General features: G+C 35.9%; 1 protein-coding gene across 1 annotated transcript; it reads right to left on the minus strand.

The window, feature by feature from the left end:
- Positions 1-1594: 1594 nt before the first annotated feature.
- On the minus strand, positions 1595-40322 carry LOC753440 (protein O-mannosyl-transferase TMTC2). The gene is made up of 10 exons (XM_030987996.1): positions 39670-40322; positions 11369-12401; positions 9674-9788; positions 8929-9014; positions 8302-8486; positions 7535-7613; positions 6582-6703; positions 6038-6119; positions 5097-5275; positions 1595-4205 (listed from the first exon to the last, which is right to left on the minus strand). Exons 1-10 carry the CDS (start codon positions 39790-39792, stop codon positions 4017-4019), a joined length of 2193 nt encoding a protein of 730 aa, XP_030843856.1. The 5' UTR covers positions 39793-40322; the 3' UTR covers positions 1595-4016.
- Positions 40323-72089: the final 31767 nt, after the last annotated feature.

Below are 72089 nucleotides of genomic sequence, written 5' to 3' on the forward strand. Positions count from 1 at the left end.
ATTATCATTATTAATATAATACACATGGAAAGAGATGTATGACAAAGTTGCAGAGGTGGGATTGAAATATTAAACACTCTTTCCAGTTTCCAACATCAACATTTTTTTTTAAATTCATTTGTAAAGTTCATCACCAATACCATATTCTAACCCAGGTCTGGGGAAGCAACTTGGAGAAAAATGTCTCCCTGAAAAAAATGTATGAATAAACATATAACGGTGGGTACAGGTGGGTGCTTCGGCAATGCTGAAAGGATATGGAAGGAAATTTTGTTTCAGAAAAAAATAGTAAAATAGCCCAAAAAGGATATATTCAATTGAGAATGGCAATAACTTGGTTATTTGATACAGGGTATAAACACCCTTTTGGTTGATCATGTTAGCAGATATTTAACTTTTAAACATGGATCATTCCCCAATAATTCTACCATTATAAAATACAATGATAGAAATACACTTTTCATTCATATATTACCACTTTCTATGTAAAAAGATGCATATAAATAGAAATACTACACTACAGACAATATATAATTAAACAACATATGATTTCAGAATCATTTTTTGAGGCAAACTCAAATGCATTTTGGTATTTTCAAATCAAATTTGATAAAAATTACATATACTTTTAAAATTTCACAAGTATAATCTCTATACGATACCAGTACAAATTATCAAATTTCTTTTTTTTTTATCAACTTAAAAGATCATTGATTTAGTGGACATATATAGGGTCAAGAGACAAAGTTTAAAGGTAAACTTAAGGATGAAAGTATAATTGTGTCTTCATTACTAAAGAAAGTGTGATTTCTTATCAAATAGAAAACCAAAAGACGCAACTTTGTGGAAAATATACTGGTAGTTTGTTTATGAAGAATCTAAAGTTTCCAAATCAAATTTCTATATAACTTAAAGGACAAGTCCACTCGAAAAATAAGTTACTTTCAATAAAAGCAGAAAAATCAGACAAACCAATCAAAAAAAGTTTGAGCAAAATCGGTTAGCTAATAAGAAAGTAATGGATTTTTGAAACAGTATGTAAAACTATGGAACAGTGAGAATCACAACACAAATTGCCAAGATGGTTATCAGTTTGTGACGTCATGTCCTCACTACTTATCAATTGCTCTATATGGTTTAATCCCATTAAATTCCCTTTTTATTCCCCAAAACTTGATTTCCCCATGCTTTTGCCCAGGTAATATGATTTGTATTTTATTGCGTGCATGACATTTCACAAAATCTTTTATGAACTTTGAAGAATTTATACTATTTTCTGAATATTGTATATTCATAATTATTGATTTTTATATAAATAGTTTATCAAAATTCACATTTTTCATGATTTAACTGAAAAACAAAACTTTATATTAGTGCATCCACACAAAAAAATATTACTATTAATCTAACTTGGATGCTGGTGTGAAGAAATAAGATTCTTAAGGAGAAAATAGGAAATTTATATCATCAATATAATGAAAATAATTAATGGATAGTGAGGACATGACGTCACAGACTCAGGAGTGAGTTGCCAATTTGTCTAGTGATTTTCAAAGTTTTTAATGTCATTAAAAATTCATAATTTTCTATACATTGAATGTTTGAAAATTTGTAGAAATTGTGTCTTCATGGAAAATGAAGTTGTTACATCTGGTTCATTCCATATTATACATGCCACATTCTTGTTTGGGGAGTTCTTACAATGAATAATGCATAATGTGGAGTTTAACAAATTTAAAATCCGTCAGAATTTGACATTCATTGATCATTCATTGATCATTCATTAATCATTCTTTGACAAAGTATGTACATAGTTTGTGATAGGTGGATAGATATAATGTTAAATATTGCACTTTGTTCTGTCAAACTTATAGAAAACAAGAAATGTTTTAAGCTGTTATGCATAAGTTACTATGCATACAAAATATTAAAAAATATACTGAAGATTACAATACGATGTTGGATTCAAGAACACATGGGCTATCTCTAGAAATTCAAGTCGTTCTTTTTAAACAATCTTTGATCTTCTCTGGAAAGAAAATCCATATAAAATATTGATGACAATAAATTGAGTATAGAAGACAGAGATGACAAAAGGTAGATGTCAAATATGGAAGATTTGGTCAAACTGTTACCTGAACAGAGATATCATATATCACTTGCATGGCCTCTTGGCACACACAAGATCTACACGAACTTAGAAAGTCAATCATAAGTTATTCATTGTAGTAGTTCTAGGACCTGTTTCACAAAGCCTTTTTCAATGACAAATGACAAATATCAGTGACAAAAATGTACATTTGTATTTTAGTTTTGTATATGTTTATATCTCTCTATATTTTTAACTTGTTTGTAAATTGAACATTGTCAGCCTGTGAGCTGCTTGTTTGAAGTGATTTCTCAATAAACCAAACCAATTCAATTCAATTCAAATCTGCTGATAACCAATCAGAAGCAATGATTTCAGTAACTTATAACAACAACTGTCATTTATCACTGATGACAAGTTTTGTGAAACACACCCCTGTTCTGCAGTTCTGCTGTCAGGAGTAGTAGCCTGAGTTTACGAGGAGTACCTAGAGGTAGCTCAAAGAGTATTCTTGATCGGTGGTTTGAGATTTCAAGGCATTAGATTGATAAGTTTCTTAAAGATGTTTGGAAAGTACAAAAACTAGAGGCAACTCCAAGAGTATTCTTGATCGGTGGTTTGAGATTTCTATGCCTTGAGATTCATTATTTTCTTAATGGTGTTTGGAAAACTCAAGATTCTTGCTGCTTGTTGGCCTGTGCTGGTTCTTGAGGTTCTGGAGACTTGTTGGGTCTTGACAGATTTCAAAGACAGTGTCTTCCAGAAGCAGATCAGGACTTCCTCAAGACTCTCATTGCTGCTTGTTGGCCTGTGCTGGTTCTTGAGGTTCTGGAGACTTGTTGGGTCTTGACAGATTTCAAAGACAGTGTCTTCCAGAAGCAGATCAGGACTTCCTCAAGACTCTCATTGCTGCTTGTTGGCCTGTGCTGGTTCTTGAGGTTCTGGAGACTTGTTGGGTCTTGACAGATTTCAAAGACAGTGTCTTCCAGAAGCAGATCAGGACTTCCTCAAGACTCTCATTGCTGCTTCTCACCTCTTAAGTGAAGTACTTTCAGGCAACTCAAGATTCTTGCTGCTTGTTGGCCTGTGCTGGTTCTTGAGGTTCTGGAGAATCGTTGGGTCTTGAAAGGTCTCAAGGGCAGTGTCTTCCAGGTCTGGACTTCCTCAAGACTTTCAATGCTGCCTGTCACCTTTCAAGCGGAGTACTTAAAGGTTACTCAAGATTCTTGTTGTTGCTTGTCGGCTTGTGATTTTCTTGGTCATGAGGTTGCGTAAATGCTTGAGGTTCTTGAGTCTGGTTTGGTCATCAGGTATGGAGGGGAATGCTTCAAGTAGGTTGTTTATGCTTCCTCAAGACTCTTATTGCTTGTTCTTTGTGATTTCCTAGCCATAGTGTCTCACACTTCCCAGAAGTTTTGGAGACTTTGTTGACTTCAGGGAACTTTCCTGGGCTAGTTCAACTTGTTGTTGCTTGGTGGCTTGTGCTTTCTTGGCCATCAGCTTCCTCAAGATTTTTATCGATTTTCCCTTGTTTGCTACAGTTGTAGAAACTTGTCGCTTTCCAGTAGCTTTTATAGTCTTCCTACAGACTGTTATTGCTTTTACCTAGTTTGCTGAAGTTCTGGAGACCTCTTGCATTCATGTAACTTTTCTGTCCTTGTTCAAGACTCTTCTTGTTGTTTGTTGGCTTGTGATTTCTTGGCCATGAGGTTGCGTAGTTTCTTGAGGTTCTGGAGACTCGTTGGGTCATCGGGCTTCAAGGACAGTGCCTTCAAGTAGCTAGCCTGAGCTTGCTCAAGACTCTTCTTGTTGTTTGTTGGCTTGTGATTTCTTGGCCATAAGGTTGCGTAGCTTCTTGAGGTTCTGGAGACTGGTTGGGTCATCAGGTCTCAAGGACAGTGCCTTCAGGTAGCTTGCCTGGGCTTGCTCAAGACTCTTCTTGTTGTTTGTTGGCTTGTGATTTCTTGGCCATAAGGTTGCGTAGCTTCTTGAGGTTCTGGAGACTGGTTGGGTCATCAGGTTTCAAGGACAGTGCCTTCAGGTAGCTTGCCTGAGCTTGCTCAAGCTTTCCATTTAGGTGAAGCATGGCACCAAGGTTGACATGGCCATTAGCAACCTGGATGCAAGAAGAAAAGTGAATATATAGCTCTTTCAATGACACAAACCAAAATCTTTTGTGCCACGTTGCTAGCTAAAAATCATTGATACAGCAAACTGTTTTGTAAGACACTTAAAGGAAACCAAAACCTTCATACTAAGTTACTTTTATTGTAAAGTTTAAAAGATTTGAATAAAATCAGTGAAAATTTGAACAAAATCGGGCAAGGAATAAGAAAGTTAGGTGTGTGTGTGTGTGTGTGTATTGGGTTTTTACAGACGTGTATCAATCAGATATGATTATTTACGTCTGGGACCGACCTTTAAACGTCACCATCCGAAAGACGTGACTCAGTTTCGAACCTGCGTCCTCGGCTGAATCAGTTTGTAACTTCCACTTTTTAGCTGGATTACAGGCGCACGCCACAACGCCTAGTAGTTAGGGCTTTTTGAAATGACTAGTCACTAGAGGGCGGTATTCAATTTGATGACATCATCTGTGAACAACTCTCCATGCCTTTTGTACATAAAATTTCACGATTTTTTTGTTTTCTTCGTATTTATTTGTGTTCTTGATCCGACTTCATAACATGTGAAGTAGAATATCATTTTGCATTCTATATCTTGATTTCAGGGGAGTACATTATCTCAATCACAAGAAAGAAGGAAAAACATGAAATTTGATGTACAAAAGGCATCCTTAAATGATATTTTTTTCCTTCAATAATGAATTATCAAAAAAAATAGTCCCTTGAGAAACCAATGCCAGTAAACGATGACAGCAAACAGTGGCATGAATGGCCTGCCATAGTTAAGACTAACTTAAAGTCAATCTTAGTCTTTGTAAAACACAGTACTTACCCCCAGATCATACGACAAAATAATAAGCGAATCGGTATGAATGACTTACATCAGGCTTCAAGTCGACTGCCACCCTGTAATACACCTCAGCCTCCTCATTATCCTTGGCTTGTCGGAGCGAGTTGGCAAGGTTAAAGGTTATCTCAAAGTCGTTTGGTTGCAGGTTGAGGGCGGTGTGGTAGAACTTGGAGGCTTTCTTGTAATCTCCTTGGTCATGCCAAAATTGTCCTGAGATTTAAAAAGATGAAAAGGTTATAGATCTATTTACCTACTATTTATCCCTTCACTTTTCAATTTCATAATGTAATAGAAAATGATCTATCACATATTTTGATATATTAAATCAATCATTCCTCTATTTGATACCAGGTAGTAGTAGTAGTAGTAGTAATCATCGCTATTACTTTACAACATTTGATTAATCATTATTCTTTTTGGGAGGAGGGGTAAATCCAAATACTTTTGAATCAAGGAGCAAATTTGGCCTACCAAAAACCTTCAAGGATCTAGTCTGGGCTTGATAGCTAGATCCAGAATAGGAGTAAAAAGATAATTAGGGTTGGCCTGATGAACCCCTATTTTTTATTTTCAAATGTGCTGGTGGCAGTCAAGTGGGGGAGGGTCACTGACGCAGAATTAGAAATCATATTATCTTCCCAAGCACTGACTGCAGACTCACATACCTGCCAACATTTGGAAATAAGAATTAGGAAGTTTTAGCACGTTATGCCTTCAAAAATAAGAAATCGCACTTGCAGCGGCAGCGTAACTGGCAATATGCGGTAAATCTGTACCAAAAAGCAAATACAAACTCGCTGCTCTATCATGCAGCCATTAAACGCACGTAATACAAGAACTTTAAAATCGCGGCACATCAACATTTTGAAAAATCAGAATATTCCAGATTTTCAGGTCCTAAAAATAAAGAAAAACAGAATATTCTGTATTATCTGTAAGGGTTGGCAGGTATGGACTTGTGAAGGTTCTTACCGTAGTGACGAAAAACGTTTGCATTTTCTGGCTCCAGTGAGACTGCTCGCTCAAGAAGCCGTTCAGCTTCAGTAGCTCGATTCTAAAATAAAAAAAGATATTTATATAGATGATTATTGAAAATAACTGTCAAACTTTTATACAGAGTTTAAAAAAAATCTTACTTCAGGTGAGCCTAATATACCAGAAAACTGTAAACCAGAAACTTTGCAACATGAATTTTTTACGACGGCCATTTTCATGGAATTTTGCAATACTGTAATCTAATATTGTCAGCAAATATGGATTACTTGCAAAATTTATGGAAATTTCTTGGATGCAAACGTTTTTTACTTTACAGGAGTACTGAAGACAACTTCAAGATATATTTTGTTACTAGTACCATGACATATAGACTATTAAATTCCCCATAAATCTGAATAATATACTCTGTACTATTTATGTATTGTGACTCAAGTATTTATTTATATGTAGATTTTCAAAGCAGAGAAGATCCCAAAAGGAGATTAGTCACTTCCTACGTTTATTACTCTCTCATACTTACCGTTTTTCCAAGAAGATTTGCATAGGTCAGATGAGCAGGTACATGGTCTGCTTTGCTTCGTAGTGATTCCTTGAACCAGCTTTCTGCCTCCGGAAGGTTACCAAGCTTGTACTGTGTCTCACCTGCAGAGAGAGAGGAAAAGAGAGAGAGAGAGAGAGATGGAGAGAGGAGAGAGAGAGAGAGAAAGAGAGAGGGGAGAGAGAGAGAGAGAGAGAGAGAGAGAGAGAGAGTGTGTGTGAGAGAGAGACAGACAGACAGAGAGAATGAAAGAGAGAGTAAACAAAACAAAGATAAATGTATTGTAAATTGATTGTCGGTAAGAATATACGTGCAAATACTATCAAAATTGCCCATTGTTAAAATTAGTGAGTTTGATCATGTTTAATCTTAGACATATTTTTTCTTATAAGAGAAGCAGCAGTCAAATAAAGTTGTTATGTATTCCTTTTAGAAAATTCCTTTCTTCCCCTTTGAGCTGAAAGAGAGATGATATACCATATTTGAAATATTTTCATACATTATTCCCAGATAAAAACAGGAAACAGACAATTTCAAGAATTGGGAATATAACAAACCAAATACAAATGAAAGTGAAACGAAGATATCATAAAGGCGACAGAGAAAGAAAACAAATACTATTGACTTTGTATCCATTGTGATAGATGTTCAGACCATGATTTGCTAAATATTTGAACAGATCTCTTTTTTTTAAAGCCCATCTGCACTAGTTTGGTCAGGAGGGTTGAGACCTTCCTGCAAGGTCACTGACAGGGGGTTATCTCATCAAATCAGCTCTCAATTAACATAATAAAAAGGGGATCATGGGGAACCAACGGTCACCGCTTAGGCATTGTTTGCTATATAGAGGGAGCAAGTAGCTGTAAGTAGTGCAGTGGGGCTTTATAAAGAGAGAAACTCAATCATAATAAATACAAGAATCAAGATGTCCTTACCAAGCATGTTGTACAGGCTCTGGGTAGGGTAGTATTCTGGTTTCCTCTTCAATGCATCCTCCAACACAACCAAGGCATCCTGGAATAGTAAACAAAAAATAAAATAATATGTCGTGTGGAACTGGAAGTAAATGCCAAGATACATCAAAAGCTTGATTGTTGATGTAAAATAAACCTCATGTTTGTCAAAATCATAATAATCATCACCTCATCTTCATGATTACCACCATCATCATCAGGACCATGACCATGGCCAACACCACCACCACCATCATCATCATCATCATCATCATCATCATCATCATCATCATCACCACCATCTTCACCACCTACCCCTCTCACACCACCACCACCATCATCACCATCCTCCTCCTTCCCCTGATACCAACAACATCTTTCCCTTCTCCATCTACATTGTACCACATACATCTGTGAATCTTAAATGCACACCCCCACTTTCTATTTCTTCTTCTCTCTCTCTCTCTCTCTCTCTCTCCTTTTTTACCAATATTTTTTCCTCCATATTCGTATTATTATGTATCCATTGAGGGTAGTCATGCTATCAAGCTTTGCTTATTTTGTCAACCCTCCTGTTTGATTTTTTTCTCAATTAGTTACAGCCAGCCTTACTTTATTCGACATTATAAACTTTTGAAATGTGTAAAATTTGCAATGGTTTGTTTGTTATATATTTGTAAAAATGCAAAAGAAAAAGAAAAAAAAAATCGAACAGAAATAAATCAAATCAAATCAAATCAAATCCATACCTCATGTCTGTTTGCCTCCTGGAGTAGTCTTCCAAGGTTGAAGAGGGAAGAGACGACCCCGTGCATCTGCCCCCTAGGGTCCTTCAGTCCTGCATCATCTAGGGTAGCGGCCTGTCTGTACACCGCCTCCGCTTCAACGTTTCGCCCTACCGTCGTCAAGGCAATCCCCAGATTGAGATGGGCCACTGGGTTGATAATAAGGAATTACAAAGCAAAGTTTGGAATAAGTCAATGAACCTGAAAAGTACTTGGAACGCATTCACCTCGAGTCTCAGCATGACTGAATGCACTTCAAGTAAAGATCTTTGTGGTATACACTTGATTCTTCAAAATTGTGTAGTAGGCATACACAAATCTGATTATTTGTTTGTATTTATCAAATCAATACAAACGCAATAAGAATGCCTCTAGCAATTACAGTGAAACCTGTCTAAAAAGGCCACTCAAGGGAAACACACAAAATTGGCAACTGTAGACAGGTTACATTTCTAGACAAGGTCCACAACCCATGTTTCTTTCTAAAGGTTGACATATAGACAGATCTGTGTGCCACCCTCTAGAAAGACACATGGGTAAGACAGGTTTGCGTGTAAAATAAAAGCGAGAATACTTCTGAACTGAACTTACTTGACATGCGTGGACGGCATTTAATAGCAAGTTGGTAGCAGTCGATAGCCTCTTCAAATCTGCCAACTTCTTGTCGTAGCACACCTCTGTGTAGGATGAAGAAAAAAAAAGATTGAAGCAAGAGATGAGAGACTGATTTTACAAGTTTTAAAACAATTAACCCTTCAAGTGCTATCTGCATCTCTCTGCATGGTCAGTCCTTTGTCACACATGCAATTTGGCACAAAAAAGGCACTAATTGATGGAAGGATTGCTTTGTGCAACACACCCTAGGTGTATTACATGGATATCAGGGACCTGTCTTACAAAGAGTTGCGATTGATCCAAATCAATCGTAAGTCCTCTAATCATTCGCAAGTTTGCAGTCTCCTATCTCTTATACACATAGTTGGGATTGATATCAACTCTGTATGGGGCCCTGGTTTTGCTGGGGTAAGCAGGGCCCTATGGTAAAGCAGTATGAAGTGGTAAACATGGGTAATTGTTCAAAGATCAATTTTTTCTTTATAAGTTGTTTATTCCATATAAAGCGCTAAGAATTTATACCTCACGTTTTTATGTTTATTAAGTTTTTCTTTATAGTTATATATTTAATGTAAAGCGCTTTGAAACGATAAGTATGATCAGCGCTATACAAATGTTAGCTATTATTGTTTTTATAAAATAAACCAAATTATTTTATCATGACCCAATACATGTTCTGTAAATGTACATCCCCTCTGCTATCGACCATAATTGGACTTACAGGTTATAGTGCACATCCGCCATGTTCCGGCGATATGTCAGGGCCCTCCGGTAAGCATCTTCAGCCTCTTGTATCCTACCTGCAGTCTTATAGATATTGGCCAAGTTCCCTAGAGCTGGAAAAATGAAGAATAATAGGGAAAATAAATAAAGGAATACACATGAAGATAGCTTGAACTGGAATAGATCAAAGTTGCAATAGCGCCATCTAGTGTTCAGTTATGGTACAATGTGGCAGAACTTGGAAGACAGCACTGCTGAAAAACCAATACAGGGGCTTTCACTACCCCATTCCCATCCTGTATTTAATTCTTTGTATGCAGATCTGCGAGTAATTATCAGTTAATAATTGACATATATACCCTAACAGTAAATTATAAAATGAAATTAATGACATGAAGTATTTATTGTCCATTCAAAATTTTGTGTTTTGTTTTAGTGAAATAAAACCAAAAAAATACATTATCTTTAAAATTAAAAGGGATAGTTTTGGAGGATGTTCACAAACAAATCAATATTCATGAACATCCCCCCAAAATATTACACCTTTTTGGGTAAAATTTCTTATTAACATTTGTATGCCATGTCAGTAGGAACTACCATCACTGGCTGGTAGTAATAATCAATGATGATGATGATGATGATGATGATGATGATGATGATGATGGTATAATCACACAACATGAGGATAAGCAATTCAAAGTTCATTCTCTAAACAACTTGTAAGAAATACTTTGAAAAACATATGGAACACTCTACCTCAAGTCATACGCTTATATAAAAACAGTTCAATGTTTAAAAAATAAATGAAACTGACCTTGTATTCAGAGTACCACTGAATTTACCTTACCAATTTTACATTACTTCACACATGTTTTTGTAATTGTTTGTCTTTATATTGTGTTTATCGCTGACTCTTGTGATATCTTTAAAGGGAAAGTCCACCCCAAAATAAGTTTGTTTCGATAGAGGCAGAATAATAAGAAAATCAGGTGAGTGAAAGTTTGAGCAAATTCTGAATGAAAATAAGAAAGTTATGAATTATTGAAGTTGTGATCAATCAAATACAAATTGGCAACTCTGTGACTTATCATACGAGCTCTCCTTCATTTGCTTTGTGCATAATATTCCATAAAATCATGTTTTCTTCGTTATTGATGACGGAATATATATTTGTTCCTTGCAGGGGGAGTATAGAAACATATTTGCAATTATTATATTTAGGGTGCATGTATGGTTGAAATTTTTCTTGAGGGAAAATGAAAATTTTAGATTTTTTTAGTACTGAGCAAATGGAAGTTGAGCTCGCATGATACGTCATAGAGTTGCCAATTTGTGTTTGATTGATCACAACTTCAAAAATCCTAACTTCCTTATTTTTAATCGGAATTTGCTCAAACTTTCACTGACTTGTTTCTCTCATTTTTCTACTCCTATTAAAACTAACTTAATTTCAGGGTGGACTTTCCCTTTAACTAATAGATACTCAGTAATATAAATTATAATATTCAGGGGAACCTTTTTAAACAAGGCCATCATGGGCTTTTCCTTTGTTCTCCTATTTCAGTTGAAGTTATCGTATAAACTGAACATTCTCTGCCTTTGTATGGATATATACTTGTATGTTTATTTGCTTTTGCTGTGTTTTTTATGAAAATGAAATGAATCAACAAACGAACGAACAATGTTGATTTACCTTTTGGTGGGTTGACTTGGATGCCTGCTCTGTAGAGGGTCTCTTCTGTCTGCCATTCCTGGTTCCTGAGAACAGTTTTAAAGCTAAAAAGACACAACTGAACGATGACCAACGCAACAAGGAGCTTACGTCCCAAGTCAGAAGACCTCTGCCAGATCTGACTAGCGCCCTCTGCCAACAGCAGGCAGAAGCCGACACTTGGGATGTAGAGGATTCGTTCCGCAATGACGAAGCCGACGTAGCAGAGAGCGTTGGTCGCGGGGAGGAAAGGAAAGATAAGAAAAGAGGTAGCGACGATGATGACATTGAGTAGGCGTGTCCTCTCGACGACGTCTTCGTCGCTGAAACTCATCGACCCGCTGCTACTGGTGCTACTGCTTCTTGAGAAGCGACGCCCGCATCGCTCGGGACTACACGAGCAATACCGTGAGTGCCGCTTCCGGATTATGTCACAACCGTTGCTGCGTTGGTACGAGTTATTGTTTTCTCTTTTCGGGGGTATGAAGCTCTTCTTCGCATGCCCATTGCGTAAAGATTTAATCTCTTTCCCATTGCTCTTTTGCGTAACGCCGTTGCACGATGGCGCTGGGTTTTGCTCAAGATATCTGTAGCTGGCGCATCCAGCTGTGTCATTCCTACAAGGCACATTCTTTAATCTCCCAGTACTTTGTGTATTTAATTCATGGAGATTATCAAGTTCTTTAAACGAGAGATATCCAAGCACTGCCAATGTCGCGTAAAGCCCAATACTCCATAAATTCCGCAAATCTATTATTGTTTGAATGAGCGGTATAGATTCCATCGACCAATCAAAGCTCAGTAACGTTGGGCACAACAGCATCCACGCATTGTATGCTGGGAGGTACAAAAAGGTCAGAGTTCGTGTCTGAAGACTCGGCGAAACAGATGCTGGGTTGTCGGCGGGGGCGAAAATGGGTGGCTGGAGGCCGGTTGCGTAGAAGCGTATGCTGAGAAGAACGCCCCCTAGAGTTGCTTGAAGCAGCAGTGAGTGACGTATATGACAAAAGTCAGCCTGAGTTAAAAGATTAAAAAAAGAAGAAACAAACAGGATTATTAGACAAATTTGCACAAAAAGTATAATGCCATATACTAAGATAAATATATAAATATGGGCCATTCCCATTTTTGGGTCTTGATTAGCTCTGTGAAAACCCTTTTAACACCAGGGGGGTGTTTCATAAACCTGTTCGTAAAGTTGCGCATGACTTTACGACATGTATTTCTTAAATTTGTTTTAAATGCTTATAATTGATTTGTAATGTTTTGTTGGAAACATGAATAAATTTGAAATTTGAAATTTGAAATTGTATATGAAAATCCAAATGGGATGCTCAATATTTATTTACTGCATCAACTAAAGTTGAACTGTGCAGATGTAGATTAACATTCTTATTATAACATTTTTAATGCAAAGTTTATTTTTGCCAAAATTGAATTGAGGTTATTGGAAATATCAGAAAAAACTTTGGGCATCCTATCTGGCACTTCATGTACAAGTCGTTTGTAAAGTCATGCGTAACTTTACGAACAGCTTTATGAAACACCCCCAGTACAGATAAATATCACATTGGATAGGCCTACAGTTAAATAATCTTGAAGTGTTTGGTTTATCTTTTACATGATATATAATAGGTGGCTTAGGGAGATTATTTGTGAGAAGTAAAAGAGTTAAGAAGAGGGTGAAAAGTTAGGGAAAGATAAAACCTAAAATAATTATGTTACCAACTGGGGCCCCCGTTGCATAAAAACTTGGATTGTACTTTTGCCATATTGGTAACTTCCATGGAAACTTTGATTTGAATGGTTGTTGAGTAATGTTGCCATGGTAGTTGATATGGCAAATTTACCATCAGTGATAAGTTTTATGCAATGGGGCCCTAGTATGTGCATTTAATCAACAACAACAACAACAAAGAAAGTGAGAAAATTGTCTCCCTTGCCATGAAGTCTGAAGCTCGGTTGCAATTTTGGCAATGAAAACATTTTCATTTTGTTGAATAGGATGTTACAAATTGTATTAGATTTGTCTGGCAGAACAACCATGTTGACAGATAAGGAGTCCAGAAAATAAAACTCTTGAAAATTGAATAAATGCAGCTGACATAATTCAATATATGATACTCCACAATGAGTTTGCCAATTTGGCAAGTTTTGTGTATTTTGTGGCAACATTACATTTCAAAATATTGTAGTATTGGATGATATAAGCTGGTGGTTCTAAGACATACGTATATGCGTTTTTGTCAGAACTTGATTTGAAATGGTGTTATTATATAGAATTGTCATAACATAAAAAACTGCTCTTCATTGTTTTAATTTATTCCTGATAAATAGCCCATCATTTTGTCAATAAATAGATGTAGTTGTTGTAGTTCTTCCTCTATGTTCTGTCTCTTCTCCCCCCCCCCTTCTAACTTTTGGTAAGAACCTCCCATTGGCATACATTACTTGGATATGGAAATACCTGTATATGTATTTCTTTCTGTATTGTATAAACCTTTCTTTGTTACTGGTGATAGTCTATGACAAATCACTTTTTATAATTCTGACTACCCATTCCAAATTTGCTTTTGTTCTATAAATATGTTTACAAGAACTTATTATTATCATTCCAATTACTTTAGGCATTGTGTTTATTATAACTTTAAATATTTGATATATGGCGATTTGAATTATTGGAATAAAAGTTGAAATTGAAATAGATATTGAATTATAATATATTAAAAATACCATTGTAAGTTATTGAGGAATACAACCCCATACATTAAGAACAAATCCCATTTTGGTGATTGATGCACTTTAATGTGTCCTTTCAGTTTCATGCAATCTTCATGTTTGTTATTACTCGATCCTCAACATCATCACCATGGCAACACATACCAACAAGCCCTCTACCATGGTCTCCATGCTATATTCTTGAGATTAACCAACGATGCAGATTTTGTTTGGCAGCCGTTCCCTAAAGTTTGCTCCCCAAAGTTTGCATGCCTGTTAGTAATTTGCCAAACCAGATTTTCATCTTTGACAAGATCATCCAGACCTATTTCTGCTGACAACCGAACAGATGTAGTCCAGGTGCAGGAGATATGCCAAATGAATACATAAATGGACTTTGAATCCCACCTGCAACCATAACCTTAATCCTATACAATGTGCTTTTGACAATTAATAAAGTCTTTAGCAGTCTGTATCTATGTTAACATTGCCTGTAACGTAAATGGAATACAAGTTTCTGTATACCTGGTAGCTATATGCGCAATAAAACTTTTATCATGAATCTTCAAAAATGTTGGATCGCCACAAATGTTATAACGATATGAACGACTGATGAAACGTTAACTGATGGATCTGAAATTCTGAACACATCAAATTTACACATCTTATATCAGTACGAATGACTGATGAAACATTAACCGATGGATCTGAACACATCAAATATTTGGCAGCAGCTGCTTAAATCCAATAGTTGAGGAAATGGACTGAAGATTGTGTCACTTGGCTTGACCACAAGTAAGATGACTGATTATAAAAATGGCTTCATCAATGACACGCAAAATTCAAAAATCAAACGCTCTCAAAAGAAAAGTTTGAGAATTGCTAAGCCAAATATAACCTACAGGTGTTCAACCAAGGTGTTGCAATTGCCACTTGCTCAAATTTTTTTTTTGAGGCCACCAACCTAGTCAAGCTTCGCTTATAATTGCAGTCTCCTGCAGTTTTTCAACTGATAGTTTGAATAATACTTTAAATTTATTTATAATAATATGGTATAGATATATTCATTTTCGTTATTATATGTACATATGTAAAAAAACAAAAAAACATGAAGTTATCATTGTTTGTACATTTTGTATTATACCTTACGTTTATATGTTCTTTGTTATTGAAAAATGCAGAAATGAAATAAAATAAAACAAAATTGCTCATGTCCCTTGTCCACCTGTGGGTAAGTAAATGTATGCCCAGGGGTTCGGCTGGAGAAAGGTATCCTGTATAACATCCCCCCCCCAATAAAATTGTGTATCTGTAATTCTTTAATATTGTCAATAGTTGTCATTCTTTCACAAACTGACCCCAGAGTATGAAGGATCCTACAAAAAAATGAGTGCAATAAAACATCGATATGAAATAATACACATGTCATTATTATTTCTCTTTTTACTTATTTGAAGGAAGTGAATTTACACGTACCGTAGGCCTACTGCAATTCAGGGCTGTACAATAGAGAGTGCAAGGGACACATGGATGCCCCAAATTGTCTAGACCCTCCCCCCCCCCCCAATTTAAACATTTAAATGCATAATAGTTAGCTGCAACAGAAGGCTCCAACAGGGAAATAGTGTTTAATGTTTTAATCATGGATTCCAATGTAAAATCTAATTTGAATCTGCTATATACTTTCATTTTCAAGCATCCAAGAGACTGCTTTCTACAAACATTACAACCACCCGATTTTCAAAGTTTTTTGTTTCTTTCTTGGGAGCTTAAATTTGAGACGCATGGAAGTGTTCACTGCTGTATCCATGACCCAGCATTGACATCCATTATGCCTTGTAAAAAGTGGGTGGCAAATTATTTATGTCAAACTGGTTCTCGTGTTGATTCAGGAATCTAATCCATAACCTTTCTAGACTGCAGGGTTCGGGAGTTGGTGGGGAGTGAGGAAGAAAGAGATGGTGGGATTATTTTAGCCCATAAATTTTCACTTTTTTTCTGCAGACAATGTATTCAGGTGAGGCATATAGAGGCCAAATATACTGATCTACTGTACGGAAATATTCCAGTGTCAAGTTGAGTCTCCTGATTTATCTCCTAGAAGTTTGTTTTCATTATCAGATAAGTTAAGAATATAATCATCATTACGGTCATCACTGTAATTCAGCATCAGCATCATCATTCATGATTACCATTACTATCATCATCATCATCACTATCATCTTCATCATCATCGTCGTCGTCGCTGTCGTCGTCGCCGCCGTCATCATCATCATCATCTTCATCATCATCATCATTGTCCCATTAAACTGTTATAATTTTTCAAGATTATAGGCCTACATTACAATAAAAATCTTGACATGAAAAGAAATCAGCCTCTGAATAACTTTTTGTTGTTCTAAATTACAAATACTCCTTCGACAACAATATTGCGATGCCTAAACCAATTCATGTAGGATCAGACCCACATCAAACATGGTATCTGTAAACATCCAATGCATTTCTACAGGAGCTAGGGGTCATGGGTCATGTGTCAAAGGTCAAATCAGCTCTTGACCTCTGCACCTAGAATGTAACCCAGCAGCTTGAGTGGATTATTGACAGTGTGTGCAAATATTCAAAGCAGTTCTGAAAAAAGTTATGTTTATGATATGGATTGTGTATGGATATGGATATTTGTGTTTACGTTTTAAGGGTAAAGACCAGTTATGGTCATGCGATTGCATTGTGAAAGAAACGTTGTGGAATCGATCAGAAAAGGTTGATCATCTAGCATCTAGCATCTACAAGGTTCTGGAATCATCAAAATGATAAGAAATGTGGCCCATTCTTCGTAAAGTTACAAGCACTATACACAGAAAGATGTATATGGGACTACCCTATATCTCTCACAGACCATGAGAGAAACAAATTTACCAAATATATGAATTAGTAGGCGGTTTCCCGGCAAATTTGTTATCATCATGTATTATTCAAAACATATTCTTTCACATGATTGGTAATGAGAGCTTCCATTTCATTTTTTGAAACTGGGACGTTTCCAATACTGGTCTTTACCTTTAAGGAGACTCTAACTAACATTCAGTTTGAAATATTGTACAGATTATTTTTGCCCTCTCATTTATTTATTGCTTTGCAGTGAATTAGTGGTAAGATGAGGTCCCATTGTGAAAAATATTTTGGGAGCTTTTTTCTCAACATTTTAAGGTATTTCCTATATAACTAGACTATTTTACTCGTATTTTCTAATTGTAAATTATGGAAAATAGACAAAAATTATATTTTTTTTGCTGAGGATTGATTTGGAACAATATTGGAAAAATATATTCAGAGTAGAATATAGTAAAAACATATTTCCTGTGCTATTTTTCACCATTAAAAATAACCAGTTTCATATCATTTCATTTTGACTAGGAATGTTTTTAAACGAGGATTGTTGTTTTGGGCTTACATTTCATTATTTAGTTCTACATGTGAATCTCAAAATTTGATGACTAGCGGAGTAGCTGGCAACACTGCCTAGGTGTCTAAATTATTGATAGATTCAATGTTTTCAAGACCTTCTGGTGATTGTTTTTTGGTGTCTTCCTCCAGGAAGCCAGAAATAACTTACTCCTCCCCTTTTTAAGGTCATCGTTCTTATCGCAAACAGAGCGTGCAAGTCCCATTCACATCAGAAAAAAGTGTGATTTTAATTCAGTGGTTCTCCCAGAGTTTTACATTGTATACAATATTAAGAGCTAATATAGCAACATAATCAATATATCCCATTTAGATAATATACTGCAGCTACACATACTGTAAGATGTGATAAAATATCAGAATATTGCTAACAATATCATCAGTGTAAACGTATTTCATCAAAGCTATGTTCCAACTTTACCTTAAAGCCTGTGTACACTAGTTTGGCCAGGGGGATGTGACCTCCCTTCAAGGTCACTGACAGGTGGTTATCTCATCAAATCAGCTCTCAATTGACATAAGAAAAAGGGGATCATAGGGGACCAACAGTCACTGATTGGGCATTGTTTGCTATAAGTAGTGCAGTGGGGCTTTAAAACAAGTTTTTTCCAGGAAGAGTCGGGTCCAAGTTTCAGTGTGAACATGGATCATGTTGAAGTGATCAGCTATCATTGCCAAAGGTTAAAGGATGTGGATGGCGCCTGTGCTGGTGTGGAATTATAAACATAGCGGCTCTGTTTTTGTGTCTAGAGTTTTAAATAGTCCTTGTCAACTGATGACCTGGAAATCCTGGAATATACTTTGAAGAATGTAGATTCATGACAGCCAACAAAAATATTGAATGTATCACCTGATTTTATTTTCATAGCAAAATGAGGGGGGGGGGGGCGTACTTGCTACGATGGCCCTGCACCTGGGCTTGTTATATTATATTGTGCCTTCTCTTGCTTATTTCATTTCTAATGCGCATTTCTCTTTCCTTATCTTCTTCTCAACCCCTAATGCAACTCATCATTTTGTACTTTTTTCTGTACCCCCGATCTCTCACTTCTTTTTGTTTTTGTCTACTCTTTGTATTATGACCGTGTTTCTTCTATCTTTGTTTTAAATGCTTATAATTGATTTGTAATGTTTTGTTGGAAACATGAATAAATTGAAATTGAATTAAAATAGTTATATAGAATGTGAGTACTGAACTGATGATTGGCTAGCTATCATGTCAACAGAACTCTTAAAAACTAGTTTCTTTATAAATAAAACGTTTCTTTATATGATACCTTTTTGGATGCTCTTGTCCCATTCACAGAAAAGATTATTTATACAACATTTCATAGTAAAAAGGTTCATATAAGTTTTCCCTAGTCTGAATAGGCTTCCAAAGATTTTTTTTTTTAGAAAGACATTTTGTGAGACCTCCATGGTAAGACCCCCTCCTAGAATAGTGCAAAGTGATCACCTGACCTCATTTGAGTGATCACATGACCATAGTTTGTTGTAGCACCTGTTCCACTAAGTGGGCTAAGGATTTTTCAAATCTGTTTGAACTTGACAGAGAAAGAAGATTTGAGACAGGAATGCATAGCGACTGCCCAGTGAAAATGGGTCATCCTGAAAGTATTTCAACTAACATCCAGTAATAGAATAATTTTCTGAGTTTATGTAGCGCTTGTTACATCAATGATGTCTCTCAGCTCTTAATGGATAAATTGGATATATTATTAATCCTGTCATTGGATACAGTCATGCCCGTCCACAATGTATGCACATTCTCCACTCCCTGGAGAGCATTCCAGCCAGGCGCCAAGTTTACAGATGCTCACAATGATGAGCAAACTTCAATGACTTTCTCATCCTGCCAGGTACCCATTTAACACCTGGGTGGAGGGTGGCAAAAGTGGTTTGAGGTGTTGCCAAAGGACATTAGTGCCAGCCTGGGATTTGAACCTTCATCCTTTAGGTTAAGAGTCACATGAAAGCACCACTATACCAAGACACCTCCCAATTTTCCTGGCATAACAAGTTTATGTGAGGCAATGAAGTTCTTTAACTTGTAGCACAGAGGGTCCATGTTTACAGAAAGTACATTTCCTGGAGACTGAAATCTGAGGAAACGGGCCTTGTTTTTTGTTTTAACATCTGTTTAACAAGGTGCGCTAAGGATATTTGGAATCCATTTAAAGGAGGAGAGGAAAAGGTGTGGCAGGAAATGTAAAGCTTATTTTAAGCAACATTCAGATACAACATAGGCTTGCTGAATCCCATACTCTTCTAGTCAGTTCCTCTTTTCTCGTACTTTTTCTATTATATTTGTCGTTTCATTGCATATTTTTGTAATATAACTATTCATTGTATTATGTTTTGCACGAGAAATAAAATCATTTGAATCATACTTTTCAGGATTATGTGAAACTCCACTGCAACTCAAAATGTTAAACTGTATCTAAGATAAATTTCTTGAAAATATGATATGACGATAAGGATACTATCTTTCTTTTTTCACATCTGCCAGACTATAATTTGGGCTAATGATTAGTTTCATCTATCTGAAGGAAATAGAAATCATGAAATGGGACACGACACATTCACAATTTTTTTTTAAAATCAACTCAAAGCGTTTTCAAAGGCCTTATCCATCACCTAACGTATCGCGGAATCTAAACATGATTCTATGGGATATTCAATAGATCAGTACTGAAATAGGCCATTTTTGTAATTGCATACATTAGTTGTTACTAGGTAGGACAAACCTGGCTAGCCATAACCTAACAACATGTAATACATGTAATTTACTTTCTATTTAAATACTACTAATAGTAACAGATCAACGAAATAATTTATATTGAGGCACTATAAATTTGGTTACATTATCCTATTGCCCTTGAGTTGAATATCTTTGAAAGCGTTTGTGAATATGTTCCACGCAGAGAGAACATTTAATATTTTTCACTGACTTTGCATCATTTCATTTCAGACAGAGTCATGGTTTTATTGGTTAACTGAATGTTGAATAAAGTTATTATCATTTGGGTCCCTATAGCCCCTGAGAGCCCATACCACCCTAATTGGTTAATGAAATTAAAGTCCCTGTAGACTTCAATACAGATCAGCAGTGACAACATTTCCAGCTTTGCACGCAATCAATTTATCATAAGCCTTAATTGGAGATAGTCACTGGCAGGTTTCCCAGATGTGCACGATGATGGGTTAAAGTTGAGATTATAAAAAAAAACATATAAAGAAAACTGTAATGAAATTTGGGGGTACCTCAGAGAGAGAGAGAGAGAGAGAGAGAGAGAGAGAGAGGGGGAGAGAGAGAGGGGGGTTGGGGTTGGGGGATCAGATTATTTTCTAGATGGCAGTTGCCCAGGAGATGCTAGTCCTACAATGAAAACAAATATCATTCACAAATTATCCCAACTTGAAAATGTTAGTGAAAACATTGCGTGTACTTGTAATATTTCAGAAAGAAGCTGCATACTTGTAAAAGCTTTAAATTTTTGTTTGAATATCTTGATATATTAGTATTAAATGTGTAGATCAGAGTCAAATCACAAATGGGTACCTGGCAGGAATTAATTCCTTGAAATGCTTTAAGCGCAGTATATGGCAGCCATGTTTAAGCCGGAGTAATAACTGACAGACATGAGCGCTATACAAGAACCCACTATTATCATATGATGTAAAAGTGTAACTCTGATTGACATTTGGGCACTTCCATATCGTATGATACTTTAAGACACACCTGGGAAGTGTATCATACATGTAAATTGATTAATTAAGTTACAGCTTGTATACAGTATTCCTGAAAAGGACATAAAACTCTTCCAGATATGCGATCAATTAATCATGGCCTTTAATAGGAGACACTCATAAACAAGTTTTCAAGAGGAGTCTGATGAATTCATCAGTTGAGTAATTAATATGATGATGATTTGAGACATAATCTCTGGCTTAATTAGGATTGGGAAGAAGGCACGGAATAGAAACCAGATGGTAACATGATGTTCCTGAATATGCCTGGTTGTATTTATCAAGAGGCTGGGATGAGAGTAGAAGGATGAGGAGAAGTGAAGAAGCAGAACGGAGCTAAAAGTGAGATGAGTTTTGGAGAGAAAGAAGAGAGAAAGAAGGAGAAGAAGGAGAAGAAGAAGAGGAAAAAAGACAAGGAGGAAGAAAAAAGAGACAACAAAGAAAGAAGGGGGTTGATGGAAAAGGGAAGAGATGATAGAAAAATATGAGAATGAGAAACGAAAAGAAAGAGAGACATGAAGGCAGGAAAGACAAGGAATATATTAAAAAGGGAATATATTAAAAAGGGAATATATTAAAAAGGGAATATATTAAAAAGGGAATATATTAAAAAGGGAATATAATAAAAAGGGAATATATTAAAAAGGGAATATATTAAAAAGGGAATATATTAAAAAGGGAATATATTAAAAAGGGAATATATTAAAAAGGGAATATATTAAAAAGGGAATATATTAAAAAGGGAAAAGGAGATAGAGAAGAATAGTGGGAGAGGAAAATCGGGAGAGAACAAAAAAGGAAAGGAAATAGGGTGTTAAATAGCCCTGAGAGTAATTGCTGGACTATCAAATATGGAAGTTTCTGATTGAAGATAATTGAAACTGTCAATAAGAATTATCTTGCAACTTTCATATGGATAATTTTAGATTAAAAACAATTTTTTGACAGATTTATGAAAACAATTATTCAGTATGCTGAAGTTAATTTGCATTATTTTGGCAGTACTAGTAATGTATAAGTACCTTGTGTTTGCTCGCATTCTGCAATGAAATGTTTATGAATACATAAGTGTTTTTTTCTTCCAGTTTTTGTTATCTATAACTCGGCCCGAAAACGTTAAATATAACCTTTAATGGCTCTTTGGGACACCTGCAAGAACGCGAGGATCAGTCACGGGTGGGATGTTGACTTCCGTTAATAACTTCCGACTGCCAAATTTAATCCCCAATCCAGAAGGAAATAAGATGATTGTCATCTACCAAGCTTCTATGCTATAAGGAAAGTGTGCTGAAAACTGAGCAGGTATGCAGGTTTCATAAGGGGAAGCACCAGAGTTTTTCATTCTTAATTTAATGTCAAATTTCAAATAAAGAATGCACTTCTCTTTCTCTCTCACTTATATTTGGATGTGAATATCTGCTTTTCTCTAAACTTAAAAGGGAATAGAGTACATGGTTGTGCACAAATTGTTTGATACATGTAGTTTATGTGTATCTATGGCAAGGAAATAATTGAGCCTTTGTAGGCTCTTATTGATAAGTCTAAATTACCTTTCTTTGATTTCACATTTTGGTCAATATCAAAAGAAAGAATAAACTTTTGTTAAAACCAAAAATGCAGCTCTTATTCCACTTTACTCAAGTAGAGTTATACAGAAAAAGAAAAGATGAACAAGAATGAGTATATTCTTAAATATAACAAATTCATGTTTCATACATTAGATTTTATTTCTCTTAAATTTTGTCTTTGGGATTCAAGTGAATTGCTAATTTTCCAGGTTGAAAACAAAACTGTATTTCTTATTTTTGGGGTGAAACTAGCAATACTCTACACTATCTCTTATAATGTTGTAGACTATTCGCACCAATAGCAATTCAATATTTTATCAATCACCCAGCACATTCAACTACCTGTCATGATCAATTACATTGTATCTCTCTATGACACATCACTGAATTAGGTTAATGTGTAGTCGATAGCTCCAATGTTCATCGTAAACAACGTTGCATCTTTCTGCACGAGCAAAATGGGAAATCAAGATTTATCTACAAAAAATGAAAGAAATTCAAAAACGAAATGGACTTACCGGTACACCACAAATTTATACTGCATAAATGCATGCAGAAAATGATTCATTTGAAAGTGAATTAAGAGCAAGCTAAATTCCTGTGAAATGATTCTTAACCATTCAGTATTGCTACATGGCAGTTCACCAACTCACAAAAATGAAATTTCTTAAAATAATAGCTAGACAGTTATCATATAAAATGTAAGTTGTTTTTTTTTTACCTCAGAATGTACATGGGGGTGGTCAGGGAAGACTCTCATTGTAAAATTGAGATTAACTTATAGAGATTTTGTATCACTTATTGTTTGTTTGTTTTGGAGATGGAAGAAAAACTGGATCACAGGACATATCTTGGAAGGTCTCAGACTTGATAGGTGACAGATTATATGATACAACAATAAAGAAAAAGAAGAAGAAGAAGAAGAAGGCTAAAGACTAGGGGTGGAGAAAGAACTAAAGGAGACTGGCTCTGGTGTGTGGAACTGCCCTGGGCAGAACAAATGAGAGAGATGTCTGTTAAAGACCATTAACTCAGTGCAAATGTACATATAGGAGTTCATGCCGTTGTAGCTCCAAACAGACAATATATATTTTCTACCACAGCTCTTTTTCAGTTCATATCTCCCGGGGCCTGTCTCATGAATAGTTGAGATTGATCCAAATCAATCGCAAGTCCTCTAATAAATCACAAGTTTGCAGTCTCCTATCTCTTTAATGTACAAAGTTGCAATCAATATCAATCGCAACTGTTTATAAGACCCTATTCTACCAGAGCTCTTTGGCCGTTTAGAGCTGTATCATTCTCCGCTCCTGGAGTTGATATTATTTCTTGGTGAGCCCACCTCCTCCCAACTAGCATGGTCCATTACATATTAATTGGTGCGTCCCATTATCACAGTATCAGCTGTCAATCATGAAGTGGGCTCGGTCACCCTCTCGACACCCACATGTCAAATCAAATCAAGCAACGATACTTGATACAAGAAACAAACCACTTTTACAGGCACAGACCGATTGCTCTGGACCATTAGAGGGCAAAGAAACTCCTTCAGAAGTATTGATTTTGTAAGATGCTTTTCCTGTATTGTCAATACCCGGTACTTGTAACCCACCCCATTTCATATAAATTCATCGATAGGTTAAAAAAAAGCAAATCGATTAATGAAACTTGATAAAAGAAAACGAGCCAGTTATACCGACCGATCCTTCTAGACCATTAGAGGGCAACAAAACTCCTCCAGAAGCACTGATTTTGTGAGATGCTTTTCCTGTATTTTATCAATACTTGTAACTCATCACCTATAACATTCCACATAAAATCACTGATAGTTTTTTTTGTACAGCCACCAGACCCTAGATATTTGATACTGACAAAACAAGTTTACAGACACAAATAAATGTGCATTTGAACCTCTTCGAGAATGATTGTCTTTAGCTTTTGGGAGATGATTTTCAAGTAGTTTGTTGAGTTACATTTACTCGTTTTATTTAACAAAATGTTACCTCCTGCTCCCAGAAAAAGAAGAAAAAAAATCAATCAACCTTAGATATTTGATATCGAGGAAACAAGACAGTTTACAGATACAAACTCTCCTTCTCGATCCATTAGAGGGCAAATGAAACCCTTCTGAATTATTGATCTGGGAGATAACTCTCTTGTTCTATTTAACATAAATACATTTAAATTGCCAATGTATCTTGGTCTTGGCAAAATAGTCCTCACAGAAAATGGACAGCAAAATGAGGTAAAAAATAAACCTCATCAGAATTGATTAACATGCTAGGTTCATATGAGTGTCAATAAACATTGATTTTAAGGCCAAGGATATCCTGTAGTTAAGGACTGCGCAGATGCACAAATGATCTTATGGTTATCACAAAATTTACAAGCAATTGGGGCGGGGGGTGTTGTGGGGCAGGGGGTGTTGTGGTCCTCAAAGTTATGTGCCATGCCGGCCGAGCTCAACTTTAAGGTTTTACCAGCCCGTAGTTAGCACGACTGCTTCCAAGACTTGTGGTTTAAAACTTTTAAGCAGTTACTGTCTTGCTTACTTGTGGAGTCTTAAGAACCTACCGGTATGTTGCTAAAAGTATTACCGGTAGTGGGTTTTTGTTTAAACATTTGAGGTTCCTCTTAAACTGTGACGGTGTCGTGCGAACACAGCTAATGCGAATTTAAAATAAAACTTAATTAGGATCAAGTTACAGAGGCCCATGTAAACATAGCCTGAGGCTTGTTTCCCCTGAAGGGGAGGGCTCTGTCTATCAGCGCCAGGATAAAATTTAGGCTGAAAAGACTTCACCCTCAGCGGCAGTGACAATAGGCCTGTCTTCACTATCTCAAGATTGCCAAATAGCCCGCTATTTCTGATTTGGGAAATAATCCCGAAGTTACAAATCGCGTCTTCATCAGCTCAAGATTCGACCTCGAAACTTGAAACTTGACCTTGAGAAATTAGCTCGAGATATTTTGCTCAGCGTTGGCGCATAGTGCGAGTCTTCGGTCTGGTGAATACGCACCGAACAAATGGCTGGATATTTTGCCAAATAGTGGGATATTTTGCAAACTATCCCAAGATATCTTGGGATGACAATCCCGACCAAATATCCCGCTAATTGCTACTTCGGTCTGATGAAGACGCAAATTAGCTGGATAATTTGTGATCGGGATAGTTCAAATAGCTGGATATTTGGCAATCTCGAGATGATGAAGACAGGCCTAATGGGGTTATGTCAGGCTGTAATCCCCTTATTCTTTCTGGCGGTATAGTGATTCTGGTGTTGGTACTTCTGCACGTACGCCAGCTACAGTACTGAAAGAGCCAATTATGGGCTGTCTCATTCTCACACGCTTGGTATTGATCAGAAGAGAATTCAGCGATTATTCTCGAGATTTGAATCTTGCCGTATCTCTAAAGGTTCTCAAGATTATGTATTATTTGCTGAGAGACGGAAGGGAGTTGACTCCATGAGAAAATGAACTAATGCCTTTCTGGCTGTCAGCAGATCGATGTCAAGCATCGTTTATGCACTTTTTCAACAGATAGTTCGGATAATACTTTAAATTTATGATAATATGTTATGGAAATATTAAGTTTTGTTATGATATGTAGTATGTACATATGATGACATAAATGGTACCCTGGGGTACCAAAAAAAATTTGGCCATTTTGTTGAATTATTATTTTTTTTTTTAAGGCTGTACCCTGGGTTACCAAAAAGTGGGAAATTATTTTTGTGTGATTTTTTCAACCTTCAATTGTGTCCAATGTTCTTGTAAAAAATCCTTTAAGTCCTGTATTTCTAAAATTCATTGTTGTTATGAGTAATTATTCTATTATTGATATCATTTCATGCTGTTATGATACACCCTGTATTATTATTGTGGTATAATTAAAATTATTAATTATAAATGAAAGTTCTATTTTGTGTTATGATGCTATCTGTGTACAGCAGTCATGATAATCTCATGTGTTAACTATGTCGATGATGCGATGTTTGTTTGTTGTTTTTTTTCTCGAAAGAGTATACAGGTACGGTACGTACGTGCAATAACATCAAGTTCTAAAATAGCCGCGGGTCGGGACCGGACGCCGGAGCTAGCTAGCACTATAGTGTGCGATAGCCACCGTAGTGCGCTTGTAAGCTAGCGCTATAGCGCGAGCAGTGCATGCATGCACACCATGCATAGTATACACCATAGAGATACCACGGAACTATGTACACGCTCTTCATACATTGTACTCGAGTGGATGTGAGATGGCGCTACACAACGCGGTACCCCGGGGTACTACGGTACCCCGGGGTAACGCGTGGTGCATCATATGTAAAAAATAATAATTTGACATGAAGTAATTATTGTTTGTATATGTTGTATTATACCTTACATTTATATGTTCTTTGTTATTCAGTTATATTATATTGGGAAAAATGCAAAAAATCAAATCAACATGGGCTTGTTACGCTCGACTTTCTGTAATGGTTATGATGTAAATTGGCAGAAAGTTGAATGGTGACAAAATTCTTTAAAATCTTTCATTGATTGATACATTCTTATTTGTCTCAAAGACAAACACATTCAAAGGCTACCTCTATTTAAAAAATGACAGGGCCCTGTTACACACAAAATAAACAATTTATTGTACGACTAATTAAACGAGTGATGGTACAATCGATTGTAGATTATGGTCCTTTGCAAAATATCAATTAAGTGCTAACTTATCTTTATGTTACGGGCCCTAGGTCTGTCCAGACACAGACAAAAAAGACATCAACTCAAGGTGGTAAGCTTGAAAAACATCTGTATGAAACACAAAAAAAAATTATACTGTAGAATGTACATCTCACATATCTCTACTGAGGGCCAGAAAAGCATTTAAATCATATCGTTTTCAACATAAAGATAAGCACTTCTGGAACTGAACAGAAATATTTTATCTTCTGTGAACTTTACAGTACTTAAAGTAGTTAGTACACATTTTTTTGTTTGGTTTAGGTTTACCCAGAACTCCATAAAGGGTCTACAAGTAAACATGTAGGTCAAAATTGAAGACAACCTTATACTTAATCAGGTCATCTTTTATGTTTACCCTAGAAATTAAGCCCCACTGCCTTTTACAATTCAGTCATATGAATACCGTCTTTGACAGATGTCAAACATACATAGAAGAAGTAAACAAAATGGCTCAGAAAAGGGATTTCTCGTTCAATTGATGTAATTGCTTACGAAGTTACAATGAACAAAAAAATATATCTTCATTCATTCAACAGACAAGATAAGATGATGGTAAAAAAAATGTGGAGATATATAGTAAGCGCTGATGGGGTCTTTATTTTTATTTCTTTATTACCCTAAGAAAATTAAGCTTCAATGCAATATGTAGTTCAGTGGGGATATTTCGTGATCGCTTCTGACGCCAGAAAGTTGACGCCTACGTAAATCGTTTCCCGTAAATACGCAGACAAGACAAAATAAACAAAGAAGATAAAGGAAATAGACGACAATTAAGTGCATGCATATGATGGATTTTAAAGAAAATATATTTATAAAATTGTTGCCAACTTGAAGTGATGAGATGGATGAGGGTTTTGTCTTTTTAACGTTCATTCATCACGCATCAGATTCCTCCTGACCTAGTATATGAACATGAATATGGTTCTTTGTGGCGGTTTGTTCAGTCACTTTGTAAAATTTCTTTTGTAATTTATTTCTGAGATAACATCAGGAAACATGTCTATCCATGCTTTTGTGTTTCTACACGTAGGCAAATAACTTTTAGACCATGTGACTCTCGTAGTCTCGTCCCCAGCAGTTTGAGACTTCAAATCATGCATTCTAAATGGATAATAATGCCAAGTGACGGGGACGGTGGATGCCGCTTCAAAGACAAATTGCCCCCAAAATTCTCAAAAGAAACATCGTACAAAAAAATGAGCCCCAAACAAAACAGTTTTTTCCATTTTTGATTTGTTAGTTAGGTTTAATTCCCTGACAGTAATCAACATATAGAAGGGAGAAAAAAATGATGATAAACGATGCTTACATAGCACATATAACTTCAGTATCTATGTGCTTAAATACCGGAACATGGTAATTCTGGATATCTTCACCAAAATATGAATAACCTACTTTGGTAGTATACGCCTTTCAAATATTCTCCAATGGAAAAGTAACATCTAAAATCACTGAGTAATACTCATAGCTTTTCACGGAGAAAAGCTTGTTTCATTGATTTTTGCAAACTTTTTATGCTGTGTAAATCACTGAATAGGATATGGCCCTCTGAGAGGATATGATTCACAATTCAATTTCTTATGTCATCATCATAAAATAAACTTATCAAAATATTTAATTATGCATATAAATAGATAGACTCCTCTACAGTGTATACAAAAAACAAGATAGTAAGCAAATATTTACCGTTGGTGAAGGTGATGGGACAAACTACCACTTCCGAGGCGATCTGGATGTAGCTTTCTTTCCGAAGCTACGAGGAAGTGATAGTTTGCCATCGCCTGAAACGAAAAGGTGATTATTTGCTTTATATTCCACATCTAAAACAATTTAATTACAAAAAGAAAAGGATGTGTATGCATCTACATAAAAGACACCTAGGCCCAAATTCACACCAAAAAAGTTTAAGTTTAACCCATCCCCTTGAGGGTACGGTGCGCGCATGTGTTTTCTTTAATTGCGCTCATTGGTAATGCGCGCTTAATTACGCCTGTTTTAGTGTGCTTTTGGATAATCTACAGTGAAAGTGCGTTGCCCTGTGTAGATAGTACCTCTATCTTCAATGAAAGTGCGTGATTTAATTTTGTCCAATCGTAAAGCAAGACTCTTAGTATGTGGGATATAATCCCTGTTATACTGTGAGAATAGGACTATCACTGAAATCTAATAAAGAAATTATATTTTACTTTATTTCTATTATGTAAAATGTGTTATTTTTCAACCATTATATTGTATGTTTGGAGCCAGAAGGCCGTTTTAAGATTCATATACGTACAATTTGTAGACAGAGTTAACGACCCTCTGGCTCTGAACAGATGATATTATTAGTAGCGGTAATGTACTTCTTGTATTATGTTTCTAATATGTTTATAACCCATTGTTCAATTGTTTTGTTATTTATGAACGTTTATCCTTTGAAAATGGAAATTAAATTTCAAGTTCAAGTTCATTTCAAGCTCAAATAAACTAATTTGAAAGCCATGAATGATAAATTTTGGCAGATTATTTACTTTTTCATAGAAAAAAAGTGATTACCCCACAATATATTTAACTATGAATATTTCTTTTAACTTGAAATGAAAAGATACCAGGTATCTATAGTAAAAGTGGCTTTTTGAAATTCATAATATATGTTGTATACTATATCAATAGGACACAAAATTATATTTTATGAAAACATAGTTCACTAACAGTTCATATCGCTATGGTAGTATGAAATTTCAAAAGCACACAATAAATTGTGCATCTCATAAAAGCTAGCAATACATTCATAGGATAACTTTTCTTTGTCTGCTATCTTCATTCCAAATAGGATAAGGCCCTCCCCCCTACTTAGCCTTGTTGTCTGCCGCGGTTTGAAATAATCCAAACTCAAAGCAAAGATGAGTAGATATATAAAAAGAAACAATAAGAATGATAGTTCATGATTTGTAAGCATATGACATAAAGTCAGAATCTCTATTCATCTTTTTGATTCATTAACTCACAATTACCTTACGGGCATGGGGCTAAAAATATGTCTTACAGATTAAAAATTGGCTTTCCCAGTTTCCCCGAGCATGAAAGGATTTTACGACATTACCTTTGAAATGGATTAACAAAAAAAGTAAAAATTGAAAAAGGAAAAGACAAAATTAGTCCAAAGTCAAAAGGGATAAAAGCAGGATAAAAAACATTTACGTTGCCTACATGTCTTTTGTTTACTTCAATATTAAATTTTTACTCAAATGATTTTGCTACCGAATCATTTTTTGAATCCGTACCCTATTTTCATGCTCTTAATTCTGTCCTCATTCAAATAGTCTCAAATATTTGGTTTGCATTCCCCTTTCCATAAATGAAAACAAATTTATGAATTATAAGTTTGCAAATTACCCCAAAAATAATTTTTCCCCAAAAGTTATTAGAACAAAATCTTGCAAACATTAATTCAAACAAATTATCAGGTTAAGAGTAAAATTGTGTTATTGTATTAGGTCATCTGGGGAAAGGAGGAATAAAAATGTAGTACAAATATTACTGCAAGCTTTCAATGATTTTATTTTTTAGGAAATTTTTCATATTTTTTGTAACTAAATGGTCATCCTTCAATAATGTGTTTCATTTTCTTGATCGTACTGGTATGCATAACACTCTCTAACTGACCTTACTTCATATCAACTATTTTTAATGTTAAAATGTCTGTTTGGAGCGAGAAGGGTGTTAACTCTGTAATACAATTACATGGATATGAAGAAACTTCTGGCTCACAGAGACCAAAAACAGTAACACGTTTATACACAGGAATCTCTTCTTTCATTACAGCACACTAAAAACCTGTCCACTTTTCTGCATTTCACACATAGGGTATCCTTTCTGGAGTCATTATCTTATAACTGTCAAAGCTGCATTGAACAAATATCTGTTCAAAGTAGATAATCTAATTATACCTTTGTTTGATTAACTATCAAGGAGAAGATAAGAAGGAGGGCCTGGATTAACACTGGGAAAGGATTAATATGATAGGGGATTAACTGTAGGGTGTCATAGGTGCAGGCTTAACTTTAAGTAACAAGATTACATTCTTCTGAAGTTGACCTTAGTGACCTTAGAGACCTCAATCTGTTTCTATGAATTTCAAGATACATGTATACCACTTTTCCTACAGTTTAAAATGTGGAAAGAAGCACATGATACAATATATACCAAGTGAAATATGGAACAGATAGGCAAGCTAGAAGCAGAGAGAGAGAGATAAAGAGATAGAGAGAGAGAGATAAAGAGGGAGAGATATAAAGAGAGAGGGAATGAGAGAGATGAGAAATACAAGAAGAGGAAGAGAAAGAGAAAGAGAAAGAGAAAGAGAAAGAGAAAGAAAAAGAGAAAGAGGAAGAAGAAGAAGAAGGAGAAAAAGAAGAAGAGGAAAAAGAAGAAGAGGAAAAAGAAGAAGAGGAAAAAGAAGAAGAAAATGAAAAATAAGAAGAAGAGGAAAAAGAAGAAAAAGATGGGGGTATGTATAATGATTTTGAAGGATGCATGATACATCTAAGGGAAAACAGTTGGGGGAAGTGAGAGAGGGAGGGAGGGGGAGGGAGGGAGGGAGGGGGAGAGACAGGCAGACAGCTATACAGACAGCCAGAGAGGGGGTGATACAAAGGAGGGGAAACAAAACAGATGAATAATGAATTGTCAATTCAAGAAAGAATGATTTAACAGATACACTCAGAAACATGTGTATACATGTAATAACAACTAACAAAGTAAAATGATAAACATTGAAAATGGGAGGAGGGGGATCGAGACAAAGAATGAAAGGGTCATATAGGTAGTGTCTGACAATGCTAAATTGACCCTATTCTTTTTCAAAATTGGAAAACTCAAACCCTTTTGTCCTCCCTATTTGCAAACTCTGATTGGGAGCTCTTTTGCAAATTTGCTAAATCAATGACACTCTGTGATTGATTACTTCCAAAGAAGTGATTTCTAGATTAGAAAAGTTATCTCCTGTGTTTGGTTATGAGCCTTCAGAATCAGAGATACCGATATTTACCGGTAGCCAGGCAACTGTTAAATATTTCACAATAGGGTCCTCCGCCCTAAAAGTGAGATTTCTTAAATAGCCCTGTTCTCATCAGACAGAAGTTGCGAAATAACCCGCTATTTTCAGACTCTGGATATTTTCCCGAAGTTGGAAAATGCGTTTTCACCAGACCAATACGCTCATCACAAACTAGCTCTGACAGCCGCAAATTAGCCCGCTATTTTGGGAACAAGACCAAGATTTCTTAGGATATTTTCTTGCTTTAAACCGCTAATTGTAACTGCTGGCTGATGAAGATCGACGCAAATTAGCTGGTTAATTTGAGATCGGGCTAGTTAAAATAGCAGGTTATTTTGCAACTTCGGTCTGATGAAAACAGGCCTATAATGTGATTTTACTGTTGTTATTTTTAACCAGAGCTCTTTTTGAGGTTAATAAACTTTTATGGAGTTTTCATGAGCTAAATTGCCAACTGATTAAGGTGTATTTTCAATTGCCCTCAACCTAAATAAAAGTATTGTCCAAATAAAATTATTTACAGACTCAGCTAATGACATCAATTTTCATGCAGGCCCCTCTCTCTATTCACACTAATACATATAGGAAGACCCTTAAATGATTTTCCCAATGGAACCCGATTGTATACTCCCAACTTTAATAATACACACTAATCATATTGTTAATCCCATACAAGCGTTTTGGTGTATTGTTGCATTCCCTCTGACCTTTATCTTGCCTTCTATCTGGTGAGCTTCATGGCACATTAGCGGTTGATTGTATCCGCCGATCATAAAACTATTGATATGCTCTGGGTTAACCCCATTCTATTCTGAGAGACGAAAGGTGTTGAACCGTATTCAGAGGTGGAACAATCGTTTCACATCGTGATGGTATATTAAGGGGACAGCGGCTTTCAAAGTAGGCAGGCGGGTACCCAACATACAGCGTCATGCACGTGTAGGTGAATCGTTAAACTTGAAACTTCAAAGGAATTTATGTGCGTTTACAAAAATAGTTGATATTGTATTAATGTTCAATATTTTGTACATTGGGTATAGGGCTCTCTAGATAGCTCTAGGAGCTGCAGAAAACCCCTGTATGTGTCAAATAATCCCCTGAATTTTTCATTTTTGAGGACAATTTTTGTTAGTGAAAACATGATTAGAGCACCAGTGAAATTGAGTGTTTACCATGCAGGCCTACAGATGTACATTATAAAATGTAGTAGCTTTGTAGAAGTTATAAACAAATTCTTTTAAGGATGAAACTCTGGATTTGAGGCATTATTGTGACTTTTTGAAGCTTTAAAAACCAATTCACTCAGAGGCTTTGCCTATGGCAGGGCTCAACACAAATCTTTGTTCACAGGGGATCAAAATATAAATATATTTTTATAGAAATGCCTGTGTGCAGGGGGCTCCTTTGTTGAGCTGGGAATATAGAAGATCCGGGTATAAAAGTTTGGAGACCTAGTATGCACTAGATGGTCCTGGACACTGTTCATTTCGAGCCCTGTTTTAAGATCATGTTGAGTTGTGGCAAAATGAATGAAACTGTGTGGAAGCAATTAGAAAGATTGATTGTGTAGCATATAAGTATTGATGTACACTGTGGGGTTTTGGAATCACCAAATTGATAAGAAATTGACCTAGTCTTGCTAAAAGTCACACGCACCATACACAGAAATGAGTATATGGGACTGCACAAACAGGTGGCATAAAAGTTGTGGTCTACAACATTTAGCTGCTATGCCATTAAAAAAAAAATCATGTTTTTTTAGGCAACCTTTTGTTTCTTTTTTTCTTTTTTTTTTAATGGAAAAACATGAAAAACATACTGTTACTGCTAAAAAGATTTTTTTCTGAATAGGGTAAAAAAAAAAAATGCACGACTGGCTGAAGGTCAGGGAAAATGTTACGAGCAGCTACTTTTTCGAAAAGGCAGGACGCTAAAGACGTTCTTGAAAAAAAAATAGCCTTACTTGTCATATTTTGAATATGAGGGCATTTGAAGAGCCATCGATCTTCAGGGGTCATTTTTCTATTACACTCTTCTACAATAAAGGTACCCTTACAGAAACTTAAGCTTGCGGCAAGCTTGTTACAAGCTTGTTAGAAGCTTGCGGCAAGCTTAATAAGATTGCATTACAAATTTAAGCTTGCAAAACTTGCGCGCAATCTTACAGCAATCTTGCTGCAAGCTTGCAGGCAAAGAGAGATATTCATGCAAGCTTGCTGCAAGCTTGCAGGCCAAGAAGATATCCCTGCAAGCTTGCAGGGGTGCAATCTAAAGCCCTTGCAATCTTACAGGCCGACAGTGTATGCCCTGCAAGCTTGCAGCAAGCTTGCGGACATTGCAGGGGCGCAAACTAAAGCTCTTGCAAGCTTGCAGACAAAGAGGATATCCCTGCAAGCTTGCAGGAGCGCAATCTAAAGCCCTGGCAATCTTACAGGCCGACAGTGTATGCCCTGCAAGCTTGCAGCAAACTTGCGGACATTGCAGGGGCGCAAACTAAAGCTCTTGCAAGCTTGCAGACAAAGAGGATATCCCTGCAAGCTTGCAGGGGCGCAATCTAAAGCCCTGGCAATCTTACAGGCCGACAGTGTATGCCCTGCAAGCTTGCAGCAAGCTTGCGGACATTGCAGGGGCGCAAACTAAAGCTCTTGCAAGCTTGCAGACAAAGAGGATATCCCTGCAAGCTTGCAGGAGCGCAATCTAAAGCCCTGGCAATCTTGCAGGCCGACAGTGTATGCCCTGCAAGCTTGCAGCAAGCTTGCGGAGCTTGCTGGGTGCAATCTAAAGCCCTGCCAAGCTTGCCGCAAACTTATGTCAGACTGCTATGGACAAACCCCATCTATGACCAAATTATTGTCACTGTAAACATACAGCACAAAAGTTTATATGCACAATTAAATTGTTCAATAATTATCTCAAAACCTTTGATTCTTTGCTAATGAGGTATAAAATAGGGGATCTTTATACACATATAATAATAATAGTACAGTTCTTATAGCGCATTATACCTTTGAAAAAGGATTAAAGATGGATGATCATAAAACAAACATTAAATATCGCATCATGACTCACTTTTCACTGTACAAAAAGGTACACCATCCAACACTCTAAAAATGATTTCCTTTTTCACTGTGATTTACGAGAGACCAGGCAAGAGTCAACAAAAATGGTTGAAACGAAATATATAATTTAAATGAGCGTTTAATCAAACCTTGCTAAAATCTAGCCGGAAAACGATTTGATTCAAAAACTATATTCTTAAACAAAAGCAAAACTAATAGTCCAATTGCCTGATGTATTTCTTTAATTGACAAAAAAGACCAAGTGTTTTGTTTTAATTTTTGGATAAAACATCCTAAGACATGTCTGAAAAGTGATGTCTTGTGTGTTGTGGGTGGTGGAGCCTGATTTCAGAGGTCAATGACCTTTATTTGACCCTGATTTCGCCTAACAGTTGTTTTTTACATGTCATTTGTTAAAAAGAGCCTCAATTTTAATGAATATTGTGTCTAATGAAAGATAATGAAATTATCTATCACATGATATGAATATTTATAATATTTGATGATATTTTGAACCTTTTTTAGGGTTTAAAATGTAATTTTTTGACTTTTTTCACTAAAATCATAATTTATCACTTTTTGTTCGTATCTGTAAAAAAAGAGGAAACAATGAAAATCCTAAAGAATTACTGTAAAAAATGCATTTATATTCATTTATTACACTGTGAAAATTTTATATTTATTACTTCTCTTACTAAAAAGTTATTGACTTCCAAAGATAACACTCCCAGTGCCAACAAGATCCTAATCAGAAAAATGTCACGCGCCCTCTATTGGCCATTCCAAGATAGTTCATTTTTTGTGGTTGGTTCAAAGTTTTGTTGAACATTTTGTGAACTGGTCAAGTGTGAATCAACTTCAAAATGGTAAGTACTTGTGAGATATTGCACTTACATTATAATAATTCACAACAACATTTAAAATATAAATCTCTGGAAAGCAATATTAAAATGAAAATAAAACAGGAAAATTGTAATAATTTGATAATTTTTCATTAAATAATGTAAAACTCAGACTCAGTCCCACATCACCAAAAAAATGTTAGTTAAACTAGCTAGACTAGGTAGTACTAGTTGGTAGCCTAGTCTACTTGGTACTTAGTCGGTTGGTCCTCCAAGATACTCGTCTGAGTTTTAACTTATCGGGTAGGGTGTATATTAGTTTGTAGATGTGGGGACGTCAGGGCAATTTTGAATTTGACAGGGTCAGTGTGGGCGATAGTCTCTGGTTTAAGCTGGTCTAGGTCTAGACCAGGACTAGGTCTAGACTAGTTATAGGCCCATAACTTCCAATTCTAGATCTAGTATAATCTGAAACGGCTCTGGACGCAATTTCTCAGTCTATCTCTCTACCTCTTTGTTTGTATATGTGTGTGTGTTTTAGTTTTTACCTTGATTCTAAGGGTTTGTGTGTGAGGGTGTGTGTGTGTGTGCGGTAAACAGGTAACAAAGGTAAAGTGGGAGAGAAAAAAATGATTCAACAAAATCCATTAATTATCTGCATTTTGTTCAACCCCGTTTGTGTCTCTGAGTGTGTGTGTTTGTGTTGACGTGCGTGCGTGTATGTTTTTACATCAATTGTGAAAAGGTATAGGTTTTATACTACTAGACTAGACTAGATCTAGACCTAGATCTATGTGTTTTTTCCCCCAAAAAAGATGGCACCCACAGGTCTTTCGGGAACAAATTTTCTCCACTTCTATGTATTCAATTTGTGCCAGACTTGCCATGGCAATACCTTTCATTTTCTTTCATTTTTGAGAGGGAATTTTTTTTTATAGAGATATCAAAAGTGTGAATAATATTTTGTCAATGTTTTCAGACAGTCGTTATTACATGTACAAGTATTCAGAAGTCTAGCTGCAGCACTACAATGTCTTTGAAATGTACTTAAAACTCAGGTAACATTAAAACCAGTTGATACATATATGATGTATCTTTTGTAGATCTCTGTCAATGTTATTGTCCATACTGTTACTATTATTCCATTTAATTTGTAGCAAGCTTGCGGCAAGCTTGCGACGAGCTAACATCAAGCTTGCATATTTTGTAATTGGCTGAGGGTACCATTTGGATTTTTTACCACGCAAGCTTGCAAAAGCATGCAAGCTCGCTGCAAGATTGCACGCTTCTCTTTTTTTACCAGCTTGGGAGCTTGCGCAAGCTTGCAGATTTTTAGACCTGCAAATATAATTCAATATCTGCAAGCTTGCTGTGTGAGCTTGTTTCAAGCTTGCCGCGAGCTTGTTTCAAGCTCGTTACTAGCTTGCAGGGTTCCAAAAATGCAAATGAGTTTATCTGTCAGCCAATCAAAACAGAGGAAATATATTTTCAGATCTAACAATCTGCAAGCTTGCAAGCTCGCAACAAGCTTGCTGCAAGCTTACATGCAAGCTCGCAGGCAAGCTTGGGAGCTTGCGCAAGCTTGCAGATTTTTAGACCTGCAAATATAATTCAATATCTGCAAGCTTGCTGTGTGAGCTTGTTTCAAGCTTGCCGCGAGCTTGTTTCAAGCTCGTTACTAGCTTGCAGGGTTCCAAAAATGCAAATGAGTTTATCTGTCAGCCAATCAAAACAGAGGAAATATATTTTCAGATCTAACAATCTGCAAGCTTGCAAGCTCGCAACAAGCTTGCTGCAAGCTTACATGCAAGCTTGCTGCAAGCTTACATGCAAGCTTGCAACAAGCTCGCAGGCAAGCTTGCAAGCTTGCAGATTGTTAGACCTGAAAATATATTTCCTCTGTTTTGATTGGCTGACAGATATAACTCATTTGCATTTTTGGAACCCTGCAAGCTAGTAACGAGCTTGAAACAAGCTCACGGGTGAGCTTGAAACAAGCTCGCAGATCAAGCTTGCTGCAAGCTTGCACTGCAAGCTCGCGGCAAGCTTGCACCAATTTCCATAAGGGTAAACAATGGAAAAAAGCTGACAAACTATTTTTCACCTTTTCCCATGCACAACCCAGCCTTCTCTTGAAGGTAACACCCTCATACTTTAATCCTAATTAGTTTTCTACCACCGGTTAACTGTCCATTGGTAGCTATACCTTTCAAGTTCACAAACCCAATTCTATCTACCACTGGCCCTCCGGCGCAGATGCCCTCACTATATCAATGGCTATTTTTTATCTCTTTTTCAGTTCTTATTCCAATCATCCATCACTCTAGTTTATGAATGGGTCAGATATGATCTTATCTTTTACAAAGACTGCCCGCTCGCTGTTTTCACTATACACCCACTGGATTGATGCTACTGGAATCGTTGAGTGATGGTTATCTTTGTTTAATACATGGTCACAGCTAGCTTTTCAGCTAATTTCTATAGTCCAATACCTTATTATCCTCATCAGGGCAGCTCTGGATATTATAAGTACAATATCTCTTCATTATCCAAGTCTACCAATATGGTAAATCTGTGCGTTTGCTTGCTGGCGAGAAATAAATGGTAAAATTATGACTTGCAGTACCTCTATTAGGGAAAAAGTAAAGTCATCTCTCTGTTTCAGCGTCAATTTCTTTTCTTCAAACACAAAAAAAAAGATAACTACATTGTTGCCATGCTCGAAGTCATGCTGTATTTCAGCCACAAAAAAAGGGGATGGGGTACAAGAACCAAAAGGGTGAAGGCTATAAAACACTGCAAATGAAAATGATTTAAAAAAAAGCCTCTATATATCGAGTACATCGTTATCTGAGAGGCAGAAAGAATTATCCCATATCATATTAATGACGATGATAATAATTATAATACAAACTAGATTTGTATAGTGCCTTTTGCAGAGGATACAAGGCACTGTCCCTTAGTTCTAGAGGTATGTTTTCAGATATTTTTTAAAGTCAAGTAGGGTGAGTTTAATCTTACAGAGTTACTGCTTTTCTGGCTCGATCTATACAAATGATTTTGTTTTAAGCATTAAATGCATGAGAACAATAAGTAGAAAGAAGATTCATACCTTGTAAAATATCTTTGGCAAGTCTCGGATGCGTATTTGGTGTACCACAAAGACCTCATAGGCAGCATTTATTGCAACGACCATGATTCCTTGCTCCTTTGTAAATGTAGCACAAAACGTCATTACCGCACTGAGTATCAGGAAGACGATGCGTCTCCTAGCAACCGTTCTCCTGAAATCCTCTTCAGTTTGTCTATCTGCATCATGCGTGTCTAACGTTTGTATATTGGTGCTTTTTAAATTGCAGGAGTTTACATAGCTTATGAACGAGAGAAGCGTAAAGATGCAAGCACCGACATCAGCCCGGCCGACAACACCAGCCACCGCCTCCGTATGAATGGGGTGAGAAGCGAAAAGCAACCCTGCGAAGAGAACGGATGGGCTCCCTCTTAAAAATCGCCTAGCGATGCTGACGAAGAGACCTGTCGCGATAACGTGCAGGACGACATTGGTGAGGTGGTATCCAAATGGGTCGAGCTCGCCGACTGCGTAGTTGAGACGAAACGACAGCACACATAGAGGGCGGTATGACTTGTGGGAGCCGCTGTGTCTGATGGGAGTGCCCCAGAAGTCGTTCGTCAGGAGCTGGGTGAGGGCGGTGTCCGGCCTCAAGTCATGGTTCTTGATAATTGCACGTCTGTAAAATATAAAATAGGATATAAACTGTTAGGAAAGAAAGTCGCTCTTCACTCCAATGTCAATATTGAATAATTTGTACAGGTTCTATCGAACTTGTCTACAATACACTACATGTACATCCAATAATTTAATAACAAATCACATAATAATAATAATAATGACAACAACAACAATAATGATAATAATTGGTATTTGTATCTATCAAGAACTTCTGTTCTATGGCAGACAAGGGAACATAGATGAATAATAAGCCTGTAAGGGAATGTTCAAGCTCTCTAGTTTTGTCACTTTTGCATACAGTAATAATAATAATAATAATAATGTTCAATTCTTATATAGCGCATATTACAAAATTGTCTCTATGCGCTTAGATACGAGAGAGAGAGAGAGAGAGAGAGAGAAAAGACATGAAGAATATTGAGCTTTCACCGTTTAGCAATTACAATTATCAAATCAATTACAAAACTCACATGTTTACTACATAAATTTAAATTTAAGACTGGCATGATCGAAACAGATATGTTTTTAAGTCGGATTTAAACTGATGTAGTGAAGGACAACGTGATGTATTAAAGTTTTTGCCTTGAAAAGCATGACTAACATTTGATAGTTAAAAATATTTTAATGATAATCACATGATGAAAGTTTCCCCTCAGCATCAACCAAGACCTCCTATAACCCCCCCCCCTCCTCCCCCCACATCCACCCAGACATACATACCTCATTCAAATATTTTTAACTATCAAATGTTAGTCATGCTTTTCAAGGCAAAAACTTTAATACATCACAAGAGTAATTAAATCACTGCGCATATGTTTGATCTATTCAAATTACACATTACACAGTTTTTCTATTAAATGTCAGTCAGGCTTTTCAAAGTCAAAATTTTAGTACATCACAAGTGTAATTAAATCACTGCGCATATGTTTGATCTATTCAAATTACAAATTCCTATCCCTGCAATAAAACAGTATTGCGTGGAGTTAGAAAGATATGAAACATCGTTCTATTATCTCCTGTGAAATTGAAGTATCTCACACAGTTTTTTTTTCCTTCATATAATATATTTTCTATTGTGTATTGAAACAGGAAATAAGCTGCAAGCTACATGATCACCATATTCTCAATTGATTTTACAAAATCAGTTGGCATTGACCTATCACCACATATATATGAAAAGTACATTATGCAAGTGAAAATAATTACCTTATGTGTAAGAGGGAGGATGGGGGTTAAGATTAAGAAGTGAAATAAGGAGAGTAAAGCTCTCCAAAAAAAATGAGGGAAGATGAGAAGATGTCCCTAAACAACAGAAGATTTCAACAAAGTTAGACATTAGACAACCTGATAACATCGATGTGACTAGAGGAAAAGATAAAAGAGGATTCTTACAGAAGGTTTCTAAAGATACAGTGAAAGCTGTAGATAAAGACCACCCAAGGGAGACTAAAAAGTGGTCTTTTTATAGGCAGGTGCTCTTTATATACAGGTCCCTTTAGTACATGTTTCAATGAGAAACCATTATCAAGGGAAACATAGATGTGGTCTTTGTAGACAGTCTTTCTATACAGGTGGTCACTAAATCAGGTTTGACTGTAATTGCAAATGAAACATAGGCCTACAAAAGGTATTTACTATTGAACATTTAACATTTCAGGGCATATGTTTGGATCCAGGAGGGCTTTAACTCAGATACTTTAAAACAGAGACTCTGAAACAATGATATGATGTTTTCCTATAGTAGACCTGCGTTGCATGTACTCTCCTTGCCCATTGTTTATTTGTTCCTGTCAATCCAGCCCCTACAGAGGGGCAACCGCCCAACCCCCTTTTCTTTTCACTCCACGCTGGGACGTGGGCTACGTGTTGTGACGGCGGCTCGACTGGCTCGAGGTGGGGTAATGCTCACTTGGCAAACGAGAGCACTATGGAATAAATTTGAATAGATGCGGTCCATCAACGGCTCCTTGATTCGACAGGTGTGGTATAATAAGTGGGGCCAGATGGAGTACTAGTCTATGCCGCAAAACATTCAGACTCCTTTCTTTCATTTTGAGCCATATCTTATGTTGAGTCATTAAACCTACTTTGCAAACATTCATTACTCCATTGGTGAAATAATTATAAAATAAAACATCAGGAAATAACATAATATTATGTCCAAAATAATCTGATTACATTTTCTGTTACTAATGTATATGTATTTGTTTTGAATGTCTTTTTTCAAATCATAATCATATTGAAATATTGAAATAGAAAAACTGTCTTGCAGAAATGCAGCCTTTTTGCTTATTACCTTAAAAACAAATGAGCCGAAACTCAAAACGGCAATCAAAATAAATTTCTCTATCATACACAACTGAGCAGGAGGAAAATTCAAGTAGGCGTCAAACAAAATCTAGCCTCAAATGTCGTAATTTTCAACAGTTTGACATGAGAAATGATTAACTAACAGTAAAGTAAAAAGTTTTCTAGTCTATAGGTACATCATTGTGGCCTACAAGATCATAAGCTACAAACCCTTGATTTTAGAGGAAGATATCGATCGTTTGTATTTTGTCGCCCAAAAGTCAGTCAAGTGCACAAATTCAGAGACTAACACCCCTCAAAAAATGTGAAGAGGGTGGTTGAGGTTCAAGGCTAGGATATTGGGGTCTTGTTCTTGGATAAATCTTGAAGGGTCTCTATTACATAGCTTATGTACAGGTAGGCATGCAAAATGAGTCAAGAGAAAAGGCCCATTGTCATCTTACTGGTCGTGTTTTTCTGGGTTTTTTTTTTGGGGGGGGGGGGTGGCGGATTTTCTCTATATTTTCATGGTACTTCCTAAGAGTAGGAGACTAGACTATTTTTTATTCTATTCTCTTATAAACAAATAGAAAAAATATTTTTTTAAACATACTTCTAGGCTAAGGATTTGGAATAAAAGTTGAGTTGAAGAGTTGAAAATAACAAAATTCATATTTTAGATACTGGTACTGTAGGCTGGATTTCTTGGGGATAGGTACATAAAAAATATAGGGAACAGATATAGCAAAAGTATAATTTCGCATGTGAAAATCAACTAGGGTTGTGGCCAGAGTATTCATAGAGTCTACCTACATTGAAATTTGTCAGGGTTTGCAACCACAGTTTGATCGATCGACTTGAAAATGGGGAATAGCGCTTCAAAGAAATACCTGTAAAAGTATCTCCATTAATATCACTATATGAACTTCTTGAAAGAGACAAATCTATGTACAAATCCTATTCTGAAGTAAATAATACAACAATTTGACTATTTACGACCACTACTTCAATTAGAGTTTGAAGGCTATATGCACATGGTCCGACGCGTAGCGTAGCAGCACAAAGCGTTGATCTCCCCCTTTAAGACCATTCTATTCAGGAACCCCATTCAAGATGCAACCAAGCCAATGTTTTGCCAACACACCTATTGTGCTGGAAAGAGAGCATTACATCCCGGCACTCACACTCATAGACCCATACAAGCCCATTGATGCTGCCTTCAATGGGTCTCAATGGAAAGTCGGTCAGGCGAGCCGCCTTCGACCAAAAAGCGTCTCGGATTTGCGCCCTCTTACAAAGAGAAGTCCTAATGTGTCTCCTTTTGGCTGGCTTTATAAAGGGGGTGACCTGATGGCCATTGTGTCCCCTAGACGAGTATAGTAGAGGGTCAATTGACGGGTATATGGATCTCTTTCTTTTCTTACTCAATAGAGAAAGGAATGATTTATTGAAGGGCTTTTCAAAAGAACCTCTATGAGGTTGTATGGATTTTGTTTTGATGGAGGAAGGATTAGGGCCTTTAAGTTTAGAAACATACTGCGAAGCTTAGATTAGCATAAAAGATAGTGAGAGAGAGTCAGTTTGAGTAATATATATGTTGATAAAGGCTACAGATGGATGGAGGATAATGATTGAACTTTATACAGGGATTGCTACCATTTCAAAGTTTGGCTGCAATAAGACATATGACTTCCTAAATTGGCTTTGTTTACCGGTAGTTGCTTTTTTGTATACTGTTTGTTAGGTTATTTTACTTTACCAACAAAAAAAAGTACATAAAGACTACCTGTCCAAAGAAGACCACTTTTCCTGTTTCCTTCAAGTGGTCTTTGTATTCAGGTTTCACTGTAATTTGTGAAGAATAAGAATATCTGTGGAAAAAACCTGAGGTGAAATAAACAGATGACTGTATGGCCTCTACAGTAACATGAAGGGTGGCCAATTTAAAAGTTGCAAGCCATTAAGGATTTGTAAAATGAAATAATAATTGAAATAAGAAAATAAAACCCATAACTCTCCCAATAGCCATACCAGATATTATAAAGTACACATGCAGGCCTAGTTCTTACATGAATTTTGTGTCAACAAATGATAAGGGAGTATCCTTCAACGTTTTTCTGGCAATGTGTTTGATCTGTCATCATGAGAATAACTCTACGACAAGAGCCTAAATCAATTGTCATTACAACATGAGATCGATTACTTTGTTTTTGTCTTTACATTCTTATATTCTTGCAATTTTCTTCTGTCGAAATCATGGATTTACACTCGTGTACCAGACATATAGGGCACCATGTTACATGTTTGTTTACATTTTTAACCTTACATAAGGCAGGGTAGGGGGGGGGGGGGCTAAATTGTACCTTACACAGCGCACGCCCAAAGATTTATAGCCCCTTTTCCCCCTTTGTTATTGTTTGTATACATAAAAGGTCCATGTTCAACAGCATGCCCCATCAATGCCACATAGAGATATTCCTCACTTAAAAATCTTTTAGTGTGACATTTATAAGACTAGGAGACATAACACAGATTGCACTCCAGTGACCTCTTTATACTGGCAAAATAAGAAAAAAAGTGGAAGGAAAATTCACTGTTTCTCTATAAATGTCTTCTAAAATTTATGGAATTTTCAGGCGTCTTATTCCAAAAGGTCTTTTCATGTCTTCTGATTACATTGGGTGAGCGGTGTATTATTTATGGTATCTATAAATAAGCAGAATATCTTGTATAATCTGTCACAAATTTGACATACAGGTACATAAAGCGACATGGGTGTTCTGCATAAATTTACACATTAAAGATACTATGTCCCTTTTGCAGCCAACCTCAAATTCTGTAGAACTTTGCAGGAATTATGAATATGTCATGTATGTCCTATCTGTGAAATTTAAACGTCAGCAGTGTCCTAATATTCAAATTATGCAAGGAAACCCATTTATTTGCTAGACTTCACTGGCAGACACTCTTGAGTGACTGACTGGCTTTTTTTCTTCTTTGGTAATAACATACATGAAAAGAGTTGTAAAGGGTACATGAGCATTTGTCTACATCAATAACCCACTTCTTTTAATGGCCAAAATTAAACTGATTGAATCTTTACGCAGCATAAAACGTACAACCATGCGGTACAATGGTCTGAAAATCAAGACTATTACTTATCGGCTCTATAGCTCTTAAGTCGATTTGGCAACTTATAGTTGTTATTTTCCAACTTCAAGACATTTTCAAGCCCCCCTTTTTTAGGAAAGTTCTTAATTAGTATTATCTTTCAATTACCATTTAACCTTTTCATTTTTTTTGGCCTGCAAATGGGACATAGTACCTTTACACCAATATACTCAAAAGGGTGGTATGATTCCCCTCTAAAAAGAAAGAAAAAAGAAAGAAGAAAGAAAAAAGAAAGAGGAAAGAAAAAACATAAACCATTTTCAAGCCAGGAAGCAGTTGAAAAACATGTAGTACCTGGGTTTATTGTATTAATGCCATAGATTCTGTCTGCCTTTTATAATAAAAGACCAAGAGACACAATACCATCTGACTACAACATGATTTGGAAAAGAATTGAAGACAAAAAAAAAAATCATTAAATATGAAATTGGAACATGTTTAATTTTCATGATCAAGGTTCCTTGTGATTATATGAAAAGCAAAATCATGTCCCCTTGGATAGGAATTTTTAAGCCATAAGTCCCTATTTCCTTATAGAAAATCATCAGTTTTATAAAGTGAATGTTTTTTTTTAACATACCAAACACTACAGAAAGGAAGAGGAGTAATTGCTGGACAAGCACAGATTTATTGAATAAAAATTCAAGTATGTGACAAAAGACACAGGAGCACATATGATATAATACCCATGTGTTACGACTTTAAAAAAGCAATTTGTATGTTGCTTACGTGCATTGCGGCACAGAGGTGTCTCACAGAGATCACAAAAGTGCACAAACACTTGACAAATGCACTGCCATTACACATCAAATGAAAATTGATATAAGCAAGACAAATGGATCTAAAACAAATGTTTTCCCTAACCCAACAGCTAAGGCTCTAGTCTAGTGGTCCGTGATTCTTTGCAGAGGTTCTATCTTTGCAGAGGCATGCTGTACAGGGGCGTAGCCATTGAGGAGGCGTTGGTGTCAGGGGGAGGGGCAGTCTAAATGAAATACCAATGACCGCGAGAGGTGTCATGAGTTGGAGAAGTTAGCACATTTTCACCCCCCCCCCCCTCTCTCTCTTTCTCTCTTTCATTTTCTTAAGTCCATTCTCTCTCTTTCATTTTTCTTCCATTCTCTCTTTTCCTTAGTTGATTTGCCATATGATTTAAGGGGCTGTGGGATTTGTCCCTCGACGCCCCGCCCTAAAGAGCTATATCAATGATGCTTTAACGCAGCAAAGAGACAAGACTAAAATATTCTTTCTAAAGAGATGAAGCCCCTGACACTGCATCATTCATTCATTCCCTTATACATCAATTAAATTAATGTATTTGGTGCTTTGACCAAAATCAATTCTTCTTTTAAACGTGTAAACAAGATATGTATTTAAAAAGAAAGTGAGAGCTCCAAGAGAGTGAAGTGAAAAAGCATAATTTCTTTCCTTTTTACCTTTAAAAATTATACAATAAATGTTAAACTTCCACTGCAATGAAAAGTGGAAAAAGCAAAATTTCATATTGAATCAAATTCATGAACTACTTTAGTAATTTGAGTTTCCTTCCTGATTTTGTCAATGTTTATTATATGTTATAGCATACATTGTAGCTATTATTATCATGGATTTATGTTCAATAAAAAGTAAATTCCTATTTGATTTGTACCCTCCATCACTCTAACAACAATCTATTTGTATTGTCGTAATGACAAATATATAGCAGATCTAAAGTGTAAAAAGAGAAGTGTTGAGTTAATTATGAGAAAGAAAAAACAAAAACATATGCATGTGTAGGATATCACCATAAAATGTTGGGGAGTTTCTATTTGGAGCATGGTGACCTTTGACCTGCACCTCTGAATGGGGAATAATAATAGTAATGATTGGAGTGATGGCTGTAGCCATGTTCATATAACACCCTTGCAGTTTAAAAAATAATAATTGTGAAACCTTGCATTTTAAAACTACAAAGGTTTGCATCCACATGGCATATAACTCTGGGCTGCTCACAGTGTTCACACTTGCCATAACACTGCTAGTGGTTTAAGACTACGAGTCATTTCTAGAGATGACTAAAACCACAAGCTAAATTTTAAGTTTCAGGATGGCCATACGAACCTAGCTATAGTAATGGTAGAAGTGATGATGACTGCATTTATGAGCTTGGCCTTGAACATGATATTAGATAGGGCTTTCCATTCATCATATCTCACATCATCGCATCGTAAAAGCTGACATTATGCCCTATGAGTGGGACTGTAGGTGAATTTCATTTAATTGATAGGTTCCTTGAAAGACTGGCTTTTGTTTTCATTCATTTTCTGAGGGCGATTCAGTAACTGAAGAAGAATTATTTTGCCAGTCAAGGACATTGTCAAGGATACAGGCTGTACAAATAGTTAACTAACAAATGTTATGAGTGATCATTACTGTAGCAATTAACCCAGACATTCTAGAAATTGATAACTGAAATATAACCATGAAATAAAAGAAATACTGAAGAAAGAAAATGCAGTGACATGAATTTCAACCCCCCAAAAGAAGAAAAAAAGCTTTTCTCATGAATCTCTGCAATGCATATCAAGGCCTTAATTGTGCTGATATTTAGCATAACACTTTATGGAAAGATTACAAGAAGTCCATGATTTTGATTCATGTACAAGGTGCATAGCACATAACATAAACATTCAATTTAATGTAACGTCATAACCATAACAACATCAACAAACAGTCCTCATGGATTTTAGAGAACGATACACTGATTGACTCAATTTTTAATATGATTGAGATAGACTTGTCTCCTGATTGGTATGAATTAACAATGCATCTCACTGTGACGACATTGTCAAACTCAGGGAAAATGTTCCTTCTCTCTAGGAAATACCGAATTTCCCAGGGGACTGTTACAAGTTCAAAAGTAATCCTTAGGACACATTTCAAGTCTACTTCCACTGTTTACCGAGCGTTCATTCGATAAGCAGCGACACAAAAGCCAAGGTCTACTTTCTCTCTCGTCCACCACTGACTCCGAGCGAGAAGGCTCACGTTACGGAAAGTTTACCGGAGGGGGAAATTCTCTGCTGCCATAACGAGTTAATGTTCTTGTCACAGTTTTTTTTTTCTTCCACTGTTGGAGGACGCGATAAAACTAAAAGAGGGATGAGGGATTCAGGGGTGGTAGCGTTCATTAGGGCAATACGAATGTAGAATTAACAAAGAGGGCAATTTTGATGGGATCAGAAGATAAGAGTTGAACAAACAGACAGAATAATGTCCCTGGTATATGGTAATGGGAGAAAGTAAAACGCAATGTGCCATTTTGCGCTGGTTTCAGATTTTGCTCTGTGCGTGGCAGAAGGACGGAACAGGGCTTATGGACAAATTCTTTGTTTCTGTAGTTGTGTAATGAAATGATAAAAATATAATGTATAAATTAAAGTATTGATCTACGGGTACATCATATTCAACCATTTAAACAATGTATAAAATGAAACGTCATCTGCTATTGAGGCAAAAGGTCATAATTTCATACCAATTTAGAATAAATACCATACTGGTTCTCACACTCACAGGGGTTGTGTCTTTTATATACATGGTTAAATAAAGGGACTTGTAAGAACTTTGAAATGTACATGTATGTTCAAGGGGTATTTGTGCATTGGGTATTTAGCCCCTATGCTGCACGAGCATACACCAATTTGAATTAACTTAATAATTAGACAAAATTATTCCCAAAAGCATCTAAAAACAAAGCAAAACAAGAAGACACTGTAATGAACATGCTTGGAAACTAAACAATGCATGTAAAAAAAATATTATTCATTATGGGTATTCCATTTGATTTCCAGTTGAACTGCCAATGTTTTAATAGAGACAACATGTCCTGAGTGTTAATTTGTCCATTTTCCTCAATTACCCAAAACATGTCTTAGGTTTTGACTTTTGAGCATGACATATAAAAAGAGAGGCTAAAGACTTGGATATTACATTCACAATATGATAATTTCTGGGTGAGCTCCTTAAAGTCAAAAGAGAAATATCCCTTGTCTGTTTTGATATGCTCTCCTCAGTCTCCTGCCAAAATATGAAGAGTATGGGGTCGGAAATTCAGTCGTCAGGGGAAATCATGGCTTTCGCCCTAAATGCCGATTTGTAAATGAAGAAGGCGAAGAGTTTTGACAGTTTCAGAAATGTAGCATACCTGTGTATCTAGTTTGAATATCATCTGCTCAGTGCAATAAGGGTGTTGACTTAATATTGAGGGATACCACTTAATGTCTTTACAACTCTCACAAAGAGATATATGAGCAACTGAGCATAAAGTTACATATCGCAGTATATTTCAGTTTTTATCACAAAGAACGGTTGTGGGAAAGCAAAATAGAAAGGGAAACTTAAAAGCTATGGTAATATAAGAAACTTGATGAAATCTCTTGCAAGAAGATAGCAAGTTTTGGAGCTATATGGGTGGGTAGAATTACAGAAAGATCAATCTATTTTCAGATGATTTTTGAAAATTGCTATGGATACAGAAATATATAAACAGATGGGTTTGAAATAAGGAGCTGTAAAAGAGTTGTGTTCTTTCAATTTGGCTCTTCATGAACATTTCAAAAATACATATACAAAATACAAATAACGGATGAGTAACTCCACTTCAATTTCACTTTTACACAGCTTGGGGGGGGGGGCACAATAACAAGAAATCATAAGAAAAAGATTGAACGGGGGGCACATTATCCTGGATGCGCCACTCTGACTTGGATCTCACACAAATATATATCTCTGCTAAGAGCAAAAAGGGTGTTAACTCTATGTTAAAGTATAATAATTCTGTTTCCAATAGGTATTCCTTAATTGTTTCAAATGATTATAATTGATTTGTAAATTGTAATGTTTTGTTGCAAACAGAAATAAAATTGAATTGAATTGAACTGAATTGAATTAAAACATACAATATGCAAAATGACCATAAGGATCTCAAGGAGATACAAATCCTACTGACACTCATATCTTCAAAGTGCCCTTGCTTCTATAGCAATATCAGCTTGGGGGCCTTATCACTAGAGCTAATTTGATAATAAAACACTTCAGTATTCAGATTGACAGGTCTAAGAGCATTAATGACAGACATATGTCAATCAGTGGAGTCTTATAACTCATTAAATGTGAAGCATGCTTTATCACTCAGATATTGACAAGTACATGTCATAAAAATATGACAAATTATCTTATCAGCTCTGTTGATAAAAAATAATACAAATACACATACATGTAGTATGTGAAGCAGTGATATAATGGCTTATAAATAGGCTAATCACTATATACTATATGATGATCAACATAAATATTCAGACATAATTTATGGTTTGCAGCTTTTTAAAAGCTATTTTGAGCACATCCTCTGTGAAAATGATAAGACAAAAGAACCAAATGTGTTTGCACCGTCTGCCAGAATATTGAAGGCAAACAAAGTGAAATAGTGGATGGACAGACTGGAGCCAACATAATCTGATATGTTCACACAACATAAACATCAAAGTTTGCAAAAACATCCATGTTTTAAACAACAAAGCAGGTTCACATGGCATCAAAATATTTACTTTCAAAATGTTAAAACAATAAGCTGGGCAAGCAGTCTTGACTACAAGCTGGTGAAATCTTAAAGTTTTACATGTAAATGTGGCTGTATGGCATAAATTTCAGTGAGGACACTGAGCTGGTGTTTGCAGATTCTGGGTTGAGCATATAAAGATCATACAAACTAGATCAGACTTAAAAGTTTCTGAATTAAGTGTGTCTGCACAGTCTTTAACTACAAGATAACCTCAAAGTTTAAAACCAAACTCTAAACGTAAAGCTTATACTGCCTGCCTTGTGAACCTGCCCTGTGAACCTGCCGTGTGAACCTTCCGTGTGAACCTGCCGTGTGAACCTGCCGTGTGAACCTGCCGTGTGAACCTGCCGTGTGAACCCACCTAATACCAACTGTTTATATGACAGACAGAGAAGTTTAAAACCATGCGCTATAAAACGTAAAGCTTACAGCCTGCCATGTGAACCCACCTAATACCAACTGTATATATGACAGACAGAGTACAACATGGTGAGGAGACATGGATTCATGTAAGGGGTCATTTAATGTTTGTCATGGGGTGTCTCAAGAGGTGCTTCAGTGGTGCCACTCCGTTAGAGGGGGGCAGGAGGAGGGTAAATATACACCCATCATGATTCTTAGGGCGCGTTTATCGGGGCTTGCCACTAGATATGTACATATCGTACCCCACTATCATACCCCACTATCGAACCCCACTATATGATCGTGATTTGCGGGATGTCGCGTTTATCGACTCTTCACGATTCAAAATAAAGGCCTTGTCTCTTCGCAGCTGCTCAGTGCTATTTCTCCGAACCGGAAACTAGCCTGGGAATTCCTATTTGTATGTGAGGTTCAAAACAGCTTTGCGTTTATCGATCTCTCAGAAACGTGATTCTGGCTGTATGTCACAATCAAAACACACCTTTTTGCGTCTTTAGATATGCCTATATCTAAAGCCCTTTAAAAAAGGCTTTGCGTTTATCACCTTCTAAATTTGCCTGAAAGACGTTTGAGAAACCTGATTCTAGCCAAAAATTTGGTCGATAAACGCAACCTTATATTGACTTGATTACATCATAAAGATTGCTTTTGACAACACAATGGATTTGGAAAATTACCCATTTTGACATTTTGTTTGGCTCCATATTTCTAAAACCAGTATAGATTTATCTTGCACTTGAAACAATTAAATAATCTTGAATCCTTTGGTATATCTATCCAATGACACCTAGTAGGATTTTTCCTTGAAATGCACTGTGGGCTGATAATGGCTGCCAGAGCTAAAGCTAGGGTAGTAATTTCCAAAGCTCTTTGGAAGCGCATAGAGATGTTATTTCATACCGTATTATGCGCTATACAAGAACTGAATATTATTATTATTATGATACATACAACGTGTGGGATTAAAAGAGTTAACAAGACTATCTAAAGTACAGTGTATTTGCTTGTGGAGTAAACAGAATGTGGGGGTCCGACCGGCCAGCTCGAAAAGAAAGAAGAAACCCACAAAACATGTGATTGAGTGAATTGCGCTTAGCGAAAGGTTACCATGCAAATATGTACACAGCCACTCTTTATGCTAGTATGCGCTCCATGTCTATCTCGTGTCTATACTCAGTTGACAGGACAAAAGAAAAAAGGAAAAGAGTTCTATGATTATAAGCGATATATCATGGACTTGCCTTCTAATGTAAAAGAGTTGGACATACTTCTATGTTCAATGTTTGTGGGTTTGTGTAAGCTGAAGAATTTTCAGAATAGTGCATGCCATGGCTGTCTAAAATTTCAAGGCTATTCAAATTAATTTATAGGCATTCATATATATGATAGCACTTAAAATTCAAATACAATTGGCAACTTACTAAAGTTGTTCATAAATCATGAAGCCTTGATAGAAGAATATGAATCTTCTTCAATTCAGCTCCTCTTTATGGGAATATTTTCCCTTTATTTCTTTTGTTGTGATTTTTGCACCTCATATCAGACGAGATAAGATCAGGGTGACAGGCTGTGCATAACTTCCAAATGATTTTTTTTTGTCTCTTGAATAATCAGTTTGCTTTTAGGATGAATGAAACCAATTTAGATTTTATGTTTGGGTGTTCACACCGTGTGAACTTCATTGATACGAAGAATAGAGTCATTTGCATCTTGAAATTGGGTTCAGAGGTTAACTATATTTTTGTGATGAAAATAATTTGGACGCCTTTTTTAAATATTGACACATCCACAACACTGATTCCATACTACAGCATATTCCATAAGTATTTGATGTAGTCAAAGTTAGTTTGATGTTTCATTTCAATGCCTCATCTTCTTACTATCTTTCGTTGGCGAGTATTTCAATAAATTTTTATCTCACTTACACCTCAACCAATTTATATTAATATGAACTGAAACATACTGTAAATATACATTCATGTGAATAATAGAGTCTGAGCATATTCCAACAAAATGCAAATTTTGATTTTATTTTGGATAACAGGATGATATATAGAGCTGCAGCAGAAAATTCTTGGAATAAAATGCAACTCTAACTTCATACTACAGTACATTAAGGCTTACACATATATTTACATGTGTCATAAATGTTATTCTACTCTATCAGCAAACTGTTGTACTTTGTGTTGTCTTTTCCTTAGACTATTTTATTACTTTTAAGTTTTTCTTGAAGAATCTCTGCCAAATATTTGTGTAGGAACTCTCTATTGTTACTTTAATTGTCATTGTTGGTCAAACAGCTTGTGAGCGTCAAGTAACGCCCGGCTGGAATGCTCCCCAGGGAGTGGAGATTGTGCACACAGTGTGTGCAGGCAAGCACTGAATCCAATGACCGGGGTAATAGTATATTTGTAAAGCGCTTAGAGACATTTGTATTAAGCGCTATATAAAAATTAAATATTATTATTATTATTATTAATCAGTACAGTCAAACCTGCTTTAGCAATTGAACCACTGTATTGAAAGGCCACCCCATCCATCACCCCTCCCATTAAAAAAATGCTCCCCCACTCTTCTGCTGCAAACATTTTCCCCGTGTCCACACACAACATTTTCCCTGATAAGGCGTGATTAGTTTTACCATTTCGGGATAGTTATACTGTTTTGCGATAGCTATACGATGAAATTGTGTGTGTGGACGCTTACTAACTATACGTTGTATAACGAAACGATGCCCAAACCTGCGTTTCATTATATGACGTATAAAGAATCACGCCTAATCACGGAATGTGTTGTGTGTGGACAGCACTAGTATAACTAGTCGAACTAGAACGGTATAACTGGGCGGGGCTTAACGTGACCTCGAGCGAAAGGAGACCTGACCTCTCATTTCCGCTTCCATTTCATGATCGCAGTAGCAAACTGCGCACCTATACAATATTTTGCTGTAAAGTTGCAGGATTACTTTCTTCTGTGTGTGGACATCCTGGAATTTATACAATGATTCTTTATATGACGTTTCGTTATAGAGTTTCGGGATAAATTGTTTTTTGTGTGGACACGCTGTTTTAAAGTCAATTTATTTCATCATTGCACCTGGTTTAGGAGGCTAACCTTCATTCATTACATGCATATACTTCATATTAAACCATTCTTAATCAAGCACTTCATTCAAAGAAAGAACTCAATTCCACAACCTTGAGTTGTACATTTAGATTAATTTGCATAATGGTATTTTCTGTCTTTTTATTAAAAAAAAATCCATCACTGTCAATTAAACTACACTGTGCCTACATCAGGAAGTGACGCCTCATTTATAAAGAAAGAAAAAATGCTATAGAAAAAACTGCTCACTCAATTAACCAAGATAATGGCACAGCAATGGCTAATTCAAGGCCCCACTATTTGTTTCTTACTCATAGCATATTTTATCTGACAGTATGTAGTCCAAAATTTAGTGTATCTGAAAGTCATTGAGTAGATTAATTTTTGACAAATATGAACCAGAGGCAACTTGGGTAATTGAATCTGTTACAACAATTGTGGGTGCAAAGAATGTATAATATTATATAAAAGCATGGATCAACATTCTATTCATCTATTTTACTTATGTTCATCTATTATGTTTGATATGGTTTATTGAATTATTCAATTTAAAAACGCCTCTAAAGTTAAAGAAGTATGAATTGTCATTTTTTTAATAAATGAAAGGGAAAAGAACGTACATGTAAGTAAAGCCTCGGTCACAAATGCTGAACTGCTACGAACGCCATACGACAATGGAAATTCGGGAAGATAATGGAAAAACGGAGATTCGTACGAAATTATGGGTCGTACGAACTTTTGTGACCCGTAGCATTACAAATGTCACCCTTTTCTGGAATAATGTATACTAGACTAGAGAACCGTAGAGTGATTGTCCTTGTAACCTTCTTTATGCTAATAACCAACTTTCCTCATTTTGCTTTTATTTGTCAAACAGCCCAAGAGAGCAAACCAAACCAGACATGCTACCATTGTTGTGCAAATCAAATGAGACAACACGCTTGTTCAGAATGCAAACAAACACAGATCGGGAGAAAGGATGAATTAAAAGACAGAGTGAGAGCTGAGAGGGGTTTTAAAGATGCATGCATAGTGACCTTCTGACGATATTAGTCATCATTTTACTAAAGAAACAACATAACTTTTTTGTGTTATGTGTAGGGTCTAGCAGAATTCTCTACTACCCTTTGGGAATGAACGCTACATACATGTACACTTAAAGGCTGAAGGTCAGAAATCAATCCCATGACATTTACAAGCCAATCGCATGTTTGATTATCAAGATATTTATGAATGGAATTCAAAATTACAAAAATCGTTAACCCAACTTTTTTTTATAAACTACTAGGGAAAATGAGTATGGTAAAACCGGTCTCTCATGTCTTACTCTTTTGAGGCACTTCTTGATCATTTTGAAGCGCAATTTCTTTTTAGGGCTTCAATATTACACCATATCACAGACACTGATAACATGTAGGGCCATGCATCTCAGATTTGGCATTTTTAAACAAGGACAATTTAATACTTTACAAGGAAATATAGCCTCAGTGCCGATATGTTAGAGTGCTAACGTTAAATTCTGGTTGTTAGTTAACTTTGACTTTTATTCAAATCTAAAAACACAGAATAAAGGGAGATTCCATTGAGCAGTTATGGTAGCCACTTCACTATGTCAATGGTCAATCATTGGTCAAGCATTGGTCAAACATTGGTCTAGCAGTGGTCAGTGACTTGATCAAATAGGGGCTAAGACTTTAAGAAAACTGGATGGCCATTAGTGTATTGTTAGGGAGTGAATTCCTGAATAAACATTAATCTATTCTTGTGAGTTTCACTGAATGCCAGAGATGGTTGGCATGTACATTACAGGGTGGTTGCAAGGGGGCTTGAAATGTACAACATAGGTATGTGATGTAATGCAGTCCATGGCTAACATGAAAACAAACTATTTTGTTAAAGGTAGTCTGTCCCTTTTGCAGTCCGAAAATATACAATTATGTAAATCCTATGGTAAACAAGAGATAATACCAACAAAAAACTCCTCTTACAAGATTAGAACTGGTAATTGCCTCTATGTGGAATTATATCAGTGTCTGACAGTTCAAAAAGATGAAGCCTAAATCTTGTAAAATACTGGTGAGTATATTTAACTTGTAAAACATAAGACAGTTACAAGAGAGGGGTGGGCCGGGAAGGTGGGGTAGGGGGCTGGGGGGTATGGGGTGGGGATGATCAGGATGAAATCCTCTTCATAATGTTGTTCGTCAATAAGAACCAGAGGGAAGGTTACCTGCCACCGTCTAAACCAACGTCCTCATTTACAGCCAGTCAAAAGATCAGTTTCACAGACATGACAAAGATTAGTTCTTACTTTCATTTATCCTTTTTTCCATCACAACAACTTTTTGACAAACTGCATTAAACACCATTCACTCTCCACTCAACCCTGAAACCCTGTAAGAGAAAAGACTGATTTAAACAGGTCCTTCATTCGGCCAATATGTGACTGGTGACTGCATTGTTGCATACATGGCTAGTGTCTATGGGATTAAAAGGGGTGTATCAGGGGTACAGCATTTAATTGAGGATGAGCTGTATAATCTCATTGTGTCATATGGATTACAAGGGGAAATTTAACTGGATTTGAGCTCATTTTATACCTCTTTGATTTATATGTAGGTCTAACCCATACCCTTATTAAACACTGTGACTCCAGGTAGTGCTCTAATCTTGAAAGGAACTTGAAATTGGGGAAAATGGCAGAGTACTGGGTAGTATTATTCTCATGGAGAATACTGCAGTATTTTAGTTTTCTAATTTCATTTTTAAGCAAATAGACAACTTCCTCTCCTCTAGAATTTGTGCTAAATGTTGCATGCATACACTGTTTCGTTTTGTTGCTACATTTCTTCTCTCTACATGTACCTATCTGGTTCTTCCTTTTTCTTCTTCTTCATCTTCTTCCCCTCCTCTTATCTCTTTATCTCCTAACAAAGATGATCAACATTTTCTATTTAAAGCCCTCCACAAGATAAATGGAGAATCTTCATTTCCCTAAGGACCACTAAAACTCCATCAGAATCCTTTCTTTGCAAACTGACTACAATCATGAAGGCCACAAGACAAAATAAAGTATTTTTCAAATGAGATATATGGCCTGTAAGTTGGCCTGTTCATACAACATGACATTATATGAAACTTCTAATAATAGAGAAACACTGTTTAAAGAATCATGCATTGTATGTCGATTGGGGCAGACAGACTGGATATTAAAAAAGGAACATCACATGAAGAAACTACTTTTGAAGAAGTCAGCTGACATAACTGCTGGCCAACCATCAGTGTGCATTCACGATAAGCCCCGCCTACTTGTATGGTTTTCATACAATGTTACGTTGAGAGTTGAGACAGGGGCAGGAACCAGATTTTTTATTGAGTTTTCTTTTGAAACGATGCTCAAACATGCCGTCTGCTATTTGAGATGTTCTGTTATATGACATAATCCAGCCTAGAAAAAATTACCTATGGTAGCTATACACTTGTCATACAACCATGATGGCTTCTGGTAGTCTAAACGGGCGGGGATAACGTAGTCTAAACGGGCGGGGATAATGTAATGTACGCCTATATTGATGCCTACATCATACGGCAGAGTTAAGGGTACCTTGAGATGTTAGAGCCTGAACAAAGAATAGGAAGACAATGCAAGGCTTTCTCAATTACTTGACAACGAGGTGGTTATGACTGGAGACCAATTTCTTGGTGCCAAACTTTCACCCTTTTCTGGAATTACTAGTATATAAATGCATCCAGTCTTTGTTTGGTTGGCTTCATGAGCCGGAGTGGAAAACAGTCTAGAAGAGCCATTCTTAGAAGGCACCGTAGCTCTAATGGATGCTCCGTTTGCTTTCAAGTAAAGGGGAGAAAAGTCTAGGCTGTGATTAACCAGAATTAATGGAGCATAGAAGTGCAATGTATATCCAGTACAATGTAAACTACCAATGGTGTTATTTGCAGTGAAACTTACATGTTACAAACATTGACAACAAGCATACTGTAATAGGATTACACAAGGTACAATATTTTCATTTGTAGTTTCCACAATTTGGAGAAATTCCTGCGAAATAGTGTGAACTGAATTGCAAAAAATGAAGGCAACTTCTAAAGAAGAAGAAGAAGAAGAAGAAGAAGAAGGAAGAAGAAGAAGAAGAAGAAGAAGAAGAAGAAGGAAGAAGGAGGAGAAGGAGAAAGAGAAGACACAAAAGAAATGAAAGAATAAGAAAAAAGAACAAACAAGAAAAGAAGCAAAACGGAAAGGGAAATAAAAGTAGGTCAGATAATACCCATGAAGATGTAGGGGTTTTCAAGAGAAATATACATGTAGTCATTATAGACGATGAAGTAGTGAGTAATAAATTCAAAACATTTGCAAATAAACCATCTATAGATTAGACCATGCTGGGATGACATAAACAAAAGGTTCTGTCTTTTATATTTGTGGTCCACGTTTTCACCTCGCCTGAAAATGTGTGTACTTGGGTTATTTTTGGTTCTGAATTGAAGTATGAATGTTGCAATACGTAAAAGTTGCATGTTTTCACTATAATGAGGCTTAAATATGCAAATTTATACAAAATAAACATACATACACCATACGTTAAGTTAAAAATAAAAGAGACATCTTCATAACTGAGAGATCAGTATGTCGATCAGCTTGCTTTATAAATTAATATTCCATGATGAAGAAGGTATTTGGAGAGTAAGTAGATTTTCGCAGTTTTCCTGTGATCTGTGTCTACGCATTATAATCTTATTTTCCATCACATCTTGGACAGACTTCCAAAAATGTATTTTTACAACTTTGAAATAATACTTTTAAAATATCTCAATATGCAGACTAATGCTACAGACTCCAAGCTGCCTGTAGTCTAAAAGCCAGAATCATTACATTCTACAGATATTAATCAATACCATTATTATAACCTTAAATCTTTTGCCAAAAAAAAGAAGGAAGAAAAAATAAATTGCCATGCTTTCTATATCCATCTCAATAGCTATAAATATTTTCTATTGTAACAGGATCTATCAGCTTAATGATTTGTATAACCTTCTCTTATACCCCCCATTATCAAATCTTGGTAAATATTATTGTGGAATCTATCTCACCTTGAGGCACTGCTAGATAAGCCGCTAATCCCTTAAACACCATCAGTAGTTAGAGTGGTGTGTATACTGACAGATCATTAATAATTCTCTTCTCCAAGGTTAATCCCTAGACTTACGGTGCGATTTGCGGGTCTAAGGCAATGTGAAAGGGGTGATCAAGATGAATTGGTTCTGGAAATAGCTATCTATATCCACTTTACGCATTTTAGGTGTATTTTCACATAAAAATTTTATGTCGTGTGGACAAAATTGACTCATTTAATATGTAGAATATAGTAATTTATACAGTTGGTTTACAGTTGCACTCTGCGAGAAAGAGAGGGGGGGAGGGGGTAAATATAGTGATATATATATATATAGTGATGTAAACTTGGTGAATAAAAAATGTTTTCAATGAAAAAATAACAATGGGACAGTTTTAGTAAGGTTGAAACATAACATACACTGTACATGATGAAGGGCACTTAAACTGTGATGTCAAAACTCAGAAGAAAGTTTGTGTGATAAGCTATGGAGAAGACAGTATTAAAGTTCAAAACTATTTACCAGGGGGAGAATAAAAAATGTTGCATAAAATATCTGTCATTGCATTACATCGGTTTAAAAAAAAATATTATCAGATCAGTCCGAGTCACAAGTAGACCTCACAATAAAAATTGCAATATTTACCTTGAAAAATTTTATTCAAAAGAATAACAGTGTAGAAGCAAGATGGATAAGTAAATGTTTTATTTCTTTAAAAATGTAATATTTATTTGGCAACCTGGTATAACAAATCCAATCTGTGTATGTTACCGGTAAGCTGGAAAAATATTGGCAGATGAATTCTGATGTATCTCCAAAGATACTGTATGTATTTTATGTAATCACTTGGCAACTGTTGCAGGGTGACATGTAAACAAAACGGTTACCAGGGGATACCAAATTGATATTGACAAATTATCTTAATGACATCAATAAACAAAATTCAGGTGAGAGCTGGTGGTCTATGCTTCATATTTCCTTGTTCAAAAAACTTTTCATCGATCTGAAAAATCAACTTTATGGTATACCTGCAGCGCCAATCAATTTGCTTGTTACAAAAATTAATGTTAGGCATACACACATCGGGGCATTAACCCTTATGAAAGGTGCAAGAAAGAAAAGTGAAAATGTGGGACTAAGAAAAGGAAAGACGTGTTCACACAAATTAATTTGTTCATGGTTTGATTGAATAATTCACAACATGACATGTACATGTATCACTCAGTTGCTCATGGAACAAGTTACTGTAAATCAGAAATTGTTAGTGATAGCCATTTTTACAGACCACAGCAAGAAAATTATAGGAATTTTATCATTAATTGTTTTGATTTAATACATTTTGCAGCATGAACTTTGGCATTTTCGCCACTCAGGAATTTGCCAAAAATTTCTTTGAATGCGAAGCTCTGGTTTTACAACGTTTTTAGAAGTAAAAATACGGTTCAAAATCATCACTTGTTCTCGATGTGAACATGGCCATACTAATGCAAGCATTCATGTTACTCCTCCCCTGTGGAGCAATCAATTATAGCAATCTAGGCTATATAAATCTGAACAGGGGTCTGAGACAGCTGCACAAGACTTTTCCCTTTTTGTGGTGTTAGGTGAAGGAGGGAGGTGGCTGAATGAACTGTGAATTGAGCAATACAGGGGAAAAGGAGGATAAATACTTCCTCGCAGGCACATTAGGTGTGAATTACATTGTGAATTAGGAAAGAGGGAGAGAGAGAGAGAGAGAGAGAGAGGGGGGTGGGAGAGGGGGGGAGATGCATGTACATGTACATATAGGGAGAGAGGGGGAGAGAGAGAGAGAGAGAGAGAGAGAGAGAGGGAGAGAGACTGAGAAAAGCAGAAATAAAATGAAAAATAAGGAGACAGATGAAAAGAGAGTGAGAAAATGTTAAGAGAAAGAGCAATATGGAAAAAGGGAGGACCAAAACTTCCTGCAGGCAAAATAGGTGAGAATTACATGGTGGATTAGGAGATAGAGAGAGAGAGAGAGAGAGAGAGAGAGAGAAAGAGGAGATGCTAGGTAGGTATGTAGTGAGAGAAAGAGAGAGAGAGAGAGAGATGTTAGGTATGTAGGTAGAGAGGAAGAGAGAGAGAGAGAGAGAGACTGAGAACGACAGATTGAAACTGAAAAATAAATATAGGAGTACTCACTCGATGTGTGTGTATGAGTGAGATACAATATGTAAAAAGCATAAATAAAATGGAGGAAAAAAAAAGTAAAAAGAGAGTAAAAAATAATGTAAAACAAAAAAGAAAATAAACAGAGATATATAAGAAGAGGATGGGGGTCAAAATCAGAATGGGGCATGATATCAAGAAAAGAGGAGCAAAAAGCTCTAGGTAAATTAACGTAAAATGTAACAAAAACATACACAAGAAAATATTGAGCAAAATATTTATGTATGTTAACAAAATACGAAGGGGGGGGGGGTCAGTCAAAAGAGCGATCCAGAAATGTCTGAATTCTGTTCATCATCACCATGGGAACAGGACAGGTGGGTGAGTTCTGTCTTCCTCATTCCAAAGCTAGAGATAGACAAGTCGCTTGTCAGATGGAGTGAGAGATACAACTGTATGTCAGCCCAGAATACTGGCATACAGCTTTTTTAAACATGAGGGAAAATTTAAAAGTCGTTTGAATACACATCCAAATTATTCAGCACATACAGAAAAGAAGCCCAGCACTAACATCATTTGGCAAGACATCAATTTACTCATAATAATAATAATATTAATAATAATAACAATAATAATTAAAATGAGAACAATAATAGATTTAAAGCAATGAAATAACAAAACAGTACTTCCATATGTCTACATTGTAAGAGTTAGTACCACTCTCACCCTAATCATGCAAGATTTACAGCAATGAAATAGTTCCATATATTGAGAGGTACATTAGAAAATAAAAAAACTCTGTCTACTCTAACAATAATAATACAAGATTTATAACTATGTTCCGTAAATTCTAGATCACAAGAGATAGCAAAGACCATGTCCACTCAAACCACTTCATATATAAGATTTACAGCAATCAAATAGTTTCATAAATTCTAGATCACAAGAAATAGCAAAGACTACCATTGTATGTCCACTCAAACCACTTTGTATAAGATTTACAGCAATCAAATAGTTCCAGAAATTGAGAGCCTGAGAGGTACATTAGAAAAATAAAAACTCTGTCCACTCAAAGTCAAACAATAATCATATAAGATTTACAGCAATCAAATAGTTCCATAAATTCTGGATCACAAAGAGTTAGGAGAGGGTATTCATTGATATTTTTTCGGACCACTTTCTCAAGCCACTTGAGCACCTATATCACATGAAAGCTTAACAGTCATGAGTTTATTTTTCCAGTTACCCAGAATAGAAAGATTGTAAATAATATGTCATAACCATCACTCATCGCTCCGTCAAAGTGCTAGCTATATTCCAATGAGTGAACAGAAATTTCCATTTTCAGAAAGTGTGACTGTGAAGAACGGTTTTGTTTACTTTAAATGTGCCAACTTAAAAGCAACCACTCTTACCTTCTTTCATGAAAGGAAAGCATCATTAAAAACATTTGAATTGTTCATATTAATATATTTTAGATTGCTTGTAATGTCTTTATGTGGAAGTAATATATTTGAGAGTGTTCATATTTATGTGTAAGTACATGCATGTTAAGTAATTTTGCGAAATTTAGTATCACTGCTGAACAACCTGTGAAACTGTCACAAACTAATACAATTTGGTGTCATAGGACAAATTTCTAACAACTGTTTGAAAAACATTAATCTTTAATAATCATCTTTTTTGTTAATTCAATTTTTTGTAATTTAATTATATAAATGTTTATGAGGAAAATCTTGAGATTTGATTGAACAACATTATTCTTACAAATTCTTACCAGAACTCCAAGTAACCTTTTAATCTCAGTTGACTTGGGGGATTTGTGTCTGCTATAAATTCATCGACAAGAAACCTTAGCATTGAACTTCCAACAAACAACCTCCCAAAGATTTTCCTCTACGGCCATATATCCGGCCCCTGTTTCACAAAACTTATTATCTATAACAACTGCCAAATTTCTATGACCAATTTGCTCTCAGCCAATCAGATGCCATGATTTCAGTAGCTTATAACAGTAGCTTGTAACTTGTTATTGATAACAAGTTTTATGAAACAGGGCCATGGCCAGAAAAACATGGATCCATGTCATGAGTGTGTGACGTTGCCATGGCAATGAGTATTTTAATCATCAAGGGATATTTGGGTTGACTTTGGGGGCAGGAGCGAGGAGAGGGGATGTTGAGAAAACAAAATGGTTTGACCCTAGGTCTTCATCATATGTGGGTGCAGTTCACATATGAAGAGCTTAATTTCAAAAGGAGCTAAATCCACTTTTGATGAAAATTGAGTTATTGATATCAGAACATTGTTCACCTACATGTAAGTACCCGTCTTTCAACGAAATGATTTACCTAAATTTTAGGAACAATTGTGAAAAAAAATGCACCTTCTTATCACTTTTCCATAGACGCCTGTACAAAATATGGAAAAACAATTTCTTTTTTCTCCAAAGTTACAAAAATGGATTTAGCTCCTTTTTTAATTAAACTCTTCATATTGCGAATAGAATTTTCAAAAATCAATAATTTCTCTGTTTTAGAAGCTAGTTTGAGTTCAGATGCTAACGTTCCTGCTTGGTCAGATTAATTCAATTGCTTGATCATGATACAATGTATCAATACATGTACATATGTACAGTTTTCAAACTGCACTTGCAGATATCAGTCTCATCTTCTAACTGCGTGCTCATGAGAGAACTTATTTTTGTGAGTATTTGAGGACATGGGGGAAAATATATTGAAGCCACCTGCAAATTGCTTACTGTTAGTTTGATTTAAGACCTCATGCAATGTGTTTGAATCACACTTAAAGAACATTAATCAATAAAATTTGGATCAGGCTTGGCATGTTTTGCAATAAATAAATGGAAATATAAAAATTAAGATAAGAGGTAACACCATAATGTAATGGCTTGCAATAGTTCTTATGGTTTGTGTATTTACAGCATATAGGTAACACATAATTGAGCTTAGAATTTGATAAATGTACCAAAAAATGTTTCACTACATAATCTATAAGCTTTGACGACAGGTGCAATAAAGAAATCATATTCAAAATACATTTTATTCTACACGTTTAATTTCTCCTTCAATGATCTACCTAATTCAGCCAAGATCCTAGCGCTCGATCAATAGCTTAACAATCATTCAGGTTTTTCACAAATATCCAATACAATTTGCAGTCCCCCTTTTCTTTGATTTCAAATAAGGCTCATCTTTTCAAACAAAGGGAAGTTGAAAAAGCAAATACATTTTTTTTTCATTTTTCATTTTTCTTCCTTTCTTGACACTTAACAAATAAGTCTACGACAAAACAGACACAGCAGAGCTTCAAATCAAATTTGCAAAAGGAAGAACTTTGTGTTTGCCAATTGTCACCTCTGTGGAAGAAACAGATATTTGTGTTATTGCAAGTCTTTCTATTGCTCGAAAGTGCACATTTGTTCCGGAAAGCTTTTTAACCTTCATATTCAAATATATGTTTGTCTTGTTTTTGTAGAAGTTATTTGTATTTTTATTCGAAATCCAACCTCAAGTTTTGGTAGCAATAAAGAAATAATAAAATATGTAAAATCTTCAAGTCTTGTTCAAAATGGATTTTCTTGACAAAAATGCCTTTTATTTGTGCACACCAGCATACAACCACCGGTACAAAGTACAGCTACCAATGTCTTTCAAACCTCAAAAATCATCAGCCAGCTAGCCAGCCAGGCAAAAATAGCACTAATGCACCCAGCCAGGAGTCAGGCTTTTTATTACGCCACTTATTCACCGAACGTGTTCATAGGCTTGACAATCGCACAGTTGGGGAGCATGAGACTCAGAGCTGGCTCCTCTATGCTTCTACTTGACTGAGAATCGTGCTATTCTACCTGAAAACCGAGGCAGAACTGGAGCTTTTTATTCCATGGTTGCTACGATTTGTGTGCATCTAGGCATTGTAGGATTTGAATATTTAAGTATGTGTCACCGTCCTTATGCTAAATATGCTCAATGTATGCAACCAAGCAAATGTTTTGAATGGGTGGTGCAGTCATTAAGATTTGTTTGGGGTTATTAAGTGCTAGGAAAGTTGCCTGTCCATCAAATCATTGATTTGTATTTTGAGAAAAATGTATCTAGTTTAGTTCAAGAAAACCTAATAGAACACCAAATTGTGTATGCATATTTCATTTTATGGAATAAATTGCATTGAATTCCCTGTCCAATCAAGTCAAACTTGATATATTTATCATGGCTAATACTCGATCATTAAAGAAAACTGTCAATCGTTCAATCAATCAGTGATTTATCTCATATGTCAGCAGATACTCAAATCTGTCAGTGCTTTTTTATCGTAAAATTGTCTGTCCTTCAACTGCTCCATCAATCATTCAATCAATCAATCAATCAATCAATCAATCAATCAATCAATCAATCAATCAATCAATCAATCAATCAATCAATCGGTCAATGAATCAATCTTTTTATCAATCATCTGCCTTCTCCAGTCTTTCATTCACACACTCAATCCATCCATCCATCTATCCATCCATCCATCACCCCATCCTTAAATCACTGTATCAGTCAGTTCATCACTCAACTATTCAATATTTTCAAACCATTTCCTTCTTAATAAAATGTTTTCCAATTGCTTCCATGGTCCTCTATGTCTCATTATCCTAATGCTGTTCATAGAACAAAACACTAAATCTAATTACATTTCACATGTTTTTTTCAAAACATCATCCCCATCAAAAACATATTTTAAAAATCAATCATAAATCCACAAGACTTTTAAAATAATTGAAACCCCCCTTGGACCAATATGATGAAACACCTTCCCAAGCATACATGTATGAATCATAATAGACCTGTCTTCACTATCTCCCGATGGCAAAATATCCAGCTATTTGAACTATCCCGATCGCAAACTATCCAGCTAATTTGCGTCTTCATCAGACCGAAGTAGCAATTAGAAGGATATTTGGTCAGGATTGTCATCTCAAGATATCTTGGGATAGTTTGTAAAATATCCTTCTATTTGGCAAAATATCCAGCTATTTGTCCCGTGCGTCTTCACTAGACCGAAGATTCGCAATACACGCTAACGCTGAGCAAAATATCTCGAGCTAATTCTCAAGGTCGAGTTTCAAGTTTCGAGGTCGAATCTCGAGATAGTGAAGACGCGATTTGTTACTTCGGGATTATTTCCCAAATAGCGGCTATTTGGCAATCTCGAGATATTTGGCAATCTCGAGATGATGAAGACGCGCCTAATGTCTGTTAAAGAGCCAGAAGGGATTTAATACTGGTCTTTACCTTTAACTCTACAGTTCGGTAAGTAAAGAGCTACTGGTTAACAGCCTTCTGGCTCTCAACGGATGTTAATAAAGTAAATGTAAGCATAATATCTTCAGGTACAACAAAAATGATTTGGAGGTGACAGCTAAATATTGATTTTCACACCCTTCCAGACAGGTTTTAGGGGGAAGGTTGACTTTGTTTTCTCAGAGTGGAGAACATGTGTCTGATTGTAGACAAGGAGAAATAATATTAGCTGACTAATGCTTGAGAATAGCTGCGTTTCCTATTGGAGAAAAAAATCCTTCAATTGATCGATTTGAATTAAAGGGATCCGGTAACTTTGTCTCAGATTCTGAAACGAAATCCTGGATTTAGCTCATGCTGCAATGATCAGTCAAGAACCCCATGACTTTTACAAACCGATCTCTTGTCTGATTATCAAGATATTTATGATTGGAAATCGAAACCAAATTTTGCGTTTTCCTAACGGTTTCATAGCACTACAGTCTATTAGGGAAAACGAGTATGGTAAAACCAGTCACTCAAAGATTTTTACATTTTTGAGGCACTTCTTGATCATTTTGAAGCACAATTTTTTTTAAGGCTTCAATATTACACCATATCACTGACACTGATAACACATAGGGCCGTGCATCTGATATTTAACATTGTTAAACGATGCCTTTAAGAACTAAATGAAACATAAATTGTGATAAAATGATCCTTTCTATTTTAGAATCTACAGGTACATGGAAGGCTTATCAAGGAGCCTCAAGTTTCCTTGTGCTTATTTACAACTACATGACTAAGTATGAGTATCTTTTTGTTTTTAATTGTGTTGGTTTAAATTTCTCATGTTACTTTTCAGGCAACTTTTACAACCGGATGATTACGATTGCTCCAATTAAATCTGTATACATTTATTAACCAAATGCAAAAGAGGAACAAAATCTAAAGAAAAAACGTCTCCTCTAATATTCAAAGCCCTTTTTGCTGGAAAATACCCCCAAGTTTCTTCAAGACATCACAGGGGGTTATGCACATTGCAATCACAAGAACTGATTGTAACAAATAATGTGATGTCACTAATAACAAAGTATCAAAACTGTTGACACATCTAATCATTTGATAATTCTTTGGAGTCTCTTTCTGACGTTTCAATTTCACGCTTTTCCACATCCAAGGTGCATGGGGAATTGAGCGCCAAATTAAATGTGACAAAGTTGGACCAATATTTGTCCATAAACTTCAAAGTACCCTACAGTAATATTTGATAATCAAAACAGTATTATATTTAGGAAGGAAACATGTAAAAAGATATAGTCTTTCCAATGTTTTCATTTATTTCTCTTTTCTAATTTCACGCTCAGGGACCGCCAAGCACCCTACGGCCCGGGCAGATTGAATTTGTTACGCCCCTGCGAGCATGTTTGCACCCCTTCAACCGGGAATAATGCGGGCCACGAAGAGGGTGGAAAATTGGTGCTTTCAGTAAAACCAAGACCAGTAACAAAGGAGTGAGAATTATTTGTTGTAAGGAGCAACATTTCTAGGCTTAGTTATTTCATTTTACACCTTTGATATTGACATTGGTTCAACAATTTGAATACTGAGCCCTCAATTAAGTCATGTTGGGGTGCCTGGGGTCTACAGAAAATGTGTGTAACCAAAACTGAAATGTATTTAATAGGTTAAAATACATTATTTCACCCTTACTGACACAATGTAACATCTGTTCAGAGTTGGAAGGTGGTTATAGAGCCAATCTTGAGCCCTGGTATATATGGGAATCATATTTTGAAAGAAAAGTGCTACGATTTATTCTCAATTGTTTATTCTAAGTTTAAGTTTGTCCATACTTTAGTGCACTGCACATCTCATTCTCAAAAAGGATTAGGCCAAGAAAATTTAAGCTAAAGACTGATGTCCATGTATTATCTACTACATCAGTCAGGAAAAATTCATGTTTTCCCTTCTGTTTGAAGTTATACAGTGTGATGATAAATAAATACCTTCTTTAACTCCATAGCAAATGAAATCCACACCATTCTTTATTTGCAAAAAAGGTTTTTGATTTTTCAAATTGTAAGTTGCAACATACAAGAGAGTAAAAAGAAATATTGGCTACGTGGGAATGAGCACGTACCACCAAATCGATGAACAAAAGTGATATAAATTTCCATTTTTCTCCTCAACCAAGCCTAATCCCTTAACAAAGGTATTTATTAACGCCCCAGAATGCACTTATATTAACAAATGAAGCATAATACTTCCTGTTTATCAAAACCCCTGCTCTCAATGAATTAATGTCAATCTTAATTATGTATGCACAAATAGTATACCAGTATAAAGGTATAAAGAATAAAAAGGGGTTTGGTACGCAGAGCACTCTGTATTGTAAATATTTAATAAGTGCAAAATTAATATTTTGAGTTTCAATACCGTATGAGCAAATATAAATACACATGATAAAATTAGAAAGGACCTATCAAAGTAAAAATCAATCATGATTATATGGCTTTTTTCAGAATCAATATTAATGCTTGCTTAAATTGGATTTCTGATTAGTAGAGGGGTCGTCAGTCGAGTGGTTTGAGCCTTGGCTGGAAAACCCTAAGGTTGTAGATTTGATCCCTGACATGGCATTAGTGTCCTTTGGCAAAACATTAGTCTAAATTTGCCACTCCATACCCGGGAGAAAAATAGGGGTAAAAATATCGTCATGGTTAAAGTAGTTATGTACACCTCATATTCCAGGAATAATATTTCAAATATCAACAACAAAGAAAGAATTTCGCATAAAAGTAAATTTTAAAGGTAATATTTTGTGTGGCGACATTAATCTAAATTTGCCACTCCATACCCAGGGGAGAAATGGGGATAAAAATATCATCATGGTTCAAGTAGTAATGTACACCTCATCTTCCGGGAATAATATTTCAAGTTATGAACAATAAAGAAAGAATCTCCCCTAAAAGTACATTTTTAAGGTAAATTTTGAATGGCAACACTTATGTAAATTTGCCACTCCATATCCAGGAGAGATATGGGGATAAAAATATTATCAGGTTAAAGAAGTAATGTACACCTCATCATCCACAAAAAATATTTTAAGATATCAACAATAAAGAAAGAATCTCCCTTAAAAGTAAATTTTAAAGGTAACATTTTGGGTGGCGCCACGGCACCTGTCTGCATGATACTCTAGCAAACGCTCCGGGCAACAAACCGATACCGAGCGCTTCATCGTGTCTCTCTCATCGTCTTCAGCACGACAAAGAGAGCCGCGAGGCCACATCACATATATCTCGTTTCCCCCCTACGAACCCCCAGCGCCGTGCCCCGCATCGTCGGGAATCCTGAGTGCTCGTAATCGCAAAAGCCCCGAACTAAAATCAATACACCTGACGCTGCTGGGCTGAGGCGATTATGAGATAAGTTCTGAATCACACGACGGAAAGATAATTGCGTACTTGTTTTTAGTCTATGATGTAAGATGAAAACTGCAGCACTATACAAGATTTATTATCATTATCTTGATTTCGTTTGCAGAAATGTTATTGCTGTTTTGAGGCAATTTGTTTTAATCCATGCTGGAAGACTAAAATCTGATGCAATGTGATTAAGAAAACAGATTATTGTTTAGTTTGCAGAAGTGTTGGAGGCATTTTTAGTAAAAACATTTCATCACTTTATATGTAATGATTACTACCCTTTCAACTTAACAAATTGTATATTTGATTCAGGAAACTCTGACTAAGGAAAGAACACATTTTCAACCAAAAAGATATTATTGGTATCGATAAGGATAGAGAGTTTTTCCTCTACATTCAAGTATGGATCCATCAATATGTATGCTTGAAATTATATGCAGGTGGTACGTTAGTTTAATTATTTTGAAATTTCCCCATACTTTGTTTAGTGATTCCAGATACATTTTAAAAGTATAATTATAAAGATAAACATTATACTTTAAGGATGAAGTTGAGTTCTCGTGGTTATGGGATTGCATCATGTTATCTTTTGTAAAAAGGTTTTGGAATTATCTCATAATAAGAAACTGATTGGACCAGACTGAAAATGACAAACAATGAAAGTTATCATACACAGGTAACAAAATGTTAACAAAATGTGGCCTCACCAAAAATTTTGTACAAAATTATATTTCTTGTCATATTTGTAATATGAAGGCTTCTTAAGCTAAATTCTTTTCATTTGACATTGCTAATTTGCTACCAAAAAGAATGGTAATATTCTACCAAAAGGAAATAATAAGGATGAAAAAGCTCACACAAATATTGTTCAATTGCAACGGAATCTAACTCTGGCATACTCGTACCAAGGCCTTCTTAGCTAAATGTGATAATCAATACGAAAATCCAAGGTCGACATGCTAACAAGCTACTTAGAAAATAAAGCAGGAGAAGAGTCTACTAGCGCTGATGTTTGGTGACATTATGACCTTTTGCCCCTGTGTGGGTCGTGCCTAATGACAGATCCGGTCCTTTCTACTTAAAATCACCCCTACTTTAGGATCATTCACACTACACAAAAAAAACGATTTGATAAACCAATAATTTATTGAATGATACATTTAGTCCTTTATCATTTATACTACTGGAAATGCTTATTAAAAAGTGTTTATTTTA

This window comes from Strongylocentrotus purpuratus, unplaced genomic scaffold, assembly GCF_000002235.5.
Source record: "Strongylocentrotus purpuratus isolate Spur 01 unplaced genomic scaffold, Spur_5.0 spur5_scaffold_17, whole genome shotgun sequence".
NCBI classification, from domain to species: Eukaryota; Metazoa; Echinodermata; class Echinoidea; order Camarodonta; family Strongylocentrotidae; genus Strongylocentrotus; species Strongylocentrotus purpuratus.

What these genes read in the sequence shown, in the direction of transcription:
- LOC753440 (XM_030987996.1), bottom strand. Translation starts at nt 39,792, where the DNA reads ATGACGTTTTGTGCTACATTTACAAAGGAGCAAGGAATCATGGTCGTT. An exon ending in TGCCAAAGATATTTTACAAG is followed by an intron (nt 12,402 to 39,669) that starts GTATGAATCTTC and finishes CTTTTAACTCAG; the next exon opens with GCTGACTTTTGTCATATACG. An exon ending in GCGGATGTGCACTATAACCT is followed by an intron (nt 9,015 to 9,673) that starts GTAAGTCCAATT and finishes CATCCTACACAG; the next exon opens with AGGTGTGCTACGACAAGAAG.